Source organism: Zootoca vivipara, chromosome 2 (genome assembly GCF_965207765.1).
Source record: "Zootoca vivipara chromosome 2, rZooViv2.hap1.1, whole genome shotgun sequence".
NCBI lineage: Eukaryota > Metazoa > Chordata > Lepidosauria > Squamata > Lacertidae > Zootoca > Zootoca vivipara.
In genome coordinates this window covers 64,943,339-65,004,286 of record NC_142584.1, presented here as the reverse complement: position 1 = coordinate 65,004,286, position 60,948 = coordinate 64,943,339, and the positions used below count along the sequence as shown (strand labels likewise).

The 60,948-nt window shown below is 43.7% G+C and overlaps 1 protein-coding gene across 2 annotated transcripts; it reads right to left on the bottom strand.

Moving 5' to 3' along the window:
• Positions 1–777: 777 nt before the first annotated feature.
• Positions 778–37,324, bottom strand: HRH2 (histamine receptor H2). 2 transcript variants are annotated; one of them, XR_015948195.1, is made up of 4 exons: positions 37,193–37,324; positions 14,422–16,320; positions 8,679–8,836; positions 778–1,455 (listed from the first exon to the last, which is right to left on the bottom strand). XR_015948195.1 is itself a non-coding variant. In XM_035105790.3 (3 exons), exons 2-3 carry the CDS (start codon positions 15,600–15,602, stop codon positions 1,269–1,271), a joined length of 1,368 nt encoding a protein of 455 aa, XP_034961681.1. In that variant the 5' UTR covers positions 15,603–16,320; positions 37,193–37,324; the 3' UTR covers positions 778–1,268. The 2 variants fall into 2 exon arrangements, 1 of the variants encoding a protein (XP_034961681.1); XM_035105790.3 differs by lacking the exon at positions 8,679–8,836.
• Between the last annotated feature and the right edge of the window lie 23,624 nt (positions 37,325–60,948).

Sequence of the window (60,948 nt, the reverse complement as noted above, 5' to 3'; positions counted from 1 at the left end):
TTTGGCTCTGGACAACCTTCTGGGGACCCCATGCCAGCGGTAGGCAAAGCCAGAGGCAAAAGTGGGCATAACAGCCAGTGCAAATCTATGTACAGTAGGTTAGTTTCCCCTCCACACTCGTACATGCCTCCCCAGCCAGGCAAGCAAGAAGCATTATCAAAGTTCAAGGACTCATTCCGCTCAAAACAAACAAACACTCAAGGGTGGTGCAAAAGAGGGCGGGTGAGTTGTGTGGCAGGAGCGGGGTGTGTGGCCTGGGAAAAAGCTCCAAGGGCCGGGTAGTGAGACCTGAAGTGCTCACACTGAACAACCGGCCTCAGGGGTGAAAGCCTTGTGGCCATTCAGCAGGGTAAGAGTTCCATTCTTCACATCTTCAGAAGTTTTTTATTAATCATATTTGAAATGTAGACACATCCCACACATTCCAAAGTGTATGGGATACTTTGTTCTCACACCTTGTGTGCTCTTCAAATAGTGCTTGTTAAATAGCTGTTTGGATATTTTAGTATAATTTTTTTGTCTTTGAAAATAGCATCCCATTGACACCAGCATCCCCATTCCACCCCCAAAAGGCCTTCACACTCTACCATCCAAAAGTATCCGGGTGCAAAGTGTATGTCATCCTATCATGAAACATTAAAAGGTACAATGCCACTTAACATTTAAGCAAAATACCTTCTCTGTTGTTTCTTCCTCTCTTTCTTTTCCCCTACTGTTTTTGAATAGAAATACATTGAAGACCAAATCGAAGACTTGATAAATAGAAGCCAAACACTGTTGAATCCTGAAAGCTAACGTTTATTAAATATTCAAAACATTTGTCAAATGCACTTTATCAGATGTTTTGGAAACCACAAACTATGTTGAAAATGCAAGATGACTCCATATTGAATACTGTCAATGCAAGAAATATCCTCAGGGCATAAATATGACATAACAGGGCAGTAAACGCCTTGGAGTGCAATGACCATACCCAAAAGAACGAAGTCCTTCCTTTTTGTCACTTCCTCCCAACCCACAGTTATTTCCTGTCCTATATGTGGACATATAATCCTATAGGTATGTATCTCCAAGTACTTCTGGATTCACACCTCATTTATAGTCAAGAGTCTTTCAGGGAAATCGAAGTCCCTGCATAGTAAGCCCCCTATCGAACCATCCTGAGAAGACTGAGATGGTGCACCCGATGCAACAACCTTCAAGCAATCTTTGAGCTACCTTGCGTCATAATTCTCTACATCCAACTTCATAAGAAAGCAGGTCCTGGCTCAGGTGAAGACACAGTAGATAACTGTATGGGGTGCAGAAGGTTGCCTTGTCTTCCGTGCATTTGCCACTGGCTGATCAAACATTGGGCTCCACACATCTCTCTTGGGAAGAACCTTGGCCAAACAGAGACTTTGACAGCAGGGCAGGATAGGACAGGGTGATTTATCACATGGTGGGTTCAGATTCCTACAAGGGGAACAGCAATGAAAATAGTTCAGACTGACAATTAGAAGATACTTTTAAACATTTTCCCCATGATTCCCCATTGTTCCCATTTTTAGAATCTGCTTCCTTGTTCCATGTACACAGCAGGCTATGTGATGGTGCTAGACAAGATGATGGCTAAAAAAAAGCAAAAAAAGAAAAAGAAAAGAAAAAGCAGCAGAACAGATCAAAAGAATGTATATTTTTAGAGGAAATACAGGGTTCATTTCTCCAATTACTCAGTTACGTTCTTCTATGATAAACAATTTAGTGCTGGAAAATGAGTAGCTACTAGTGTAGCTGGAGAGATGTCAGAAATCAGTTTCAATTTACTATCTGGAAGTGACCTATGAAGTATGTCTATAAGCCACAGAGTATAGTGCTGTTTGAGACATAATGGCATGCAGTAAATCTAAGCCATGTATTATAAGGAAAATGATGATGATCAAAGGCACATTTACAGTGCAATCCTCCACAGCTCTGCTCAGAAGTCCCCCTGAGTGCAATGGGACTTACTATCAGGTCTGTGTGAATAGGAGTGTGGCTTTAAATGGTCAAATCCCAGAATTATCAGAGCTGCTCTAGATTTTTTTTTTTAAAAAAAAACCGAGACCTGCCCATTAAACCAAATGTAATGCATAAAATGGAGATGGGCAAGGGGAACAAGTTCCAGTGTGAGGCTGTACCAGAAGGAAGATAATGGCAGTGGGAAGACCAGAATGGCCACAGACATAAGCCAGGGAACAAGCAGCTGTAGGAAGCTTGCTTCCCTCTTCCTGGCTGAAGAACTCTGCTCCAACTGCAACAGATGTGTGGAGAATAACAATTGTCTTGGAGACCACTTGATCAAAAGGCAAATGTGCCTTTAAGAATAGCAGCTGGATGTATTTTGAAACCACAGGAGAAAACGGCAAAAGGGAAATGATATATTATGAAGAAGAAATCCCCACAGATGCAATGAGCTGTATGTGGTCTGCAGCAAATATTTCAGTAGAGGAAATGAAACATTAAGAAAAAGGAAACCAAGAAGAAGAAGACGCAAATGCCTGAAAAGCCCCCCCCCCCATCCCAACTTTCATTGCTACATGTGGGGAGGGGACAACTGGAAGCAAAAATATTCATCTCAATGGCTCAGTATGTTTTGTCTATTAATTGGAAGGTTGGTGGTTCAATCCCACCCAGGGACAGTTGTGGGTAGGATTCCTGAATTGCAGGGGGCTGGACTAGATGACCCTCAGGGTCCCTTCCAAATCTACAGTTCTATGATTCTATGCACAATATGCATGTTACTTTAAAAGAGGCAAACTGAAGTGTGACATGTAGCATGATCCTTCCCATTCCTTCCCTATCGTATTCATTTTAAACACATTCCCCTCCAGTTGGATTGACCTCCGTTTCTGTGGGAATTACTTGGTTTATTTCCAGTTCAGGCCAAATTTGGCCAGGGATACATACTTTTTAAAGTCCCCAACCTCTGCCCCTTTCCCTTTAACCACATTTAAAAGGGCCCAACCTCCCTCCTTCGTACCATGTCTGGAATCCGTAAATGCCAGCTAAAAGGAAATGGGGATGGGGGCAGTTGGGAAGTGAGTTGCTGCTTGGGCAGGAGAGACTATGTAAGCAAGTAATTCTTTTCTGCCTCGTATTTTAAACCGAGCCAGGAAGAATTCAGGGACATGATGTCTGCCTCTTCTCAGAGCTGAGCATTACGAGCCTCCAAAGATCACTCACAGGGGAGTTTTGTTGGCATCCCTACAGGCCTGGTGCCTGCCATCCTTGCTAACACAAGGGAAATGTCATGCATTTGTATCTATAGCTTGAATTTTAGCTGAGGGTCTCTGGCTGATGGGTTTGTAACAGACAGGGACATCTTTGCAGGGCAAGTTCAAACTAGTCTGCAGCTCCTCTCTGAGACTGATTTACCGCAAAGCTGCTGACTCAAAGACGCTCACGTGGAGTTGTCATCTGGATAAAACAGCACATTCACATGGAAGCTGTGCATATATCTGCCAGGATTCCCACAAGTATGGTACCCCTTCCTTAGCCACCACAGTTGCACAAATGGCATAGCTGCCAAGTTCTCCCTTTTTTTAAAGGGAAATTCCCTTATGCTGAATAGGCTTCCTCGCGAGAAAAGGGAAAACTTGGCAGCTATGACAAATGGCAGCAGGGTGAGCAGAGCCCTCATGTAGTTGTTCTGGAGCATCTTGATCCCTTGCATGAGATGTCCCACAGAGGCGTCAAACATTCCTGCGTCACTGGGTTCATACAAATTTTCTGTAGGCCCAAATGCAACAGTGGCCTGCTCAAACTGGTTGAAACGTTTACTTCCAATTTTCAACTCCATTTGCCTGCTCGTCTATAAAGTGTTTAGGCTGCAGATATACGCACAACTTCCATGTGAATGTGCCGTTTTATCCAGATGACAAAGGTGTCATGGGCTTTGAAGAAACTCGATCTCAGGACGCAAGGGAGAAACGTGCTAAGAGGAAGGTGCGCTTGGCAAATCCACACTGTGATCAGCTCCCGCCCGGAAACCAATGTCCCCACTGTGGAAGGACGTGTGGATCCAGAATTGGCCTCCACAGTCACTTACAGACCCATTGTTAAAACCGTGTTAATGGAAGACAATCTTACTCGGCTATGAGTGATCGCCAAAGAGTTTAGGCTGCATAGTAACATGAACATATGTATTAGACAGATGTTGTACTATGGTATTAAGCCAGGGGTCCCCAGACTTACCGCGCGGCGGGCCGGTGCCCGCCGCGCCGACCGCGCAGTGGGCCGGAGGGCAGGGGAGTGCGCGCGCAGCGGGGCGGAGGGCGGGGGAGTGTGCGCCCGTGCGCATGCGCACACGCACACGCGCGGGGAAAAATCGCCGAAAATCGCTTGTGCGCATGCGTATGGGCCTCCCCCGACCCGGAAGTGCACCAGAAATGACCTCTTCCGGGTCGGGAGAGGCCCATACGCATGCGCACAAAGGATTTTCGGCGATTTTTTGCCGGTTTTTTAGATCGTCGCTGCGCCGCGCGCTGTGAGAGCGGGCGGCGGCAGCGGGCGGCGGGGGTCGTCGCGGGCCGGATTGGAAGGCCGATTGGGCCGCATCCGGCCCGGGGCCCGTAGTTTGGGGACCCCTGTATTAAGCCATCGTCTTCTGTTTCCCTGTCAATGGGATAGATCCACTGATGCGAAGCAGAATGTATCTGTAATCTTTCTTCCCAGGGTCAACAACCTGGAAAGACCTTGAGAGCAATCTCGAGTTAGATGTCAGCTGAACTACTTGAGAAGTTCTCATCTGGCCATTTTGCCAACATGAAAGGTTTTAATAAGAAAAGAAAGTTAATGCTCTGGGTGAGAGATCTGAGCAGGCTTCAGGGATGAGGTTGTCAGTGACATGCTCAATTACATGCCTATCACTCAGCTTGGTCATCCACAAAAGCTCTCCCCCTTCCTCTTTCAGCCAGGCCTGGCCCTCATATTTATTCAAAAGGCGCCACTTAAGTGCCCCTGCCATCCTGCTGCTTTTAGCCCTCTGTGATGGATGCACTCAAGGGTCACTGGCTGTCACATCACTACCGCGGGGCCAAGAGACACTTGCAGCGAAATCTCATTTCAAACCTGAAGAGGTGAATTGATTGCACTTCCTAGCTTGTAAATCCGCCAGGCGCAGCTGCTTGTGGGCAGTGCTGCTTCAAGTCTCCAACTGGCTGTTTGCATGTGATCTTGTGCAAGGTTATAAGTGCCCTGTGTGGAGCCAGCACAACAATTGTATCTGCCTTTTGGCAGTCAGGTGACCTCTAGTTGCCCCCCCTCTTGTGACACAGTCAATAAAGCTGAGACATGTTATCAGCAAGAGAGGGTCGTGGGACGGTATGCAGAGGTGATTCTGTCCTTACTTTGCTAAGCCCTGCCCAGGTTTTCCAGACTCACAGTAAACAATCTCAAAAGTCTGACTTTCCATGTATGACTCAGGGCTTACCTTTCCTCTTCTTTGCTTTCCAGCCACTTTAAAGCTCTGGGACCAAGCTCCCCGCCTTTTTTTCCATTCCAGAGCTTTCCCTGTTAAAACCTGCTCTTTAAAGCTGGATCGGAGCAAGTGGCAATCCGTGAAAAACCCAAATTGCTGTTAGTTGCCCTTCAGCTTGAAAGAGTGGGCTTTTATGGGGAAAACTCTGGGGCAAAGTGGGGGAAAAAAAGAGTGTTCCAACATGGAGCTTTAAAGTGAGGACCTGTGTCTGGAAAATGCGGGGCAAAAGGGACATGTGGATTAAGTCCTCAAACTCACTTTCCATCATCACTGTGGATCAAAAATATGTCATGGGGGTTAAATAACAATGCAATGCCTGCCATACTAGGAATGCTTGCTGAAAACGGAAGTCATTTGCTTTCTTGGATAGCTGAAATGAATTTGTGGGGAAAGTATGTAAAAGATGGAATCTTCAAAAAGGCAGCTACTGACATGCAGCCACCTCTGGGACATCCATAAGAACTGGCAGAAGTAATAATAATAATAAAATAACAGCAACACTTGGAAAGGCAACTGTAAAGTCAACAAAAAGCAGTTGCTCAGGTGGAAATTTCACAGTACGGTTTCTTCCTCACTAACAATAGGCATAGAACGCATTAGAGCAGGCACCCCCAAACTCGGCCCTCCAGATGTTTTGGGACTACAATTCCCATCATCCCTGACCACTGGTACTGTTAGCTAGGGATGATGGGAATTGTAGTACCAAAACATCTGGAGGGCCGAGTTTGGGGGTGCCTGCTTTAGAGCTTGCTCCTGCAGGACTACCCTCTCTCCCCCCATAGGGTCATCTACCACTAGCTGCCCTGTGTGGAGTGGAATCCCCTGATGACTTTTGACATATGGATACGGTTTATTTATTTATTCTAAAATGTACTTGCAAACTGACTTGGAATGATTTCAAAGGCAAGACTGTTTCAGTGTATTTGTACATGTGTTTACATATACCGCACCTGCCTTGCAATGAGCAGAGCATCTTGCAAACTAAAAGCCCCACAAGGACTATCACATGTAGGGGAAGCACATCCAAATGAGAGTGCGGGTCTTTCTCACTAAGTTACATGCTGTGCTGTTCCATCACATCCTGTACATGCTGAAGCAGAGTGATAAAATTTCTCCTTGGCAATGTGACCTGTGATAGGCTTTCTGTTATCTCACTCTTTGCTTTGCAGAGAAAGTACAGGGAATGTGACGGTGGCGGTGACACTGCCTGTTCAAGCATCTTAACAATTTCGTGTCAGTTCTGCCCTTGCTCTCAAATCCTTACATGATTTAGCCTGCATCTTAGGTTTGCTTCCTTATGAGGTACTGTGATATGTGACAGGAAAATATACATTGTTTTTTTTAAAAGTTACTTGTTTCAACATCCATTACTGAGTGAGACTTTCCAGTCAATGGGCTTATCCACACTTCAGCTTGCCCTGTGCTAAGAAACCCCAGGATAAGCGGTTTCACCATCACTCTGCTTCTTTCCCAAGGAATACCTCTTTAGCTCTAAATCGGAACAAACGGCAACCTGCAGAAAACGTAAATTTCCCTTTGCTCTGATTGAGTGCAAAAGAGCGGTTCCCCCTGGGCAAGCAGCAGGACAAGAGAAACTGTAGATAAGCCCAACAAAAGCAGATACCTCATTTTGTTTACTCTGTACTACGGGGCAGAACTATGTGTTATTTATTTCAGCAATTGTTTGTTCCGATGACAAATATGTTATGAACGCAACAGCAAGGGGTGCTTGCATGGGCAGGCTGCTCTCTCCATCTCCTGCCCAAGACGTGTTTGTTTCTGGTTGGGAAAAACTCATTTTACAGTGTTGGAAAGAACTGGGGACTGATGCAGAAAGGGTTAAGCAATCATGACCACCCAGCCTTTCGAATTCCTTGTGCACCCCTCATTCTCCCACCATTATGACGGAAACATGGGCCTAGTGCTCCCCTTAGGGGCAGTGCAACATTCTTTCTCCTCATGAAAACATGTGATGTTATTTTCATCATATCAGTACTGTATCAGAAACCTGGAGAAAATGTTACAGGTAGGTAGCCGTGTTGGTCTGAGTCGAAGCAAAATAAAAACTTCAGTAGCACCTTAAAGACCAACTAAGTTTATATTTTGGTATGAGCTTTCGTGCATGCACACGAAAGCTCATACCAAAATATAAACTTAGTTGGTCTTTAAGGTGCTACTGAAGGAATTTTTTTATTTTGCTGGAGAAAATAGTCATTTCTCCCTTGTCCTATGAGGAATGAGTAAGCAGCTGACTGAATGTTACTGGAACCTAGGGGAAGTTCCTGAAGGTTGGTCAGGGGGGAAATCCAAAGGGAGCCCAGAATGTGAAGCAAGAGAAATACTGGGATGTTGTTTTGGGGGCCTATTCCAGCAACTCAGCCGGGCAGTTATTTGTAGAGATGGACAGTGGTGCATTCTTAAGAAATCAACATTAATAATAATAATAAAATAAATTTTTATTTATACCCCACCCTTCCCGGTTTAGAAAGTGGGCTCAGGGCGGCTAACAACAAATATAAAACATCAACCAAAACAACTTAAAAACAAACGAAAAATACACATCAATATAGCATTAGTCATTCCTACTCAAGCACTAAAGACAATACTAGGCCTGTCTGCCTTTAACTCTTCTTTCAGGCCTCGTCCCAAGATGCCCCCTCCTACCCACAGACGCTTCCACAACTCAGCACTGCAACCATGTTGATTTATTTCTATCTTTGCAAACTACTTTGAGATTTAACTATCATGATAAGTGGTAGAAGGCATATACTTTAATGCCAACTATGTTGTGGGATGCTGCAGAAAACCTACACTGATCCCATGGCAAACACCCACTGGAAGAAGCTACAGGGACAGGAAAAGAAGTGGGGAGGTTCCATTCCACTTTGAGTCCTGCCTGCGAGCCAATCTGGCGTAGGGTTGCCATTGTTTTTTCCTTTACAGAGGTTCTGCACCTTTTAGCAGCTGTGCAACAGACAGAGATCGCATAAGCTGTGCCGTTTCCCCCTAGCGTGGAGATGCCTGGCAGCTGTTTATAAACGGAAGGAATGTCTCTCTGGGGAAAAGAGGCAACCCTACCTAATCCAGGGGTTCCTGTTGGCCGTAGAAGGAAGGAAATTCAATTGGGCTATGCAGAACAGCTTTATCCCTTTCTAGATGTGACACCCCTTGTACTCACCCAAGTGCCCCCGATTTTAAGCTTCCCCCAGCGGAAAATCTAACTTTGTCCTTCTGTCCTCAATGGTTTTTTGGAAGAGGACAGTGAGAGCTATGTCACAGGGACCACTGTTAACGGCCTGGCCTGGCCTGTGTACACTTTAGGGGAAAGGCCCAGAGCTGAAAAGGTTAAAGAGAGAGAGAGAGAAAGAGAAAGAAAGATTTGTCAGTGACACAAGACAACAATATGCTGAGAATTATATATATTTTCACGATTCAGACTATTATTATCCTGTTACTTGGCTGCATGAGAACACATTGTGTTCCATGTGCTCTGGTTTATGTTATGCTCCAGTTCCGAGATGAACAGGCAAGGAAAACCAGAATTACAATTCAAAGCAGTCTCATTTGCGACCGGTAATGCAGTTACTTTTGCAGGGAAAATGAGCATATTTCTCCTCATATTTGACAGGTCCAAGCAGCAACCTGCGGATCACCTCCAGGATCAATGTAAACATGAAAGGGACAAGATCCAGCTGAGGTCTTGCCGAATTATAGAAACGGGTTGGGTCTTGGGATCGAAAGCACAGCTTTGTTGGACGTGGTTGGTAGGACTTAACCCCACATCCCCACTTTTTGCCCTCAAACTGCTATGCTTCAAACACTTTTTCTCCCACCAGTGGTCATGTTTGGTTTTGGAGCTTGGCTGGGGGTGGGTGGGGGGAAACAACTGGGCTGCAGTTGTTGTTGGGAAAAATGTATAACCAGAGGGATGGTTCAGCTCCCTACCACCCCCAAACACTGATGCTACCGTAGCTTGTTGTTTTAAATGTAGATTCCCACCAGTCTGCTTCTGTCACATGTGGTTCCTTGTCAATTGGTAAGGGAATGTGAAGTTGGTTTGTCTAAAGTACAGTAGTAGTATTCAAACTTTCCCACCCAGTGTCCACTTGAAAACTACTGAAGGTTGGTGGACAACTTACTTATTTTTCTGTCTGCTGCAGCAATCATAATGTGCTCTGTTTGGTGCTGTATTATTTTTAGCTGTGATCTTACAGACTTGCCATGAAACACCTGGATGCAAGTTGTCAACAGACCAGTTTGGAAACCTCTGGTCTAAAGTAAAAACAATACTGAAAAAGGGTGTGAAACTTTCTGGTGGAAAAATGGTTCAAATTCTGATCTGAAATTAATCTCAGACAGGAGTCTAGTTTTGCTTCTTCATATAATACAGATTAATATATTTGACTTCAAAATATACCATCGCAAGAAGAATAAATATAAGCACAGATCAGAATGCCTTTTGGAACAAAGCAAGAATGTGCATTTCTTGTTTTACTCTAGGATCTCAGTGTTTATATTCTCAATATTACTCACCCTATAACTTTAATCATTAGGGTGGTCATATGTTGTATATTACAGAGGACAGTCCTCTGCTTGAAAGCTTCCTCTATCTGAAAGGCTGGGCCGCCGAAGAACCCTAAGAAGGAAGAGCAGGAGGGGCCTTGAAGTTGCCCCTCATCAGTTAGTCAGTTGGTCACAATCTTCCCTACAGCTGTATTTCTATTTAAATTATAGTACTCATTCTTCAATTCATACCTATACATATAAATTAGCATATGCATTTTAATGCAAATATGTGCCCTCATTTGTCCTCTTTTTTTGCAGTATGTAAGTCACCACCCTGTTCATAATACCCTATGCATATCTTCCAACACGACGTGGCCCAAATCCAGGGTACTATCTTCCTGCTCCGAAATCCCGCACGACTCACATGATGCATGTGAGATCGTGGACCTGAAAAAAGAGCTATTTGGGGGTACAGTGCCCCAAAACACGTGTTTTGGGTCCCCGTGTGAGATCACTTTTTGGGGGGCCCAGAGTTGTGCAAGAGCAAGACGCCCAATATGGCTGTATTCTTGCAGGGGGAGATGGGATGTCCTCGTTTTTCTGGGACAGAAAACATAATTAATGTCTATGCTGCGGTGAGTCCCTCCAATTAATTATGTTGCTCAGCATAAATCCCCCCCCCTTCAAACAGGTTCATTCAATGAGACAAAGAATGAGTGCTGGTGCCATATACACAGGGTAGCCTTGCCAGGGTCACCCCAGGAAGTGTGTGTGTGACACCTCCAGCCTTGGCTCATGCGGACTTGCTATCTGTGTGAACTGACATCACTGCATGAGTAGCATTAATGTGGCTGCTGAGATTTCTGTGATGCTCCTTTGAGCTGCTGCCATCATGGAAATGGTAGTGGTTGTGTATTTATTTGGAAGACTGATACCTTTCGGGGACAAGAGTCCCCAGGTCAGCTTGCAGCATAATGAAAAACAAATGCAAAGGAAATCACAATAATATCACAATGAAACATACAAAAGAACTGAAAGTTTAAAAAACAGAACAATGCTAAAAAGCAGTTGTAGCAGCAGGGTGCAATGCGAAAGCCTGGTGAAAAAGTGGTATGTCGTGACCATTTGCCCAAAGGCTAAAAGAAAGAGAACCAAATTGGTGTCTCAGATAAAAGCACTCTACAGTCTTGGTGGAATGAGAAGGCCCTTGCTGATAAGACCCTGTACTGTGTCCCAGTTGACAGAGCCTCTGAACACAATGACGACAAGGCCGACAGACTTACAATTATAGAATTGGAAGGGACCCAAGGGTTATCTTGTCCAACCAGGAATCACAACTAAGGACTCCCTGACTGATGGCCACCCAACCTTTGCTTAGAAACCTCCAATGAAGAACAGTCCACCAAAAAGGCCATTCATATAACAAACCATCTAGAGCTCTACAGCAGGCATCCCCAAACTGCAGCCCTCCAGATGTTTTCACCTACAACTCCAATAATCCCTAGCTAACAGGACCAGTGGTCAGGGATGGTGGGAATTGTAGTCCAAAACATCTGGAGGGCTGAGGTTTGGGGGTGCCTGCTCTACAGTCACCAGCAACTGAAATTGCATTTGGAAACAAACTAGAAGCCAGTGTAGCTCAGATAACTCCAGAGTAACATGCTCTATGAAGCAGATCCCAGCCAACCTAAAACCTACAAGGAAGCATTGGCTTTTACACTTGCATGTGACTGGGGCCTGGCTGCAAGTTGTGTGGCAGCGTTACAGGTATCAAAGAAAAAGGTGACTCCATTGTAGAGAATGGAGAGCTCTGAATTGGATTGCCTAAGTGTGTTGCAGGGAACATTCAGACAAAGTAAATGCTATTTTATTTTCAACAATAAAGCCTGTCCATGGTCTAATTTCTGCCTGGACTGTTGGACATCCTATAAAAAACCTATTTGAGATTGAAATACCGGTACTTCTACAGATCAGGCCTTGGTGACAAATGCTGTTTGCCTTTTGTTTCAATAGGAATTGGTGTCATTTTAGCTTCCAGCCATAAGCTGCTTCTCCCAGTCACCTCTGCTTATTAAACTATTCCAGTCTATGCTGCAGTGAGTACCTCCAATTAATTATGGCTTCCAGCCATAAGCTGCTTCTCCCAGTCACCTCTGCTTATTAAACTATTCCAGTTAATCCAGCATTTCCTCAATGAACTCTCTCCATGTCCACTTTCGTTTCCCATTTGCTGGACTCCTTTATGCTCTGGTGGTATCTTATTGCAGAGGAAAAACTGAGAAAGTGCTGCTTACGAGAGGTTCAGAATGAAGCTGTTGCTTTGATTTAGAAGATGGCAGTAACTAATGGGCCTGATTTGCAGAAATGCATAGTCTGCATCAACGGGGAGAGTTTTCTCAGAAAAAGGAGTTTTCTAATTTACACAAAGTACTCATGTTATCCAAATTACTCTGCTGAACCTAGCTGATTCAGTGTGTGGAGCTCATTTACTTTTACATTACTTTGCAAATTGAGCCACTTATTTAAGCTGCAATCATACTTGGGAGTAAGTCCTATTGAAATCAGTGGGATTTACTTCCAAGTAGACATTCATAGGCGTATGCTGTTAAATGCTTAGATGACAGCCACAGGGAGCTCCGACATGTATTCAGGTCACCTCCAGACTCAGTATTTTGCGGTACAGATTCAAGTGCATACCGGAAATGTAGGTTTGTGCAACTGAAGTGGATTGGTGCAGGGGTTGCCAGTAATGCAGGGATCACCAAACTTTTTGGACTAGTGAGGATATGTCAAATTTTGAGGGAGTGTTAGGGATGTCAGTCACAAAATGTCTGTCATGGAGGATGTGTAGCATAACACAAAGTTAGAGAGACAACCACCAGGGACAGACTTTGGTAATACAGCGCCCTGAGCAAGGACAAAATTTGGTGCCCCCCCAAATATTATTTTCACAATAATTGAATAGGTACCCATATAAACATAGGGTTGTTTTTTATGTTGTTCTTGTTCTTTCGTGTCCTCTTGGCTTGTGTGGAGGAACTGCCTATACCACCCAAAATCCAGTACTGACAACTACCCTCAACAACCTTTTGCTTACTCTGGGAAGTCAGCTATGTCCTGCTGGTCCTGATTATGCAGATCACACATACTGTTCCAAATGCATAAGAATCATTCTCTCTCCATTAAAGTGCTGAATGGTTGAACCATTAGGTGAACCACAGTCCATAGTAACCTGAACAAAACTTTTGGAACAGAAATACATCATGGAACAGAAGCTCCCTCCCCATATATTTGAAGTTTGCCCTTGCCATCACTTTAAAAAACTGTTAAGGAATCAAAACAGAGTGATTCATCATGGTTTCTAAAGATCAGCAGATAAAATCTCTGGAAAATGACACAATTGTGCCACAAACCTGTGCTTTGGAGATATTTTCATTGTAACATATGAGGCAGCAGCACCAGTCCTAGCTGTTGGCACCCAGGTGTACCATTGCTGTTGATAAATCCTTTTGCCTCACTGCCTTATCCCAGGGTCAGCTGTGATAAAACAAAAGAGTCAACCCTTTGTTGGCACTTCCTGGAGCCATGGCAGTGAAAGTTAAGTGCTATCTGCCAGATGGAAAGTTTCCTTGCTGCTTATCAAGTTGCAGCCATGGGATCAGAAGTAAAGCAGCAAGAGAGAGAGAGAGTCAAGCAATGTTTGAGAGAAATGCCTGGTGTCTGTTTGAATCCAAGCTTGTGACTATGGGAGAAATCAGATCCTTTTGGAATGTTAAAGCTATGAGCCCCTCAGGCTCAAATTGCATATATGTGTAAATAAACCATAAATCATAAACACCACAGTCTCTGCTGTCCCTTGTTCCAAGGAAACAGGACCCTGGGTAAGTGCCTGGAACCCCTGGAATCTCGCACAGCTCAGAGATTGGGGTGGCATGCAACAATATATTTAAAAGTGTAGCATAGCTGCCAAGTTCTCCCTTTTTCTAAGGGAAATTCCCTTATGCTGAATAGGCTTCCTCGCGAGAAAAGGGAAAACTTGGCAGCTATGTAGTGTAGGTGTTTGTGTGCTCAGCATATCTTTGACAGTTCCCTCTGTTTGACAGAATATATCCAAAGTTAAATGACCTAGGCAGAGGCAATCTCTTCCTATGCTTCCTGGCAGGGGAAAAAGCACAGCATTTAAAAGTGGTTCAGGACATACCTTGGTGGGACTAATCAGGGCTGGAATTAGGACAAAACAGACTTATTTCATCGCTCTCAACAAGTCTGCCAGTGGATGCATGCCCCACAGTGCACCAAATGCAACTTTAAATATATTTTGCATCCTGAATCTAAACAGTGCCTGTTCCAACCCTTTTTCTAACACCAAAACCCTCTCAACAACAATCCCCCCTCAAAGGTAACAAAAAGCTTACCTGTCTGTGCCTTCTTGAACAACAGGGTTCTTCTGTCCATTCATTGCATGCAGCTGTAGAAGTTTACTTTCCTTATTACAAGTCTTATTTCTCATCTCATGTGTTAGAGGCAACTCTCTGGCCTCTGGTCCCACTCTCCGACACCTGAGTAACCGCTGATAAGCTGTCCGGAAGTCCCTATTCAGTGCGGCATATAAAACTGGATTCAGTGCTGAGTTGGCGTAACCAAGCCACATGACAATGGTCATCAGGCTTTTGTACGCTTCACCCGTCACGCCCCGATATGTGAACACTGTAAAATAAGGAAACCAGCAGATAATGAAGGCTCCCATCACAGCTGCAAGAGTCACAGTGGCTTTGTGTTCCTTCACAGTGGGTAATGCATTTCTGATGGTTGTGCAACTGTTGGTGTGGTTGATCCTCTTTGCTTGTTCCCTGGCTATTTTGAATATCCGGTAGTATGTGATGCACATGACAAGCAGAGGGAGGTAGAACGTAAGCAAGCCATCCACCAGAACATACCCAGTATTGACCTCCAGCTTGCACTCCTGCTTCCCGTCAGTTTTGTGTGTGTTCTGGACAGTGCTGCCATTGGTGTTCCAGGCCAAGTGGATTGGTAGGAATGAGACCATCAGTGACACCACCCAGATAAGGAACATAGCCACAGCCACCCGCTTAGGAGTGACCATAGTGTTGTAGCGGAGAGGTGCCGTGATAGCATAGTAGCGATCAAGGCTAATCATGAAGAGGTTGAGGATGGATGCTGTGCATAGCATGACATCCAAGCTGATGTAGATGTTGCACAAGGTGACACTGTATTTCCACTCATGGGAGTAGACCTCATAGATGGCCGAAAAGGGTAGCACCATGAGGCCCAGCAGCAAGTCTGTGAAGGCCAAGGAGACAATGAAGCAGTTTGTCAGGTTGCGGAGCCGCCGGTTGAAATAGACAGCTAGACACACCATCACATTTCCAAACACAGTCCCAATAATGAGGACTGTGAGAACAATTGCGGTTGGCACTTGTCCCCAACCACTTGTACCGACTGTGGAATTCATGGTGGTGTGATTGGGAAGTATCATTTTGCTCCCGTACAGACTCACATGGCAGCTGCTGCTCCAGGTACTCTGGAAGAAGTGGTTAGGTCTGATTCCTTGAAGAGCTTGTCCAGATGCCTTCATTCACCACCTTTCACAAGAGGCCCCTGCATCATGGCTCTGAAAAGATGCTAGGAATCAGACAACACCTCTGATTGCATATTTTGACAAAGACTGAAGTCTAAATAAATCCCCATATCTGAGCACATTTATTCTCTGCTGGAAGGACTCTCAGATGCGCAGCTTGCAGCAGAAAGATCAAACTGAGACTCCTTGTTAGCAATGTTGTTGTGTGACAGATTTCTGGAGGACATGTCTATTAGATAGTTATTAGCCATGATAACGAAGTAGAACATCCATGTTCAGAGGCAGTAGACAGCTGGATAAAAGTTTGTAGGGACATGTAACAGAGTAGGGTTCTTGCCTTCATGTCTTGCTTTTGAAGACCTTGTGGAACCATCTAGTTGGCTACAATTGGAAGCAGGATTCTGGGTCAGATGGAAGTTTAGTTGAATCCAGAAGGGCTCTTCATACACTTTTTATGTTCTACCAAGTTAGTTTTTCCTAGTTTTGGCCTCTCCCTTATCTTCCCTCTCTTCTTCCTCCTTTCAGACAAATCATTAGGTTGTATTAAGTTGTACGATGCATTAATCACCATATGTGGTTTTATAGGTCAGGACAGAAAAGGGCTGGAAGAGTCCCAGTGACCTCATTATTCTTAGACTGTCTCTCAATTTACATCTCTTGAAGGTATCTCTCAAAGTAGAAGAGGGGTGGGTATGCACACTTTCCTGGTCAGAGTCTGGAAGGAAGAATTAAGAGTCAGATGATATACATAGGATATATGAAGCTGCCTTATATCAGGTCCATCTAGCCAATAATGGGTGACTTTCCAGATGTTGGAAAGTCTCATCAGCCCTAGCCAGCATGGCCCATGGTCAGGGATAATGAGAGTTGTAGTCCAGCAACACCCAAAAGGCCACTGGTTCCCTACTCCCTGTCTGTGATGCATAATATCCAGAATCTCAGACAGATAAAATGTTTTCCCCATTACCTTCTGAGTCATTTAACTGGAAATCCAGGGAGCAAATATGTGTGGGAATTTCCCATGCAATGAATGTGCTCTTCCACTAACTAGAGACCCCTCTTCCTTCAACTTATGACTTAGCTTAGGACTTTCCTCGGTAGACATGGGGAATTCTCACTGGAAACTCACTGTTACCCCTGAAAGTGCTCAGACCACACGGTTGCTGATTCATACAAAAATGCCTCAATATTTCAACACACAGTTTCTAGTTTCATCGACAGCTGCATCACTCTGGTGACATCAGAAAGAGCCTGATGGGTTTAATCAAGGAGTGACCAATATGTGGTCCTCCAAATGTTGCTGGACTCCTACTCCCATCAGCCCCAGCCAACATGCCTAATATTCATGGATTATGGCAGTTGTAGTCAAGTCAAACAATATCTGGAGGGGCAGAGGTTAAGTACTCCTCGGCTAAAGGCTGAGATCAAAGAAATAATGGCTAGAGCTAGGAACATATTCTAGGTTATGGAACCCTCGCCTACCCACCACTCAACACCTGGAAGGATAACAATAGGAAATTAAAGCAACTGTATCCCTATAGACAGCAAATGCAGTGTAAAGCACAATGGGTGGAATCCAATGTAGCACCAAGTGGCGTATGAGTGCATGGAAATAGGTCTTCTTGTGCAACAAGCCTTCTCCCCTCCAACCCCCAGCACAAGACTTCCCTCCATTCCCTGCCTGCTAAACCTTTTCTGGGGACTCCCCAGTCCTCTAGAGCAGATTGGAGGACCCATGGGGGTACGGGGGGGGGAGGGGGAAGTCCTATTGTGCAAGCAGAGTCAAGGTCACTCCAAAGTTGAGTGACTTTATCCTCAAAGTGTGTAGCCTTCCAATGTTCCAAAGGTTCCTCTCCCACAGCGAGTGTCAGTCACCTTCAAACCATCTGAAACAACTACACCAGCTGGCTCCTAGAGGATGTAATGTAAGCTGCAGAATGAGCCTTCTTCGCACCCTAAACTGCTACTTGGTAGCCACAATTATGTGTTCCAACCAATGTTTGGTTGACATCAGATTGAGATTTGCACTGCTTACACTCCAGTCCTCATCTGGCTTGTCCCCACCCCCCTTTTCAACTTTTTTTAAAAAAGAATTTTTATTGCAAAGTAAATACATCAATACCAAGCCATATATAAAGAATAATATAAAGAAAAAGAAAGAAAAAATGCAAAGAAAAGTAGACAGTAAAAGAATAAAGAAAAGTATAATATTTCAATACAATAAACACTATTTTACAAAATAATAATAGTAATAGACTTCCATCACTCTCACAACACTTCCTTTTACATTTCATATTTTATCTGTATTTCAGTATTATTTTCATCTTAATATATAGATGTGTGTGTGTGTGTGTGTGTGTGTGTGTGTGTGTGTGTGTGTGTGTGTGTATGTTTTCCCTTTTCCATTCACAAGGTCATTCTAGACACAGCCAATTTTTTACATTAGAACCTTGTCTTTCTTGTTTCATAGCCCAGAGCTCCTCAGAATACCAAGGGACCACTTGGGCTCCACAATGCCAGAGAGGATGCTTGGAAGCAATCATGTCAGCCAGTTGTTTCACCTCACCATTCCATAGCAAGACCAAGGCTTTGACAGGAATGTCTCCTTTCTCTGCTGGAAAACCCCCCAGAGAAGGTTCTGAGGGTGGGCCGTCCAAACTTCCCCACCATCCTTTCAGGAGGAAACTGCCACCATCCGTCCAAACTATACCAGATAACAGTGCATTCCTCATATCACTTGGGGCAAAGACTACATCAAGGGTATGACCTACCTGATGTGTTTGGAATCACCCCTCTTGGGGGAAATTCTGCCACAGTTGACCTTTCTGTCCATGGTAAAGCTTGTTCTTCTAGCAAGGCAGGTCCTGGTCCACACCAAAACCCCTGCTGTATCTACTCAGCAATCAGACAACGCCCAACACTGCAATCAGCACAAATACTCTCTTACCTGCCGGCAAATACCTCATAGAACAAACTAACTGCATAGCTGCCAAGTTTTCCCTTTTCTCGCGAGGAAGCCTATTCAGCATAAGGGAAAATCCCTTAAAAAAAGGGATAACTTGGCAGCTATGTAACTGATGCAGTCAAAAAACAGGCACACACAATCTTACTAGCTGGGAAAGCAGTCAGGATGACGTGAATTGCCCCTCCCTCTCCAAGGGGGAAAGTGTGTCAGAGCTTGTTATGGCAAGGCAGGCCACACCCACAACCTAGCTGTAGCCACTAAACCATATCTACAACATTCTGTTCAAATTAAACTGTGTCACTTATCAACTTGTTTTTCTGGATGGGCAAAGATGCAAGTCATCCAACAGCTTAACCCCACAATCCCAAAACAAATACAAATAAGATCTTTATTTTTAAGGCCAGCTCATTTCCTTCGCATCTGGCATACACTTGATAGAGAACTAAAACATAGTTTTGAGAAGCAAGGAGAAGAGACGTGGTATTAGCTGGAATCTCAGGAAGACAGTAGCTGAGATCATGCCTGTGGAAGCTAGCCAGCACCTTAGTTCACAGGACGCAACAAGCAGTGCAGCGTTGTCGTGGCACAAGATGGAATCAATGGAGCTTTGAAAGATCTTTTACTTGAAAGTAAGAAAGTAAGTAAAAGGGAGAAAGGTTGTTTTCTGCTGCTCCAGAGAAGTGGACACGGAGCAATGGATTCAAACTACAAGAAAGAAGATTCCACCTAAACATTAGGAAGAACTTCCTGACAGTAAGAGCTGTTCGACAGTGGAATTTGCTGCCAAGAAGTGTGGTGGAGTCTCCTTCTTTGGAGTTCTTTAAGCAGAGGCTTGACAGACATATGTCAAGAATGCTTTGATGGTGTTTCCTGCTTGGCAGGGGGTTGGACTGGATGGCCCTTGTGGTCTCTTCCAACTCTATGATTCTATGATTCTACTTGCTTGAAAGCTGGCTTTTTCAAAAGGTTTCCTCCAATTGCTTTCAGTTCAAATGTCGTTGCAACTGAAAGTGTTGTGTATTGGTATTGGCACTCAATGCATTGAAATAGTAGTTGCCAGGGTTGGCCCAAGACATCTTGCTGCCTGAGTACTGTCAGAGGAAGGGGACGGGCGGTGACAGGCTGCACCTGGCGGCAGGGTCCCAGCTGGCTGAAGGGAGGAGGAAAGTGGGGAGGAGCTGAAATAGTGAGCTGTGTGCTAGTGGTGCCATGAGGAGGGCTCTACGGAAGTTCTATTGCTTGGTTAAAGGGCTGGATAGTGGGAAGGGAGTGTTGTGTCAGCTGGTGGGAAAGGAAAGGAGGCGGAAAGGCTCTCCCTAAGGAACTCGTGCATGAGCAGCCCTTGACCTTTCGTGCTTTGGGGTCTGTTACTCAGTTCATTGCCTGTTGTCTTTGTCCATGGAGTTTTCTTGGCAGGGATACTGGAGTGGCTTGCCAGTTCCTTCTCCAGGTGGATCACGTTTAGTCAAAACTCTCCACTATGACCTGTCCATCTTGGGTGGCCCTGCATGGCATAGCTCATAGCTTCTCTGAGTTATTCAAGCCCCTTCGCCACGACAAGGCATTGATAGCAAACATGCGCTGGATTATGGAGAAAGCTAGAGAGTTCCAGAAAAACGTCTACTTCTGCTTCATTGACTATGCAAAAGCCTTTGACTGTGTCGACCACAGCAAACTATGGCAAGTTCTTAAAGAAATGGGAGTGCCTGATCACCTCATCTGTCTCCTGAGAAATCTCTATGTGGGACAAGAAGCTACAGTTAGAACTGGATATGGAACAACTGATTGGTTCAAAATTGGGAAAGGAGTACGACAAGGTTGTATATTGTCTCCCTGCTTATTTAACTTATATGCAGAATTCATCATGCGAAAGGCTGGACTAGATGAATCCCAAGCCGGAATTAAGATTGCCGGAAGAAATATCAACAACCTCAGATATGCAGATGACACAACCTTGATGGCAGAAAGCGAGGAGGAATTAAAGAACCTTTTAATGAGGGTGAAAGAGGAGAGCGCAAAATATGGTCTGAAGCTCAACATCAAAAAAACCAAGATCATGGCCACTGGTCCCATCACCTCCTGGCAAATAGAAGGGGAAGAAATGGAGGCAGTGAGAGATTTTACTTTCTTGGGCTCCTTGATCACTGCAGATGGTGACAGCAGTCACGAAATTAAAAGACGCCTGCTTCTTGGGAGAAAAGCAATGACAAACCTAGACAGCATCTTAAAAAGCAGAGACATCACTTTGCCGACAAAGGTCCGTATAGTTAAAGCTATGGTTTTCCCAGTAGTGATGTATGGAAGTGAGAGCTGGACCATAAAGAAGGCTGATCGTCGAAGAATTGATGCTTTTGAATTATGGTGCTGGAGGAGACTCTTGAGAGTCCCATGGACTGCTAGAAGATCAAACCTATCCATTCTTAAGGAAATCAGCCCTGAGTGCTCCCTGGAAGGACAGATCGTGAAGCTGAGGCTCCAATACTTTGGCCACCTCATGAGAAGAGAAGAATCCTTGGAAAAGACCCTGATGTTGGGAAAGATTGAGGGCACTAGGAGAAGGGGACGACAGAGGACAAGATGGTTGGACAGTGTTCTCGAAGCTACGAACATGAGTTTGACCAAACTGCGGGAGGCAGTGCAAGACAGGAGTGCCTGGCGTGCTATGGTCCATGGGGTCACGAAGAGTCGGACACGACTAAACGACTAAACAACAACAAACAACTCAGTTCATTAAGGCCTTAATGCTCTTCTTGGGAGTCTTCTTGGGATGGAAGCAGCCTTATTTTTTAAAAAAAACCCAACTTCATATCTCAATGGAAATTCATACTCCACTTACTGACTGAGACCTGCACACTGTACAAATAACCTTTCTGAACACTCTTGGCTCTCAAATGCAGAAGCAATTGTTTCATAAACTCTCTGCTGCATAGATAAATGGAGCACTTTGCTCTTATTGAAAGATTCTCCTACTGCAGTCGTATCCCTTAACTGATCAAATACAAAGTTCTGATGACATAAATATATAAAAGCAAAACATTAACATGCCACTATGTAGGAAGTCACTGTTTACTTTGGTGTAGTCCTATTTAAATCAGAGCAGAATCAAGGATCCTGCTGTTGTTGGCATCTAATAAAGTAATAAGAAAATTACTAAGACTGCTATAACTAACAAGTCTGGAAGTAAGAGTGAGGGGACATGTAGTAAACAACCTCAAGCACAGTTGTTATCTGGAAACACATGTAATTGACAGTGCAGGACATGAGGAAGCATGACAAATGTGAGAATCCAGTGGAGGCGGGGAGGAATCAGTCGCAAAGAGAGGAGAAAAGATTGTTAGAGCAAGGGCAAAAGGAACTTGGGAGTGGCACATGCCTTTCTAATCAATTGCAACCCATCCGTATCGTCCCATTTCCAAACTGATATACATAGCTTCGCTAGTGACACATATTTTTAAATTAAACACGTGGAACTCCAGATGTAAGGACGTCATTCCTCTGTCCTAGTAACACAGAAATAACACCAGCCCATCAAGCAAGCAAGCAAGCAAACAAAAAGAAAAGGATACAAAGAATACAAGGAAGAATGACTAATGATCATTTCTGACTAATGGTCAGAAAAAGAGCAAGTTCTTCAGAATTTGGTTCTTGTATCGGAAACTTAACTGAAGATGCTAGACTGTAGCAGTTGAGCTTCCTAGTCTTATTCTAGCTAAAATGCACTTGTAGAACACACAGGGCTAACCTATAGTACTGTATACACTGGGAAGGAAGAACATCAAATACTTACTTTTATTCCAAGTATGTTTCAGATGCTGTATGGCAATGAATGTTCAGTTATAAAATAAGCAGCAGAATCTACTTAGGGCAGGTGTAGTCAAAGTGGTCCCCTCCAGAATTTGTTGGAGTCCAGCTCTCCTCCACTCCTGCTGGCATGGCCAATGGTCAGGGCGGATGCAAGCTGGAGTACAACAACATCTGGAAGGTACCATGGAATCCTAGAACTGTAGAGTTGGAAGGAACCCAAGGTTCATCTAGTCCAACCCCTTGTGAAACAGGAGTTCAATTCCTGCCGGACAGCTGCTCCCAAGTTGGCTGTTTCTGCTTTAGGGCACAATCCTTGAGATGAACTGCCAGCTCAAAGGATACACCAGCAGAACATTCCAGGGTTGGGGCTGTTCTGCTGGTGAAGATATGTAGGCAGAACATCCATAATGGGATGCAGATTCAGATCACAAAGACCTCACTTACGCCATAACCTGTACTGTCCAGGCTGTGGTCACAATCCTGTTAATGGTCACCTTTATACCAGCTCCAGTCCTGACAGAAAAAGTGACTTCAAATGGTAAACACAATATTGCATTCTGTTATAAAACACTGAAGTCAGCATTTGTACTGCACAGTTGAGTCAGCTTTTTATAGTACCGTAGATACCATTTTATTTTATTTTTGCATTTTTATGTAATTCAAAACATTTAAGAAATGAAGGTTAAAGAAAAATGGATGGAATAGCCAAGATCAAAGCTCTCACCTTTCTGTCCCTGAGACCCTCCTGTTTTCTGCTCCTGAACCTTTGGGCCGAAAGGTGGAGAAAGGGTTGTGGGAAAGAAAGCCATACTCTCTTTTGAGCATTTTCTTCTTAGAGTGTTCTGCTAAGTATTCATTCACCTTGTTTCCTAGGGGCCTCAGTAATCCTTGCATTTCCTGAAAATGAATTCTGGGAATTCAAGATTAACACCATGAAGTCAATGGAACGGGGCTGAATGATGTAAAGAAAGAAAGAAAAAAACAGGAACAGTGAGCTGATGTAAGCGAAAAATCTCCTTGATAATCCAGGTATGTGAAGAGAAAGGAAAATGCTGACTTGCCCAGAGACACTGTACAGTGCGGAAAGTCAGGGCAAAGGGGAAGAAAGCAGAAGCTCACTAAAAACAGGTGTTTAATGTTTCATAATAATGGAACAATTAAGGGAAAGAATCACAGTGCTGTTTCCAAGTGGCCAGAGGCACTTTCCCTGCAAAAATGGACATCCGATGGCCATGCTATCTTCCACTGTTTATGATTTTCATCTGCAATAGTAAGCCATTTAGAGCCAGGATAAGAACTTGCCTTCCACTCATCTGAGAGCCTGAAGCTCTGAACGCCCAATCAGTGTGGCCTGGTTATATTTTGTTACTCAGTTAAATAGAAATGCACTCAGTGCATACTCAGGGATACTCTCCTCAGCAGCCAAAGAGTAAAACACACACACAACTATGTCAGTTAATGCATGGTAATGGGAGATGGAACATTTTTTCAAAAACACCTCTCATCCTCTCAAATCAAGCAGAACAGTCTGGGCAGAGCCCAGACTCACCAGCTCTACTGAAGAGGCTCCTCATGAGGCCAGAGGAACATTGCCCGGCTGTGAGTCATGAAGACCGCTCCCTGCAAGGCCTTTTCCAACTGCCCTAGGGGGTGGGGTCCAGGCTCACCCAGCCCTACTATGTTAAATAAGTATTCTGTAGTTGACTTCCTTTGCAATGTTCTATTTTGAAATCTTTAAGATAATATTTTAATTTTCTGTTATGTTGCCTTGACAGTATACTCTATATTTGACTTTCTTAAGATTGTTTTATTGTTTTATTGTTTTAATATGCTGCAAACCGCTTTGAGATTTTTCTTAAAAATATAAAGCGGTATAGAAAATGAATGAATGAATGAATGAATAAGAAAAGTTTTCTTCAGTGCTTACTAAACCGAGGTGCTTAGGGTCAAATTAGACATGATATCTGTCACACACTCAACATTTGTCAAATACAGCCTTGTGCATTTGATTTTTCCAAAAATTGTGTGTGTGTGTGTGTGTGTGAGAGAGAGAGAGAGAGAGAGAGAGAGAGGGAGCGAGCATCTTGAACAAGACCAAGCCATATGGGCTGAAACAGGATGGTAAATCCTAAATCACAGAGTCTAGAGGAAAACACAGATAGCATCTACATTTGTATTTTGTTTTCCCTAAACCTGGGCCAAGAGGAATTAAAAGGGCACTTCAGGAGGAAATTTTGGATTTTTTTGGGGGGGGGATTCAAGAGGACTGGGAGAGGATTTCCCTTGCACTTGATATTGTTACAGATTTGGAGTAACAGAATTGGGGGCGAGGGGGTTTGATGTCAGAAATTATTGAAGGGATTATGCCAAATCAGTGAAAACCACAGGCTAAACTTCTTTTCGAGGCCAGGGCCCACTTGGGATAGAATAAGAAAGAATGACCAAAGGTGCTGAAGCAAGTCATTATGAATCCATCACCAGGACAAGAGATTCTTTGCTGGTGGCCGAGTGGGGAGTTTTCCATGGTTTAATCTTCCATGACATAGGAAAACATGGGAGGGGTGGGCTGTGCCCACAGGAGGGGGGATGCTGTTTTACACAAGACTTGGACTTTTCCTGGCAAGGGTGTTTGGGAGGGGAAAAAGATTAGAGCCAGAACTCTAGGCAGAGGCCATGCAGGGCAGAACCATCTTGGCAGGTTAGGACAGAGGCGCAGAGATGGTGTGCAGGATGCCTTGGACTCCAGTGCTGCAGTGGTGCATGTGAACTCTCTCCATTGAAGACTTTAGGTTTAAATATGTGCAAATAAACCACATTTTGTAAAGACACAGTCTTTGCTGTGCCTTGATTTGCCAGTGGAATCACAACCCTGGATGAGGGCCTGGACTCTTGTGCAGCCACTCAGCAGAGACTGGGATGGCATGTAAAAATCTGTTTAAAAGTGCCCTGCATGGAGCTGAAATGAGGAAAAAAGAAATTGAGAAACCCAGGTGCAGGCACCAGTGTGGCACAATCCTGTGACACTCTTTGAACCCTAGCCCTGCTGAGGAAATCTTGATCCAAATTACTGGCAATTCCAGCTGAACATGGGCTATATATAACCATTAGTACACCCCTGTTCCTACTGCCCTTCCTCTTGGGGAGTTTCTCATCAGAGACAGAGGCAGAAGGAACAGGGAAGGGTGTGCTAATGGTTATATATAGTGTGTGAAAGAATGGCAAAGGGGCCATATTGAACAGGGTGCTGGCCTTGGTGGTCTGAGCAGACTTGAAAGCATGGATGCCCTCTGAGTCTCAGGGCTCCAGGGGGTTCCTTTAATCTCAGGGACTTCAATGGCCAAGAGCAGAAAGCCTGGGATTATTTTTCCCCCTGAAAGCGGTCATGATCAAAGTTGTAGGATAATCAGAAATGCTGGGAAAGCATATGGGCTGCTTTCGTTCTCTTCTCCCATCACAGAAATGGACATTTCATATCGAAAGGTCATGCTCCATACGATTTCCGAAAAGGCAAAAACAAAGCTTTCATGAAACACAATGTTCACACTGTGGAAATTACTATCGGGGACTGAGAGTTTCAGGCCAAGAAGGTCTTACTCAGGGAGGAGCAATGTCTCAGTGCCGGAACACCTACCTCATATGAACAAAGCCCTACGCTCAGTGCTCAGAGAGATCTCCCACAAAAAGATCTTTCTTAAAGAGCAGGTTGAGACCTTCACCTGTGATGTTCGAGAGGTGCACAAATTCAAGGTTGACAATGTAAGGCTAGAGATAACCTTGGTGTGAGACAGTATAAAACAATTCACAACTTCCCTATTCTCTGGAAGTACAGAAGTATTAGTGTGCATAAGACCTGTGTATTTAATCTGAGTTTAACCATCCATAGTAGAAAGAATCCAGGCATCACATACAGTCATTGGCATTATTCATCTGTTGTGTCATCTTCATCCATAAGTAAACACAGTGTCGGGGAGGGGGAGAGAAGGCGATATTTGAGTAAGAGCACTCACTACTGTTTTGCCTGCTGCTGGCCAATATTGCACATCCTAGACAAAGATCTGGTTCACACATAATGCTAAGACAAACCATGGCTTAAGTGTGCAGGTTCCCAGAGAGGAGATCACAGCCTCTTTGTTCCTTCTCTGGTCCTGCTGCTGCTGCTCCGATGTGAAGTAAAATGTGGTTTGGCTTTGTGTGTTAACTGAACCTGGGCTTGTGGTTTACCTTACTTCAAACAAAGAAAGGTTTCTTCTTGGTTCACAGCTCGTGGTTTGTATGGCGGAGAAAAGCCATGAGTCTGAGTTTGGACAACATGCTCAACCAGACCATGGCATAGAGCACAGCAGCAGAACCAGATGGGAAGGCAAGCAGCTGTAATCCACATGTAGACCTACACTGGCCCCTAGTACGTTTCCAGACACAATTCAAAGTGTTGGTACTCACCTTTAAAGCCCTAAACGGCCTCAGCCCAGTATACCTGAAGGAGCATCTCCACCCCCATCATTCTGCCTGGACGCTGAGGTCCAGCTCCAAGGGCCTTCTGGTGGTTCATTCACTGCCAGAAGTGAAGTTACAGGGAACCAGGCAGAGGGCCTTCTCGGTAGTGGTGCCCACCCTGTGGAACCCCCCATTTCATGCTTCAGTTCATTACAGCCTTAATGCTGTTCTTGGGATCTTAGGCGACATTGGAGTAGCCCATCAAGTCCGGGTGGTGGTGGTGGTGGAGAGGAGAGGAGGTCACAGGCCTTCTTTTTTCCTGGGCATGTGAGACTGGCCCCACTGTGCATCCCCTCCCCCCTTCCCCAGTCTTCTTGCCACAGCTCCTCCTCCTCTGAGGCAGAGAGGCAGTTTTTCCCAGCTTTGGTGTGGTGGTTCTGCCCCTCCTCCCTAAGCATGTGCCAAGGGTTCAAGAGTTAGGTAGGTTACAGGGAACCAGGCAGAGGGCCTTCTCGGTAGTGGCGCCCACCCTGTGGAACGCCCTCCCACCAGATGTCAAGGAAATAAACAACTATCTGACTTTTAGAAAAAATCTGTTTAGGGAAGTTTTTAATGTTTGAAGTTTTATTCTGTTTTTAGTGTTCTGTTGGAAGCCGCCCAGAGTGGCTGGGGAAACCCAGCCAGATGGGTGGGGTATAAATAATAAAATTATTATTATTATCATCACCTCTTCTTTAGGATCCTACAGACTTGAGGAGTCATACTAAGCTGTGATTTGCATGAGCATTACATGAAAACTGAGCCAATGTTTCCATAGCACAGAGAACATTTGTATGCCAGTTGTGCATGATTGCCTTCTTAGATCCTGCCATGAGCAGAGATAATTTTTTTTGAGGAATTCATAGGTCAGGTTGTCAGGATGCAAAGTACGATTCAAATCCAGCGAGGATTTGATCTCCATACATTGTAAAAGTTAACACAAGCCAACCATTCTATTGAGGCAGAAATTTTGAACTGAGCGTATCCAGGATGTTCTGAGATCTTGGTACAGCAATTGTGTGCTGGTTTTCCTCCACTTTGCATCTTAAGCAACATTTACCAGTTCATTGTCAATCTAGTGTTGGAATCTCTGCAAGCAAAACACAGGCTGAGCTGCAGGCTGCTTCTCCATAGCCTCAAGTTAAGTCGGATGAATTTAATCTCCAGTATATCCCTGAAATGCAATAACGGTTGTGCGAATTAGCCCTAACTATGCATCATATAACTGGCTTGCAAACATACTTCTGCCATATTCTGCACATGACAGTCCTTCATTGCACTGCCATCTTGTTACACAGTTGCTGAATATAACATTGTATTTATTTACTTAGGTTATTTTTAGATCCCCATATTAACAAAGTTTCTCAGGGAGGTTAACAATGTCGATGTAACGGGCATGGAATTTGTCCCACGTACTTCACATGTTGACATGGTTACAATTCCAACAGAGAATGTGCTCTTAAAGAGGGCAGTGGTGTGTTTTCAAAATTACTTGCCTTCCGCTGTCAGATATCGAAAGAAGTTGAGGTAACACCTTAGCAAAATGAATGCATCTTGTGCCTTGTTTTGCTCCCGAGAGAATGAGAACTTACTCTTACTTCTAAGTGGCAGAGGTGTGTGTGAGGTGCAATAAGGCTTCTGTTTACACCCACACAGAGGTGTTGACATCACAGTGGTGACAGTGAAGAAACAAGTGACAACTGCCAGACAGGAAACTGTGTGTGCAAAGATGAGGCTACAGCTTCTTGATATAATCTCCTCTTTCCTCAGGGGGCTTAAAATGCATACCCTCCAACATTTCTCTGATGAAAATAGGGATGTTCTATTTAATAATAATAATAATAATAATAATAATAATAATAATAATAATTTTATTATTTGTAAAAAACACAGGGTTGCCCCAGCCACTCTGGGCAGCTTTGGACATATTTTAAAAACATAACAAAACATTAAACATTAAAAAACTTCCCTAGACAGGGCTGCCTTCTGAAGGTTGTATAGTAACCTATCTCCTTGGCTCTGGGGTTGCATAACTCCATACCCTTCAACATTTATCTGTTGAAAATAGGGATGTCCTAAGGACCCAGGTGGCGCTGTGGTTAAACCACTGAGCCTAGGGCTTGCTGATCAGAAGGTCGGCGGTTCGAATCCCTGTGATGGGGTGAGCTCCTGTTGCTTGGTCCCAGCTCCTGCCAACCTAGCAGTTCGAAAGCATGTCAAAATGCAAGTAGATAAATAGGAACCGCTACAGCGGGAAGGTAAACGGCGTTTCCATGTGCTGCTCTGGTTTGCCAGAAGCGGCTTTGTCATGCTGGCCACATGACCTGGAAGCTATACGCCGGCTCCCTCGGCCAATAATGCGAGATGAGCGTGCAACCCCAGAGTCGGTCACGACTGGACCTAATGGTCAGGGGTCCCTTTACCTTTACCTTTAAGGAAAAGTAGGACATTCTGTGACCAAATCAGAAAACAGGATGGCTTCTGTAGATCCAGAATTGTCCTTGGAAAACAGGGACACTTGGAGGGTCTGAAAATGCAGCACCTCGACTCAACTAGCACCATACAGTTTCCTAAAGCAGACCTTTCCCAGTAGTGATGTGTCCATGCCCATGCTGGCCTAGCCAACTACAGCATCTTTTATGGCATTCACAGCCAAAGAAAACCAAGACATCTGTATTCCTCAGCTCTGTACCCCCTGGGCATTTGGGACTACATTTCCTATCAACATTGGTCGTTGGTCATGCTGGCTGGGGCTGATGGGAGTTGTAGTCCAGATCACTTGGAAAGACAGCAGGGACCTGGCAGACCGTTACAGAGATAAACTCTACTTTGAGGAGAGCAACATGAGGAAAATGAGAGGGACAGAGATACATGATTACCCATTCCAAAGAAGGTAGAAGGAGTAGGAGTTTCTCTCAGGTGTTTGTAGCAACCTCCCAGCCCTGTTAGAACTAAGGATACTTAGAGTGGTTCGGTACAAATTCTTGGGGATCAGTCCCTCTGGTTCTCTGATAACAACAGGGCTCTTGTCCAGAGGCATAGCAGGCCTGCTTGCACCCAGGGCAAGGCAAGTATTGCACCCCCCCTGCAGCAATCAGGTTTCCTTCATAGCCGAGTCCCCACATTTAAAATCGCCTTTCTGTTTTTAAAAAGCTGCACATCTTATTCACATAGCTGCCAAGTTATCCCTTTTTTAAGGGATTTTCCCTTATGCTGAATAGGCTTCCTCGCGAGAAAAGGGAAAACTTGGCAGCTATGCTTATTCAGCAATGTTAAGTCATGAAAGAACTGAAGAAAACATACACACACACACATGCGCCAACTGAGCCAACAAGACCTGCGCTGGCTCAGCCGCCCTGGCAGCCTCTGGAATCCCGAAGCGGCAGCAGCAAGGCCTGGGAGGAGCGCATAAAGGACAGCTGTGCAGCCCTAGCTGGCAGACGCAGGTGGGAACAGCCTAGGAGGAGGGCAGCTTCCAAAAAGGGCACCTGCAACTCACCTTCCCTCATGGCTCTTGCATCTAGATTGTTTTCCTTGGGCACACATATACTGTACAGCCATTTTAGGCAAACAAGGGTTGTAGGCTGGGTCATCAATGTAAACATGCTTGGAGGTGAGGAAGCTGTTGAATGATTGTGTAAAAGTGTCATTATTGTTTCACTGTACCTTTAAGAGTCAGGAAAGATTTAATGACTGGGGCTCTGCAGCTGTGGAGCAGCTCTACAGGTGTTGCTGTGAAGCTGATGATGCAGGGTATATCAGGGGTGTTGTGTGTTGCCTCTGTGCTGGGAGTTTTCCCAGTGTGCTCTTGGTGGGTGGTTTGGTTGTGCGGGTATTCTGTGTAAGCCTAATTTATTTTTTTGTAATTTTTCCTTTCTCCATTAAACCAAGCATTTGTTTAAGCCTTGGTCTCTATGTGTAAGTTCCTCAACCAGTTTCTGCTGATTTTGCTTTTAACCCTAACAGAAGCATCCCTTGCCCTTGAAAATGTTTGCACCCGGGACAATGCCCCTGCCCCTGTGCCCCATCACTATGCCACTGCCCTTGTCCTCCACAAACAACCAGAGAAAAGACTTTGATGGGGAACCAAAGTTAGGCAAGCCTTCATAGCCTCTGACCTCTGCATGGTGCAGTTCCCAAGCAGCCAACCATTCATCTCTCCCCACCCCGTAGAATACGTCAACTTGCTGTTGGTGTAGGCTGTGCCTTATCTGCATTGCCTGTATTATTTTAGCTGTATGCCCTTTCCACATATATTAACTGATTTCTATCTCGCCATGAGTGCAAACTTGTGAGTCTCACCTTAGAATGGAGGCTGTGCCCTAGTGCTGATTTCTCCCTTGATATCAGAGCAGAGGGCAACATCCCTGGGACGCAACATGGCTCTAGGGAAATGAGCTTGCAAACTGTGTGTCTGTAGGTGACACACAATAATAATAATAATAATAATAATAATAATAATAATAATAATAATAATAATAATACAGTGGTACCTCTACTCACGAATAACTCTACTTACGAATGTTCAGATGTCTTCTACAAATCTGGTAGCTGTTTTTCTCTTTGACATCTGCTGGGAGGGTGTTCCACAGGGCGGGTGCCACTACTGAGAAGGCCCTCTGCCTGGTTCCCTGCAACTTGGCTTCTCGCAACGAGGGAACCGCCAGAAGGCCCTCGGTATTGGACCTCAGTGTCCGGGCAGAACGATGGGGGTGGAGACACTCCTTCAGGTATACTGGACCAAGGCTGTTTAGGGCTTTAAAGGTGAGTACCAACACTTTGAATTGTGCCTGGAAACGTACTGGGGGCCAGTGGACCGAGGCCATTTAGGGCTTTAAAGGTCAGCACCAACACTTTGAATTGTGCTTGGAAACGTACTGGGAGTCAATGTAGATCTTTCAAGACCGGTGTTATGTGGTCTCGGCGGCCGCTCCCAGTCACCAGTCTAGCTGCCGCATTCTGGATTAGTTGTAGTTTCTGGATCACCTTCAAAGGTGGTCCCACGTAGATACCCATGTATGTGTGCCCATTAATGCACCATTTGGCAAATGGAGCAGGCAATACCCAGCTGACCCACAAAGGATTGTATGCACCGACACAGTTAAAATGGAGACCCTGCTAAGCTTCCATGGTTCTTGGTCACTATTGAATATAAGAGCATTGCACTCCTGATGTACTTGACATTTGAAGAGCAACTGCTTTGACCTGCTCTCTAAACAGTGATGGTTTGCTTTGGACTCATAAGGACCTTTACAGAAAACACCTGTAGCTATGGATTTAATATGTTCCACAATTGCAATCATTTTTATTGGAAACATTTTTATATCACCCTTTAATTCAAAAACCAGGATAGTTTATAAAGCTCATAAAAACACGTTTTTGTTTTTTTAAAAATGCAGTGTTGGATGGGGTCCTTTGGCTTATTTGTTTTTCTCTATAGCTTGATCAATGCCAATATCTACTGAGCATTGGATTTTCCCTCCTTCCTACCCTCCTTCCCTCCCTTCTTTTCCTCCCTTCTTCCTACCACTCTTTTGTTCAACTTCCAAACAGGTAGCTTGTTTTTTTTGTTTTTATTTTTAAATAATTTTTATTCGGTTTTCCAATTAAACAAAACACACATACACACACACATACACAAAAATAGAACTTATTAATTACATCATATATTCCTCATCTCATCTCCTTTCGCTCTATCGAGCTATGACTTCCATCCCTCCCTTCATATGGCTTTATTATTTCACTCTTATCTTGCAGTTCCTTTTGCAAACTCAATCAAATTTTGTAGGATTTGTTTCAGTCCTGTAAGTGTCTTTAAACTTGTACAGTTTTTCTCCATATAGTCTATGAATTTACTCCATTCCCTCTGGAACTTTATCTCTCCCTGATTTCGGATCCCACAGGTCAACTTTGCTAATTCAGCATAATCCATAATTTTTGTCTGCCACTCCTCAATAGTCAGTACATCCTGCGTTTTCCACTTTTGGGCTAATAAAGTTCTCGCTGCGGTTGTGGCATACAGAAATAGTCTTTGGTCCCCCTTAGCAATCTCATCGCCCATGGACTTCCGGTCTGGCGGCCATTGGGATCGGCGGGGGATTCTCGATCTCCGAGATCCCCGGGCGTTACAGAGAGGGGGGAATGCCATCCGAGCGAGGTGGCCCCCCTGGAGAACCCCTGGACTGGGCTGTCCAGGGACGTGGCACGCGGCAGAGCTCCTCAAAGTCCCGGTCGCTGCGAGTAACCCCCCCTTTTTTAGGGGGTGAAGTCCGCAGGCGGCACGCGACGGAGCCTCGGGAAGATACGCTCACTCTGTGGCGCAAAGCTCCGAGCCGACACCAACTGAGCACCAGATGCCTCCCAAATCAAAATTGGATTTACAAGTAAGACTCTATTTCTAACTTTTAATTCGAAAAAATTTGGACTTGGGGGTGGAATTTAAAGAAGACGGAGGTCGTTCCCCCCCTTCACTGAGACTTCTTAGATGCAATTACCGAGCCTGCAGCTACTAAGCTGGAACGGGACTTGGAATTTCCCTAAAAATAGCAAGTAGAAGTTCTCCCCTGTGGTTAGCAGAGCCAAGGGGAGACGATTTCATTTCATAAGACTGGATTTCTGCAAAACTGGATTTATTTTCCTTAATTGGCGACCCCTTCGGAAACCGGGTGGCGGGAATCTGGAGCCCCGGCTATTGACTTTAAGATACGTCTCCGACATTTCTACCCGAACACCATATTGAAATTGGAGAGGACAAAGGAAATCCCTAGACTAAACAACATCACAAGATGGGAGAGAATGGGTTACAAAGAGTCTGGGAAAAAAATTACGAAATTTTTGAAGGAGTAAAAGAATTTAAAAGGTTTACAAAGTCATGCCTTGAGACACAGCAACAACTTCTCTCCGTTGACAATGAGGAAAAACAAGAGGATAAATTAGAGGATGATAAAAACACTGATGCAAAGGTGACAGGACAAGAGGAGAAGAAGTTTTGGATCGAAGCGCAAGCGGTGAGAGAGGTTGCGCAGGACCTAGATTGCTACCAAGGAGCTCAAATGTGTAAAGAAATCCAGGAGCTGTCTCTCCTAGTGAGAGGAGGAGAGCTGGTTCCAGGGGAAAACAACCAAGTGATGGCCTGGAGTCGAACCTCCTCAGTGACAGAGGGGAGGGTAGGTCCGGGCAAAGGATATGAACAATGGGGGCGACAGAAGGGTTGCTGGGAAGAAGAGATGGGGTTGGAGTGGGCGAGAGACGGAATAGGCTGAGAGCAAGAGGACATTATAACTAGGAGATGGATAACATGGTTTTGAATTGGACTGTTTAAAGATGCTGGTCGGGTCATCCGGAGAAGGGCACCCGGGTGAAGGAGGGTGATCTTCTGTTTTGATTTAAAATAATAATTGTTCTTTTCTGTTAGAAATTATTAGAGATAGAGATTTGAGGAGATTTTTAGGAAAAACAGGAAGCTAAAGGGGATTATTATAGAATTAAAGTGTGGGGAATAGGATTGATGGGATTTTATGTAATTTGATAACATAAGAATTTATTTAAGATAATTGAATTAATGCAAAGAATTAGGAAAATTGCCAAAATGGGATATAATATGATTTGGGAAGGATGGAACGGGGAAGTCAAAGTTTAATACAATGGTTTATATTAGATGTTTAATTTTTACAAAATTCTTTTTCTTTTTTCTCTGATATTTTTTCTTTTTTTCTTTTTTGTATGTTCCCCCCCTCTTTTTTCTCTTTTTTTGTTCTCTTTTTTGCTAAAGATATAAAGTTGATGTGAAGATATATTGATTTGATTTGTAACGTTGGAAAACTCAATAAATATTATTTTTTAAAAAAGCAATCTCATCGCCCATTAGTCCCAATAAAAAAGCTTCGGTGTTTTTGGTGAAAGTGTACTTAAATATCTTTTTCAACTCATTATATACATTTTCCCAAAATCTTTTTACTATCTCGCATGTCCATCACATAGGGTAAAACTGTCCATCTTTCTCTTTACATTTCCAGCATATTTTACTACTCGTCCTATACATCTTAGTTAATTTTACTGGTGTTACATCATTTTCATAACATTTTCTTTCAAGGCGGTACATGCAGTAAATTTCAACGTTTCATTCCATAATTTCAACCATGCATCATATTCAATATTGTGCCCAAAATCTGTTGCCAAACAGGTAGCTTTGTGAATCAGCATGGTTCCACATTGGGGCAGTCAACAGGAACTGCAAGTAAATTGCATTGGGCAGCCACAGCTCAGCACTCTCAGCTGAAATATATTTTCATTGGGGTCTAGACATCACTGTTTAGCAGCACACATCCTCCAGCCCATGATGTCTGGAGCATCACATTTGCCTTTCCCTCAATCCTCATTATCCCACATTGCCAGAATAAATAGCTTGCACCATGGCACCTTGGGTTCCATATGGAATTAGAGCATGAAACATTAGAGGAAGTGAGTGGGGGGTGCTTAATATTTTTTCCTCTTGCAATAGGAACAGCAGGGAAGCACAAAATGAGAAGGAAATAAACCAGCATTTTACGAAGAGCATGCTTAAGGGTCCATTATCATGTAACTGGAACTATAATGGCCCCTGATTAAAAAGACTAAGCATAACATATTTTGTTAAATTTGTTCCCATCTTAACAAAGCTATCCCTTCCTTAATTTGGTGTTGATCTGCTCACACCTTCCAGCCCCCCTCAACTGTTAAGACTTGTATGGAGATATTCAGAATGAGATAGTGTACATTAAGAAAAATTACAGTGTACATTAGTGTACATTAAGAAAAAGTCCTCATGGTTCTAGAGGAAAACTTACAAATGCTTCTTTTGTGTGCAATAAACATGGGTTCTATGGTTATAAGGTTGCCACACATTTCAGCTGGACTGCCCCATACTGTATTTCTCTCTCTCTCTGTCCCTCTCTGTCTCTCTCTTTCTTTTAAATTTATTTTTATTGCTTCGTTACATCTTTACACCATTCATTTGTCATTCATTCGCAATCATCTTTACATACACTTGCAATAACTTCCATCCTTAAGTCTAACCCACCACCATTTCCCACCACCCCACCCCTTTCAGACTTCCCTCTGTCATTTCTTCGATATCTGTATACAAAACCTTAACTTAATATGCATTCTATATTGTCCTTCTCTCCTTTCTATGTTGTTTTCTTATCTTCCTAGGTTTCCTCCCTTTTTACTCCATATCTTTTACTCCAGGCATGCAAGCATATCAACTTTTGAGCAATGCTTTACTGTATAATCGTCATAACATTTCCATTCATTTTTAAACTTTTGTTTCGATTGATTCCTAATTGCAGCCATTAATTTTGCCATTAATAAACTATCTCTTGCTTTCAAGGCACTTTCTAATTTTCCCTTTCCCTTCCTGCTGCTTCAGAACAGTGGTTCTGGAAGGTGCAGATTCAGCCAAGTGGACAAGCCATGCCGTGTTGGGAAGAGTGTTGTGCTTGTGGTTAAAGTAAATGACAGCAGCAAATTCTCCTAACCTGCATGGCCTCAGAGTGCATCAATTCCTAGAAGACAACACAAGTGCTCACTAAAATCCCACCCCAAGATCCTATGGTAGTTTCCAGTGCGCCTCTTAGAAATCAGAGTGAGCACTATGAAATTGCCACACACACCTGCAGATGTACCACAGAAACCCTTCTGAAGAATATCAGTGGATGAGTGTTTCTCAGAGCAACCTTGACTGTGCGAGAAAGATGCTTTCTTTCTCTTTCTTTTCTAAAAGTAATTTTGTTGTGTTTTCCCCAGTGTACCTGAAACACAATGTCCAGGGAAATACACATGCATTACTGAATAAAGATAAACAGATACTATACGTTCAACAGTTGAGGCACCCCTGCTTATGCTGCATAGAGGACAATTCCCATGAAACGAAGGCAGACAGTATTACTACACATAAATTCCATCACAAAATCCACAAAGAAGCATAAACCCCGGGGAAAGAGGCTTTCAAAGCAATGCATGCTCTGCTTATTTTAGAATCAAAATAAACTGGCAGGTGTGAGCCTGCCCCTCCACTCTTTCCATTTGTGCAGCTAGCTTCTGAGGGAGGCAGTCCCCTCTGCAACTTTTCCCTCTTAAATACTCTGACAACTGCATTGTCAAGAGAACAGGTGAGATGTAGCCCCATTATAGTTAAGAGAAGGGTCTGCAGCGATACATACACAAACACACACCCAGTGTGCTCCCATGGCGATTGGGCACGCACAAGATGTCAAAGAAATGGGTATTTATTTTTCTTGTTCCCCACTCATAAATAAAAAGTCACAAGGAAGGCAGTACCCAAGAAAAGGAGTCATAGCATTACCTGCAAGGAGAAGGGAGCAAAGAAGAGGAAAGAGATGGCGATCCGCTGGAGTATCTCTCCTCTGCTGTGCTTCCCCTCTTAAGTTTTGTCTCTCCGTTAGCCTGCCGCTGAATTTCTAAGAGCACAGAAGCCAATGCTCCAGGGCTGTTACAGTGTGCGGTAGCTCCCTCCCCTTTCCTCTCCCCTCCCACTTCCCCACACATATTGAAACAGCTAGCGGGTTGTCTGATTGTAGTTTGAGTCAGAGAAACAGTGGGCCAGATTAGATTAGAAACAGATTAGAATGACCACAAGCTGCAGTATAAAACCAGCAAAGCCTCCAATCGCCACAGAGAGCAAGAGCACACTGTGCCCCAGGGTGCAGTGCACAGAGGCAGCAAAGCATGCCTGATGTTGTGACCCACAGCAACAGGGTCACAAAAGCAGCTTTCTGCAGAGCCTGGCATGATGCATGCAGCTGGGGGAGACCACCCAGTTCACCCCCCCTGTCAAAAGCAACCTTCCCAGATGTTTTGGATCACAACCATTTTAAAAGCCAGTTATTTATACTCACATTTCAATGTAAGGCAATGAAGTATGTGTTTTGTGGTTTGAAAACTGCTGCTGCTCTTTCTTTCACTGTGTGTGTGTGTGTGTGTGTGTGTGTGTGTGTAAAACTACCAAACATTCAGAAAAAAAATGTGAGGTCATTCAAAAACTAGACCTGTTGCAGTGAAGTTAAAACTTGGGAGGCAAGAAAAACATGCAGCTCTGGAAGTGTTGAACACCAACATGCTGCCCAAATTTTGTGGTTTAAGAACACTTTACATCCTGTTTTCAATTTGAATGTGACATACTTCTGACCATGTGCTCAATATCATGTGCCTTAAGAGTTCTGCCTCTTTCAACCATCTCACTTTTTCAGTGGCATCCAGTGCATTTTAAAAAGTGATACTTGAATTAAGAGAAATGAAGTGTAAAATGACACATTCAGATAAGAGAGAGAGAGAGAGAGAGAGAGAGAGAGAGCGCAGTCCATTTACCTGCCAATTTGGTATTGACTGATGTACTGATATTGTACTGGTATTGTACTGGTATTGTACTGATGTACTGATAAGAAGGGGACGACAGAGGACGAGATGGTTGGACAGTGTTCTCGAAGCTACGAACATGAGTTTGACCAAACTGCAGGAGGCAGTGCAAGACAGGAGTGCCTGGCGTGCTATGGTCCTTGGGGTCACGAAGAGTCAGACACGACTAAACGACTAAACAACAACTGATGTAAGGACAAAGGGTTTGAAATGGGAGGAGGCACTGGAGTGATCGAACAGGGGAGAAGTCCTTAGCCATAGCCAACCACCACTGGATGAGTTTACCATGAAAGCTGCTTTCTAGCGCTTTTTTTCACAGTGCTTTCTGATGCCCATTGGAACTGATAGGTTGGAAGGCAGGAAGGCGAACAAAAGGCCTATCACAGGCTAATGATAGCTATGCCTTCAAGTTGTACAAGGGTGACTGTGAGACCAAGGAGGAGGAAGCAGACAGCCAGGGCCACTCACTTGACTGACAGTAAATAGGAAGACAAGCAGGTGGGGGCTGGCTGAGGGCAGGATGAGGTCATCAGAACAGAATCTCATTTAACCCAATAGACCAATGTCCACTGTTTCTAGTCCTACCCAGAAACATCAGAGTGATCCTGCTCCTTCTGCCGTACTGATTTAGCTTCATGACAATGTTCTGGGCAGCTGAAAGAAAAACAATGGAGAGTATAGGATATCCTAAAATAGCAGTTCCATATACACTTGGAACCCAAAATATTTCTGCTCGGTTTTCTAAAACATGTTATTCCAGGAAATGTTGAAGAAATAGTGTTTAATCTAATAGCTGCTGCAAAGAATATAATAGCTACATATGGGGGGATTTCTCCTACTATATCTGAATATACTGAGAAAATTTGGCCCATAGTAACTATTATTAAGCTAACTTATTACAAAAGAATACATATAAACCAGACTAACAGATTTATGGGCATTTGGGGGGCTTTTTTTTTGTAATGTTTTGGAACAATAAGTTCAATGATAATGTCCAACCTTATACTGCTTTCAACTTGCTATATCTGTATTTCTTTATGCTCTTTATCTTTGTTTGCTTTATTAATAAAAGAAATAAGAATAATTTAAAAAGTAACTGATGGACCATAGTTTCCCTTCCAAATTATGGGCTACACCTGGAAACAAATAACTCAGATGTTAAGCTTAGTTGAATTCATAGGCTTAAAATGCAATTAACCTGTGCTTCTCTTGAAATCAGGTTGTACCTCTTCTGTGGTCACATATGATTAATTGCCTTGGAATAACCCAAGGATGGAGACATGCATGCCGTTGTTGGGTTTACACTGGGTCTGTAACTGCTGGATTCATGGAGAAGGGTATTACTTTGTCAGAACTGGAGCTGTTCATATCAGAAGTGTGTGTGTGTGTGTGTGTGTGTTTCTACACTCTGTTTCAGTTCCGCTTTCCTTACTCTGCAAGCAATGCCATTTTTCTACATTGCCTTCACTGACTTTCTTTCCACATGCAGATGAATTTCCCAGCACTGAACAAAATCCCCCCATTTGTATGTACTACAGAAGCAGAATAAACATACAAAAAAAAACATGTGCAACCCTCAACACATACCAGCAAATGAGCACATCTGCTTGGCCTTTGAGTAGAAATGTCTCTCATTTTGAGGGGAACAGCACCCAGTGTTGCAGCATGAGGCAGAGGGAGGCAGCCACATCAGGCAGTAGATGCTGATCATGATCACCATGAAGGCTATACAATACAACACTAAAACATTCCCGTAATAAAGACATACAGTTGCTACCAGCCTGGACTGCCTGCCTGTCAAACCTAATTGCCCTTTCATTACACATCACCAATCATGCTCCCTGACAATGTGAGGAAGCAGGGATCTTTGTGCCAAGGGAAATGTCATTATGACAACATCGTTCCTCTTTGTTGATCCTGCTATAGTCCTCAGAATACACAGATCTTTACCCTAAATGTAGCCAGGGTCAGTACTTTATACTGTAACAGGAAGCCTTTCCTTTTCCCTCTCTTTTATAGCTATGCCATAAAACTGTAATACAGAGCCACCATACATGTGAAACATTTCCCTGCCTGGTATTTTTAGGGTTCATATGCAAATAGTAGTGACAATGAAACTCCCTGCTTTTAAAAAAAGCAATGAAATGAAATATAAGATACCGTTCTCCTGCCAACAACAAATAAGAGTATCAGAAAATATAGAGCTGTTCTATCATCTTCATACATTGTCACTATTAACTGGGTCAGATGAGTATTTGTCAAGCTCTGATAAGACATCTAATCTAAATTTAATCTCAACTCTCTCTGGAACGTGTGCAGAGGAAGGTAACCAAGACGATCAAGGGTCTGGAAACTTAGCCTTAAGAGGAACGATTGAAGGAGCTGGGTATGTTTAGCCTGGAAAAGAGGAGACTGGACCAGAACACGCCAGGCACTCCTGTCTTCCACTGCCTCCCGCAGTTTGGTCAAACTCATGCTGGTAGCTTCGAGAACACTGTCTAACCATCTCGTCCTCTGTTGTCCCCTTCTCCTTGTGCCCTCCATCTTTCCCAACATCAGGGTCTTTTCCAGGGAGTCTTCTCTTCTCATGAGATGGCCAAAGTATTGGAGCCTCAGCTTCATGATCTGTCCTTCCAGTGAGCACTTAGGGTTGATTTCCTTCAGAATGGATAGGTTTGATCTTCTTGCAGTCCATGGGACTCTCAATAGTCTCCTCCAGCACCATAATTCAAAAACACCAATTCTTCGGCGATCAGCCTTCTTTATGGTCCAGCTCTCACTTCCATACATTACTACTGAGAAAACCATAAGGCAGTGATCCATGAAGGAGGGAGATATGATACCCACCTTCAAATATCTTAAAGGCTGTCACATGGAGGAGCGAGCTAGCTTGTTTTCTTCTGCTCTGGAGGGTAGGACTTGAACCAATGGCTTCAAGTTACAAGAAAGGAGATTCTGACTAACCATTCAAAAAAACTTTCTGACAGTAAGACGTGTTTGGCAGTGGAACAGACTCCCACGAGAGGTGGTGGACTCTCCTTCCTTGGATGTTTTTGAGAGGTCTGTCATGGATACTTTAGCTTCCTGCATTGTATGAAGATGATAGAACAGCTCTATATTTTCTGATACTCTTATTTGTTGTTGGCAGGAGAACGGTATTTAGAGTTAGAGAGTTAGAGGGTTAGATGACCCTTGGCTTCTTTCCAACTCTATGATTCTATGATTCTCTCACAAATGGTTAGTTGTTTTTCACAGCTAAAAGCCAAAAGAGCAAATGAGATTTCTTCCTGTGGTCCCATTCATTAGTATTTTTTTTTTAAAGACGGAAATGTGTTCACAGTAAATGCTCATAAAACACAGCACTTTACACATACCGTATTTTCCCATGTATAAGACCAGGTCCCCCCCCCAAAAAAAATAATGTCAAAAATTAGGGGGCATCTTATACATGGATATATCTCCCCCCATTTTCTTAAATCTGAGTCTCCCAAAGTTTTATACATGGGCGCATCTGATAGATGGAAAAATACGGTATATCCAACCATATATATCCAACCAAGATTTTGCTGAATCTTGTTTCTGCTAGAGAGGCAGTTTCCACTTCCTCATTCCCATGGTGAAGGCTTCTCTTCACAGAGTCAAAGCCCATATCCCAACTGACTGCAATCACCTAGACATGCCCAAGATAAACAAGGGCTCTCTGTTCTTACTTATCTCTGGTGTCTGATCTTAAAGGGGGTGCTGCCTCTAGATCTGGAGCTTCTGTTTAGCTATTGTGGTCAGCAATTGTTGACAGACCCATCCTACATTGATTTGGTTAGCGCTTTCTTAAAGTTATCTAAATCAGAAGCCATCACTGCACCGTGTGAAAGTGAGAATAATCCATTTGATGTATTAATTTTTTTTAAAAAAAACTTATACACCATACGCCATATCACAAAATATGTCAAAGTGGTTTACAACAGTAAAAATAAGAAGAAACCATACAATAAAAGCATACAAAGTTTTTTAAGAAGTTAAGAACAAAAAAGTTTTTTTAAAGGATTAGGAACCCATTGTGGGGGATGTACTCCCTGCAAAGGCCTGGTGGCAGAGAAAAATTTTCAGCAGGCGTTTAATAGCTGGCACAAAAGTTAATTACATGTTGTGCACAAAAAAAGGCCTTTCCTTTATCCTTCCTGAATCTGCTATGTCGCCATTCATTAGATGATCTATTAATCTAAATCTAAAAAGCCCCAACTGCCTTTCTTTGTGGAAAATGTGCTCCATTCTCATTTTGGTTGTCCGTTTTCCCTGTCTTTTCCACCTCTTTGATTTCTAGTACTTTCTGAGATAGGGTGACCAGCTGGGACAGTGGAGACTTTTGCAGTAATCGACCTTTAATGCGAGCTCTGCTGGGTTTGACCTTCAATGTAAGCTCTTGCTGTGTTTGCTCGTTTGCCAACCATGCGAGCTGGTTAGGTTTCATGCAAGTGCTAATGATATTAAAGCCACAAACTTAACAGTGTTTCCGAACCCAGGCCATTATACGAATGGCATTTGTCTGATCTGATGTGCTGAAATATGCATTCCTTTGAACTCTGATGAAGGCAGCTATTAATGGCTATGTTTATTATCCTGTCTTCCTACCTATATAGCTCATTATTACTTAATTGCAAATGGATGTATTGGGGGGAGGGGGGTAAGATAGTCCCGGTAATTTTTAATGGTGCTACATAGGCAAATAAATTTTAAAAGAATGATTCTCTGAGCATATCTCAAAGGTACTTGAGGTAATCCTATCAATAAATAGCTCACTAAACTGGACAATCGATGTTCGTGCCCTGAGGCAAAAAGGATCAAGACAGACTGAGGGGGAGGGAAGTTAAAACCAAAAAAATGATTTCATGGAGCTCCAAAAGGACCTTGTTATACTGAGTTAATGGGCTGTAAAATGGCAAATGCAATTCACTGTAAACAAGTGATGGAAGATTGGTAAAAAAATCTCAATTTCACATAGAGAATCGCAGGGTATGAAACAACAGGGAGGAATGAGACCTTGAGGTCAGAATGCACAGCTCAATGAAGAGGTGAGCGGCAGCTGTGAAAAAGACTGAGATGGAAAGAAGATAAAGTCCCGACTAGAGAAGAATGGCAGATCCAATTGGTGGATTATGCTGAAATGGCTAAAATGACCCAAAGAATCAGAAATCTGTCCCATGATTAGACTGTGATGAGGCTATGAGTTGATGGTTTCTTTATTTAAAATGTTACTCTATGCCCCAGCTCTCTCAGTCAGGGGTGTAGCAAGGTGGTAGCGGGGGGGAGCGGGCTGCTCCCAGCTCCGTGTTTTGGGGGCAGTGTGAGCGCCGGCACCCCGCTATGTAGCATGCATGTGCAGCATCGCTATGTAGCGACGCATGCGTCGTACATAGTTACGCTGCGCATGCACGCTACATAGCAACGCCCTGCCCCCGGGGGTGCATCATGTTTGCCACTCTGGGAGCCTGAGCGGCTTCCGACAACACTGCTCTCAGTCATAGTTCCACAGGGGCATACAATATACTATATGCATGTGTGTGTGTGAAATTAAAAAATCACACACATACACACACTCTCATACAAACTGGCAAGACAGGGCCAAGTAAATTTAGAAGAAGAAAAAATCAGTTTTAACACGAACTTCCAGTTTTTAGAAAGAGTGCCAGTAAATCTGATCATGGGGTGGAAAAACTCAGTAAAAAAAATCTGTGCAAGCAGCACTGCCTTCAGTGGGAAGAGAATTCGCACAAAGGAGCTAGGCGAGTCTGTCTCTTATTTGTTGCTTTTGTCCTTTATAAGTAGGGATGGGCAAATTTCACTTCCTCTCAGTTTTCCATATTTTCGTGTCAAACAGTTGCATTTTTTTAAATGTAAAATAATTCCCCATGACAATTTGCCTTCTCCTATTATACACATGTTTGCAAAGAATTTCCCTACAATATAATGCATTTTGGTATACTATTTTCACTAATGTATGCACTGAGATGCACACTTTCTCCTGAGATATGCATTTTTGTACGCATTACTTGGCTGGAGAACATAGCTGCCAAGTTTTCCCTTTTCTCGCGAGGAAGCCTATTCAGCATAATGGAAAATCCCTTTTAAAAAGGGATAACTTGGCAGCTATGCTGGAGAAGCACATTGCAAAATTCAGAGAAGTGCGAATTTCAACTGAAGACTCCATTTCAATCCTTTGGAAAGGGCAAATTTGGAAGGTTCAGCCTTTAAATGCAAACTTAATTGAATTTCTTTCCCATCCCTATTGGCAAGATAAGCTCTGTTACTATGCCTGGGAGAGTTCTGCATGATCCATGTCTGAAAGCTCTTTCCTCTGATGCTTTTGGAACCCTCACTAGCTTGGTTCAGCACATCAAGCTGCTGTTCTGCTAACCCAGCTTCAAAAGCTAGCAGGGGTGCCAGCTCTGGCTCTCGAGTGCTTTCATTATTGGAACACATTCAGTGGATCATTACTGGCGATGCCTGGGGTTGATGTGATGTTCCATGGGGCTTGGTTTTTATTAGTGATGTTGTTAATCAGGTAAATGAGGCCACTGGGAGAGATTAACCAGCTCTGGATTAAATACTCAACAGGAAAACTACAGAAAGTAAACACGCAATGAAAAGTGCCAAAACCAAGCACTCAGAAGTAGCTGTCTGACTCTGGATCAGTGTCGGGTGGCTATGGCTGCCTGGATTCAGGTAAAGATGCTAAATCTGCAAAATTTAGCAAAATAGGGAGCGATGCTGATAGTTCTGGAGAGGACGAGCTTTCATATAACAGATGAAGTGGTGCTTTCCTTGTGTGGTCAAGTTTGAACTCTGCTTTATTCCAGGATAGAAATATGTTCTGTTTACATGACACGCCTCCCCACACAGCTCACTGAAGACCCTCCTCTCTTACAGTTTGCTCCAACCCCTTTTAAAGGAGGGGTGCTTCACAGGGTGGTTTGCTAAAATGCTCTGTGAAGCGCCTCTCTCCCCTCAGTTAAACAGCTCCCGTGAGCCACTGGCCACCAGCACTGCTTCCTCACTCTCTGGCCTGCTGTTTGTCACACTGGAGAGGATGTGAATGTCTGTGGGTGACCCATACAAACTGAAGAGCATTCTGACATTCTTACATTTTTATGTAGATTGTTGTTTAGTCATTTAGTCGTGTCCGACTCTTCGTGACCCCATGGACCAGAGCACGCCAGGCACTCCTGTCTTGCACTGCCTCCCGCAGTTTGGTCAAACTCATGTTGGTAGCTTCGAGAACACTGTCCAACCATCTCATCCTCTGTCGTCCCCTTCTCCTTGTGCCCTCAATCTTTCCCAACATCAGGGTCTTTTCCAAGGATTCTTCTCTTCTCATGAGGTGGCCAAAGTATTGGAGCCTCAGCTTCAGGATCTGTCCTTCCAGTGACCATTTTATGCAGATAGGAAGAAATAAAAATAAATACAATGGAATTAGATTACTTGCCTCTGAGCACAGTTAGGAAACTTCAGTTGGTGCAAATTTCAGTGGCCAGGTTGCTCACCAGGGCAAGACGGTTTGAGCATATAATGCCAATCCTGGCCAGACCCAGCTCAAAGTGTTGGTTTTGACCTATGAAGCCTTAAACTGCTCAGGAAGGAAGGAAGGAAGATTTGGCAACCCCAATGAATGCAGGTGATTGTTTGCTGCAGATGTTACCAGCTGGGGATGCTTTGATGAGGTGGAATGAAGGGGGTAGACCACCCCCTCCTCCTCTGGATGGAGATGAAGCAACCTGTAAATAGGAAAACAATAGAACAGGGGCTGAGATGGAAAGAGACACAGACTTGCCTTACTCTCTGTGCTGAATCCAAAGCTAAGGCTTTGTAGATTCCCCCATAAAACTTAAATGTGAGAGCAAGTTCTGTTGTAGCGCTAATGCTGTGAGCCTGTCTATCCTTCACATACGTGTAAATATCACAAAGACACCACAATCTCCAAAGATGTTAAATCCAAGGAAACCAGCACAGCGGTATGTGCTGGCTGGCACCCCTGAAATATTTCACACTTGCAGCCTGGGATGTGCATAACACTGTGATATTTGATTATACATTCATTTTACACTTGTCCTCATCAAAATCCCTACATGGTAATGTTTAGTTCAAAAGATATGTTTGATTAATGACCTAAAAGGATTCAGGCTGTTCATCATGCAATCTTATGTTTTTCTTATCTCCCAGCATCTGGGATCTGTCCTGGAAGCCAGCACCAACCTTTTCTTCTTCTTCCTGAGCAATTCATTACAGAAAGACATAATTTACTAAGGAAGAAGAGATATTTGGTTTGGAGAAGTTACTCACCTGTTTACAGTTTAGCTATGCAAATAGTCAAAAGATAAGGTAGTTGGAAGATTTTTCATCTGGAGACTGGTTTAAAATAAGTAGAAATTGTATTATTTGGAGAAAATGCTTTCTTGCTAAGTCCAATAGCTTGTGTGATGTAATAGTAGACCCTTGAAAACGTTTCAGGAAAGAATCCCAGGTCAAGTTTCTTAAGAAGATATATATAGGCTTGTATCCAATTATGTCATTGTGTGAGTGGAACAACTTCCCTTTGGGATCCACTCCTACCCTACCATTCTATGAGCCTATGATTGGCCAGTCCAGGACTGCAGAACCGTCTTCTGAGAAGACACAGCTGGTGTTCAGGGAGCTGTCCAGCAGGGAAAGAAAGAAGGTTCTATCACAAGTCTGCTGAGGCAGCATGGGGGCTACTCCACAAGGTAAAGGACCCCTGGATGGTTAAGTCCAGTCAAAGGCGACTATGGGGGTTGAGGCACTCATCTCACTTTCAGGCCGAGGGAGCAGGTATTTTTCCCAGACAGCTTTCCGGATCATGTGGTCAGAATGACTAAACTGCTTCTGGGACAATGGAACACCATGACGGAAACCAGAGCGCACAGAAACAGCGTTCACCTTCTCACTGCAGCAGAACCTATTCATCTACTTGTACTGGCATGGTTTGAACTGCTAGGTTGGTAGAAGCTGGGACAGAGCAACGGATTCGAACCACTGACCTTCTGATCAGCAAGCCCAAGAGGTTCAATGGTTTGGACCACAGCGCCACCCATGTCCCTAGGAAGCTACAGATGGAGGCTGGTCAGAAGAGATGTTGTATCTAGCAGCTTCTATCACTGCCTTTGCAACCCCAGCCTTTCCTGGAGCACTTATAGGGCCAATCCTGGTTACACTCAAGTCAGAGGCTTTGCTTTGGAAACAGTTCCAAACTCTTCTATCAGTTCCATCCCTGTCTTCAGTCCCAGGAGTCCTCAGAAGCTCAGGTGGTCCCTTGTTCTCAGAGTGCCTCCTTGTGGGGACCTTACTGTAAGGGTTTAATTGTCCCCTTTCATCACAGGATGCCACCATGCCTGTTTACTTTAAGTAGTGCTTTCTTTCCTGTATTTTTATCTTCTTGCCCTTTGCCAGTTCCTCACCTTTCCGCCCTTCTCTTTCTTGTATAGATACCTCTTCTGTCTGCCTTTTCATCCCACACTGTCCCTTTGTTAGCAGCTCTCCAGGTTTCAGATGGGCCATGCCCAGCTCCATCTGGAGCTATTGGGAATTAAACCTGTGACCTTGTACAAAGCTTGTTTGACTAGAGACAACTGTGGGACAAAAGAGAGATAAGTACACACACGGAAACTGAGGGTTCTCTCAAACCGTCATCCCAGAAGGTGGTCATCAGCTTAAGCTTCTGCGGTGGGGGACATGCTCAACCACAAGATGAATGGGACACATCTCATGGGATCCATATATGATGGAAACAATTCAGAAATGGGGAAAAAATCAGCTGAATTCCAGAGAAAAGAGGGAAAAAATTGCACGGTCTGGAACACAGTGCCAGTAGCGTAATCCTTAAAATTGAGAACCCAGAGTTCTTCGATAAGATGCCAAGTTATTTAGATCACTTCCAAATTGTTGCTATTTTGTGGGTGGCACATATGGAAAAACGCTTGCACAACAAACCCACTCCCCTACCCCAGCCCAAAGTTGGATGATTTGCGGTAAGAAAAGTGATGGGAAAATATACTGGGAGGTCTGGGATAACAAATGCCTGACATGACATTGCATAACCCCCACAAACAACTCAGGATGAATACTCCGTAAATAACGGCCATTGTATAACTTCCTCGCAAACAAGTCACCTGGAAGCAACCTTAGCATGTGGGAAAAAATGCCATTCACTTTAGACTTCCAGTCTAGAAAATAACCCTGGCTTCTGCAACAAACTCTGTAAACTCAGGGGACAGATTCTTGCTCTGTTTACATTCTCAATGCAGCAAGGCTAAGCTCCCTGTCTTCAGAGAGTTTGTATCAACCAAAGTCATTTTCTGAAATTCTAAAATAAGTGAGTGGTATTTCCCCCCCCCCACCCAAATTTAGAAGCTAATCTTCATGTGTTGGTTGTAAGGGTTATGTGCAATAGTCTGGCAATGAAGCAGATTGGATATAACTATTGTGCCTAGGATGATGCGGTGATAGGGGCAGCTATGGCTCTCAGTTAAAACCTCAATCTTCCTTTCGGGCTTTGCAGGACAAGACATTTTTTGTGGGCTCCCCTTACTTCTGGTGACCAAGCAGGACAGGCACATCTAAGTGAGCAAATGCCAAAAACAGCCAATAGTAGCAACTGTGGGTTCCAGTTTTGGGAGCAAGGCTCCAGTTAGCATTTCTGACCTCACTATCAGACTGAAGATGCTAACTCTTAACATTGGGCATGCTGATTTTTTTCCAGATTCCATGAGAAGAAATGGAAGGTTCAAGTATGGTTGAATGCTCAAGTTTCAGATGCACTTCTATTTATTGCAGACACACCATAAATTTAAAGCACATTTAAAGTATCCCCAGAAGTCCTGGGCACTATAGCTTGTTAAGGATGCTAGGAATTCTAGCTCAGAGGTAAACTATAGCTTCCAGGATTCTGGGGTTGTGTGTGCTTTAAATGCATGATGTGGGACAATAATATTTTCAACAGTCTTCTGGCTCTACTGCCACATAGTCCTATAAAATTCCCTAGAAGAACATAATAATTCTGCATGTAATGAATGCTGCACATGTAAAACTAATTTTGGCATCACTATATATATTTTCTTTTGGCCTCAGGAAATGCCTAGGCTGTTGATTTATGCTTTTGCCAGGAATAAGCAGCTGGTTGTTGTGCTGAAAATATTCTGGTTTCTTCCACTTTCACTCATGAGTTCCTGCTTAAAACCACGACCATGTGTGACTCTTGCTTAAAACTATGCACCACACTTCCAGTCTCTAGGAGGTTGTGTGTTCTGTCCTATCAACTCTCTGAGATCCCCCAGAGGGAAGGACAAACCAAGAGGGAAATGCATGCACAGGAACGCACACCACTCATATACACACCCACACTGCTTTCAGTGAAAGAAAGGATAATGTTGAATTAAGTAAGCACAGCATATAGCAGCCAGAGGGATTCCCTTTCAGATGTGTGGGGATGGAGTTCACAGGTGGGACCTGTGATATATATGTATTAAATATATAGATATTTATAGATATATTTAAAAAGTCCCTATGCATGCAGACAACTTTACACTTGCAGAACTTTGCTTTTGGGGTCTTTCCACTTGTGTAGAGAACATTCTCTATGTCTTAAAAACAAAACAAAACTCCAGTGCAGATGCAGACTGGGAAAGATCTCTTCCCAAAAGTCTAGTTGGAAGAAGGTCTTCAGTGGATCCCGAAAGGACAGCAGACACTGGAATGGAATTCCAAAGGGCAGGTGTAGTGGTTAAGAGAGGTGGACTCGTAATCTGGTGAACCAGGTTCGTGTCTCTACTCCTCCACATGCAGCTGCTGGGTGACCTTTGACTAGTCACACTTCTCTGAAGTCTCTCAGCCCCCTCACCTCACAGAGTGTTTGTTGTGGGGGAGGAAGGGAAAGGAGAATGTTAGCTGCTTTGAGACTCCTTAGGGTAGTGATAAAGCGGGATATCAAATCCAAACTCTTCTTCTTCTTCTTTTACATTGTGTAGAATGGACTTCCTGATAAGATGGTATCTGCAAGAAGCCTTCTTATTATATAGAATCATAGAATTGTAGGGTTGGAAGGGGCCCTGAGAGTCATCTACTCCAGCCCCCTGCAATGGAGGAATTTCAATGAAATTTCAATGAAAGCATCCATGACAGATGTGCCAAACATCTGAAAGGTATTAAGGTGGATACTCAGGAAGTCAGTGTGGAACAGGGCTACTACAGGTACCCTAGCATGTTCTATTTTTTCATAAACGAAACCAAGGTACATATCAGTCTTCCCCTACCTGGTGCCGTCCAGATGTTTTGGACTGCAACCTCTGAAGGGCACCAGGTGAAGGGAGGTTGGTAAGCTACATTTGTCCAGCTCTCGTGGGATCAGACCACACTAAACTTTCTCATACTATCAATCAGTTGGAATCTGGTCTTTTGCTACTAACTTGGCCAAGAAGGGCATGCTAAGATTCCACAATGTTTTCCTTTATGAGAAATGCAATGTTTTGGGTGTTTTTTTTTTAAGTGTGTACAGGATGGTGTAGTACCAGAGAATGATTTTTTATCCAGCATGCTTATGTTTCCATTCTCATGGCCCAGAATGACATATTCAATGTTGTTCTGTACCATCTTTTTAATCAGCTGTCAGATGTAACAGTAAGATTGGGCTTTTGTTTCCAGTCATATTTTCAAGTTATGTAATATCGTTTATTATAAGAAGAAATGAATGGCCTGTGTGTTGCTGCGGTGAAATGATTTTATGTAACTTTGTTGGATTGGACAGAAGAGAATGAACGGAAGAGAGTTGTTAAATTCAGATGGGATGCTTTTGAGACAAAGATGTACTTTCATTTGCCTGCATGAAATGGCAGTGGGCCTTGAGAAGGTGAGTTGATTAGGATGGGATATCAATCCAAAGAAATCAACAATGGCTATTGGTATTTCTAAAAGGGTTTCCCACAACAAAGAACTTACCGATAAACCAATGGCTGAGTTTATGTTGGCTGTGAGAAAGGCCTGGGTTTTTATAATTCAGTCTTCACATCAACCCCCAAATGGATGGCAATCTGCAGACTGTTCTATTATGCATTACAGGAGCAGATCTTCTCTGTTCTGGCACCCACCCTCTGAAATACCTTCCCTCTGGAATTCAGAAAGTATCAGCCGCGCTGGGTTTCAAGAGGAGACTGATAATCTTTCTTTTTAGACAAGCATTTCCCTACTCTTGAGTGTATTGCTCAGTTGTTACTTTATATTTTTTAAGGCTGTGTCTCTGGACAATTTATGGCTGAGTTTTAAAACACAAAAAATTGTTAAAAACAACCACCATCCAAAATCTAGACTTAAAACTCTCAACTTTCATGGGGATGAAAGGACTAATCAGCAACTCAGATCGGTGTGACATAAAGCTGGATTAGAATCATAGAATTGTAGAGTTGGAAGGGACCACTAGGATAATAATAATAATAATAATAATAATAATAATAATAATAATAATAATATTTATACCCCTCCCATCTAGCTGGGCTTCCCCAGCCATTTTAGTCCAACCCCCTGCAATGCAGGAATCTTTTACCTGACGTGGTCAGATCTCATGATCTACCAACTGAGCTATCCCAGCTGCCACAAACTGAACTGCATAAAATGCCTGTGTAAAGTGGAAAATCTTAATCTGGCGCGCAAAAAAGTGCCTGTTGTCTGTGCCAGGCAGGCATTCCTTGAGAAAGCATTCCATAGGCTGGGTGGGGGGCAACTGAAAATAGATGCACATTATCTATGTGATGAGGTTTTCACATCTCCAAGGGAGAGGAGATATCTGAGTACCTGGTGCGGTTCAGTGTGGAATGCCCTGCCTAGTGAGGCACACTTGTCTCCACCATTATTCACTTTCAGAAGGCATTTGAAAACATTTCTCTTTAACCAGACATTTGGTGGCTGAAGTATGCTGTTCCTGGCAGCCCTGACATCACAGGATGGAAGTATACTTTTAATTGTAATTGCATGCAGAATGTTTTTTAACTGCAATTACATTTAGATGTTTGTATTTGCAATTGCAGAATGTTTTAATCTGCTTTAGAATGCTTTTGGTTTTTACATTGTTTTAAAATTGTATATCTGCTTGCTGCCTGGGGTTCCTTCGGGAGGAAGGGTGGGATATAAACTCAATAAAACAAATAGGCAGGCAGGCAATGACTGTCCGGGCAATTAGCAGGGAATGAAAACCCTTATCTTCTCATCTGATGGCCAAACTAGATAAAATATTGTTTGTCATCTAGTGTGACCATGATGGGGACAAATTATTAAAGCCCCACTCTCCTATGCCATAGTCACAGTCTAAGCTTGAATGCCCCCATATAAGCCCTTCAATTCTCAGAAAACAGTAACAACAACTATCTGCAATTGGCCCTGGATCTTCTCTGCCCTAGATGATGCATTGGTGTGAATGTGTAGGAGAATCTCCCCATCATATTCCATTTCTGAATCCATTTTGCACAGTTAGAGCTTTGCAGTCTGTGCAAGAGCCTTATTAAATCTTTCCTTATAGAACAAACCGTTTTCAAGAAGAAATATGCACAGGCCTGTTTTCATTTACAGTTCCTAGCACAACTAAATTGAATGGACTGTATGGAGAATGAAACCCTAGGAGATTGGCCAAAGTCCTATGGTACTAATAAACAGAGGAATTAGTTAGAAGACAATGAAGAAAGACCCTGAAGGATAGATTGGGGTGGGCTAGTCAGATGAGCCAAAGGATATCTGACTGGTTTAAGAATGACAACAGTGTCTTGTAACTGTGTACATGTGCTGGGAAGGATTGCTGTAATTGTTTGATTAGTTAAGTGGTAATCCCACATGTAGTTGGATAAAAGATGGTGCTTGACAGCATCAAAGTGCAACCTCTCTCTTTTTCTTTTTTTGACTGACCTTACATAAATTTGTATTAATGAAGGCCTAATTTATTACTTAAAGCTTACGTCTATTGGTGTTGCTTTGGAGAAGCTAGGTTAGCCCTGTACAAATTACTCCAACAATGGGATCAATGTGGTCATCTTTTCACATGCTCTTTGCTGCCTTGGGTTTCTTCCTCGCAGTTTTGTCCTTTCTCGGCAGGCTGAGAGCAAACGTGAATGCTGCCAAACTACATTGCATTTGTTTGCCTTTTAATTACACCCAAGAGGCCTTAACAGATGGCTTTTCTTAAGAAATGGCTTGCTGGTAATGATGCATGGACATCCTGGTTCCAGGGTCCTGAACATAAGACGGCCACTGGGTTCTGGCAGTCCTTAGGGGTGCTGGCAGCTGCATACCCTCCAACATTTCTCCAATGAAAATAGGGACATCACATCCCATAATGATAATTTCACTATTTATACCCCACACATTTTACTGGGTTGCTCCAGCCACTCTGGACAGCTTCCAACACATATAAAAACATAATAAAGCATTAAACATTTTTTTAAAAACCACCTTCCCTATACAGGATTGCCTTCAGACATCTCAGGGGTTGGATAACTCGATACCCCCCAACATTTCTCCAATGAAAATAGAGACATCCTAAGGAAAAGTGGGACATTCTGGGATCAAATTAGAAACTGGGGTGGCTTCTCTAAATCAGGGACATCCCTGGAAAACAGGGACACTTGAAGTGTCTGCAGCTGTTGACATTAAAGGTTGCTAGGACCTAATATGAAAAGTGCTATGTACCACTAAAACCCACACTGGAAGTGGCCTTAAACCAGGCAAGGCTATTTGTTCATCCAGCCCAGTGCTGCCTGCTTTGACTGGCAGCAGTTTCCCAGGGTTTCAAGCAGAAGTTGCCATCACTTGCTATCTGATCCATCTTGTTGGAGATACAATGGATTAACTAGGATCTCTTATTGCTGAGCTATGCTCTGTCTGCACCATGAGGGTGGGGAGAAGGGGGAACAACTGCATCAAGAACCAGGCTTAGAATTTCTCCTGCACGTTCCTGTTGTGCAACTACAGACTATGACCATCATGCAAAATATTGCTTTAGACAACACTATAATGGTAGCAATTGTAATTTGCTGACACTCGCTTAACGTTAAGGACTTGGCAATTTGAGGTCCTGCCTTGGAGTTACATGACCAGCTAGCCTTTATTTCCAGTTCTACCAGAGGGTATTAGAGGCTCCTCAGAATAAGGCTCCTTTTCAAAACCTATTCCTCCTCCTCCTCCTCCTCCTCCTCCTCCTTTATTGAATTTATATACTGCCCTATACCCGGAGGTCTCAGGGTGGTTCACAGAAAAGATCAACATAAAAACCATAATATATTTAATCAAAATAAAAAAACAACCCAATAACAGTCCCCCCACCCCCCACCCCACCCAACAACACTTGGACATTGGACCAAGAAACGTTACAACAGTTACACATTATAACAGTCTAAACTATGCATGAAACTTGGTGGAGAAAATCTTTGCTTTTTCAATATTTGCTCATTTTGAACAAGGAGTTTCAACAGGAAGCCTGGATGGCCATTCACATTCATGGATATTGTCATTTTCTGGCTGTGAAATACATTTATCATTCCCATGTGTGTTTATTTTGCTTTCAGTTACATTGAGCTGTTCATTTCCTTTAAAGTGCATAAACGCTTTGCCAAAAGGAAAGAGAATTATGCATTCTAGCGATGGCTGCATCCTCAAACATTATCTCGTTTGAACCAAACAATCTTTTTTGGTTGGGATACTTTAACCCTTTCATGCCAGACCATTGGGATTCTTCCAGTATTTACACACACACACACACACACACACACACACACACACACACACACCACACTTACTTTGGCTCTTTCTCACCATATCCTCCCTCACAATCTCACCCAGTCCCATGATATCAAGTACACCCTGGTGTAAAATATACATATGCAGAAAAGCACTTCTGCAGCTGTATGACCATAAAACAACTCAACAAGTTCCCATAAGAAATGACAGCCGTGCTACAGAAATAGGCTGGTGGCCAGTCCCAAGGACAACAAATTGCTGCTAATTTTGTACAGCACATTTTAGGGAAGGAGGGAACTGATGCTGTGCTAAACGCTAAGCCTTTTCATTGACATGGCATGCCTCTCCTTTGTACTGCTTTGCTCCTTTTGCACTTCTGCTGCCTGTTCCATGCTAATCACCAGCTTCCCTGCAAAAAAGGCAGCTAATCTCCGCTGCGTATCACACATTAAACACCTGCTTCTGCATGCCATAAATTCCACTGGTGCCAGGAGTTTGGCACTTCACCTTGCCAGACCGACAGCAGCCTGACAGAGCTGGCTTGAAACCCGGCGTCTTGGACTGGGACCAAATTGCTCAAGTTCAGCCAATTCCTCGTAACCTTTGGAAGCTGGCAGGGGAAACGTGCCCTGCCAAATAAGCTCAAGGCTGTCAGCTCTGATTTGGAAGGCTAAGTAGGATGGAGTTGGAGAGGTGGTGCGAAGCACATCATAGGACACATAGAACTCATAAAATAGAGCTCATGGAATCATAGAGCTGGAAGGGACCTTGAGGATCATCTAGTCCAACCCCCTGCAATGCAAGAGTATGCAGCTGTCCCTTACGGGTACAGCACCACACTCTGACCAGGAATCATTCTATTTTATCATGGATGGGAACTGACAATTTCTGGGCACTGACATGGATCTGTATTTGTTTGGTCATCTTGGGACAGATCAGTGGTGCCGGGTATAGGAGGCAGAGGAGGCTTCAGCTCCCCCAATGTTTTTGGGCAGGGGGCTGCCCAATATTGAGGGGGCTGCCACCTCCACTGCCACCCCCAGGCACCCTTCACAAACCCCAGCCCTGGCCTCCACCGGGCAGTCCCGGAACCCGGTGGCGGGATGAGTGAGATCTTTCCTTTGTCACCCCAGCATCCGCCCGGCAGCTCAGGAACCGGGTGGCAGCAGGGATGAGCAAGCACAAAGATCACCCTCCATGCATCCTGCTCCCATCTGGCACATGCTGGACAGTGTCACATGATTTGTCACGTGGCTGTGTCCCCACAATGGGGAGGGGGGAGTCGGCGCCCCAGGGACAGATCAATGGGAATCATGCATATTAATAAGGCTGGATGAATCTGTCAATTTCAGTTTCTCTCATTCCATCATTTTCCCTGTTTTAATTTCCTATTTTAAATTTTAAAGTCCTCCCAAAAATGATTCAGAATCTCAGTGCACAGTTCTCTAAATAATTCGTGCAATTTTCCTTAATGAGCACATTTTTGCAATCAATCTTCTATGGTATATTGTATTTTTGTATGTTATTTTCAGAACTATTATAATGGTACAATAATTTGATTTATTATTTGCCCTTCACCCTAAGGTTCCAGGGAAGGTCACAACAATTTAAAAATACAACATTAAAGATAGTTTGAAACAAATTACAATCCCAGGATTACACCCACCGTCTGGGGCCCAAGTCGGCACCTCTGGTGGAGACTGATGGTTCATTGAAAGTGGTGGCTGGACATGCAAGTAAATTTGATTAGCTGCAGTTTGACTAGAACTAGCACATCAAAATTTTATTGAAAGATCTTGGTATATTTAGCCTGGATAAGAGATTATCATAAATGTGCTCAACTAGCTGATAGCAATACATAGGACCTGGATTTCTTTACTGTTTGAGCTGTACAGCCCACTGGCCAGTTTTAGCTGCAGCAAGTTATAGCTCTGCACTGATATCATCAGCGAAGAAGTGTGAAGCATTTGGCAGTGAAGCATCTCTTAACTTCCATCAGCTTCACCAAATGGGATGGCCATCTGGGTTGTGTGGCTGAGCAGCTAGACACTATTTTCATATCTGTAAAGTGTCAGACTAGTGCCATTAAAATCCATGTTCAAATCTCCCCTTGGCTAGAAAGGTCATTGAGTGACTTTGGACCAATGGACCACTAACTATCTTTCAGTCTAACCTACCTCACAGAATTGTTGTGAGGACAAAGGGTGGGTGGAAAAAGAGAGAGTAAACAATTCTTAAGAACCAGAAGAGAATCTGGTTAAGAAACACAATATAGTTTGAATCTCATTCATTCTCTGTTGCACTTTGCAAGAAGCATAGCAACCCATTATTCAAACAGAAGCATTTCATTGTTCAGATCTGCTTTCCATTCGTGCTGCTGATGCTTATTGATGTCTTGTGCTTACGCACCTACCCTCATGAACACAGGCAATGTAATAACCATTTTCCTCTTTCATTGTGCAGTATTTCTGTGACTGTTGGGCCTCCCGGGAAGATTATATTGATTCTGGGCCTGGTTAATGCTTTAGGTACGTGAATCTGACAGTGAACAGAACCCCATTAGACACAGCAAGCTAAAATCAGGTAGCAAGTCCCACAACACCCCCTTGTCACCATTTGCTTGGAACAAGTGATATTGCATATAAGCTAGTTACAACTTCAACATGCCATCAACAGGCATATTAAGAGCACAAAGGCGGGAACACTAAAGACAGAAGAAACCGCAAACTGAATGATGTATACTCAACCGGAACAAATAACCACTGATATTCCTCCCCCATTCCCAGATAGAATGTTTTTAATTCAACCAAGGAATGGCAAGAGCTGGAAGGAGACACTGCCATGTGTTCCTCAAGATTCCTTTGATTTATAATAAGAATGTCTTGGTTGTCATTTAACTAAGCAGGCCAAGACACTACTAAATTTAAGGTGCTGAAGCTCTCCTTGAAAGCCCTTGGTGGACGGACCACAGCTCAGTGGTTGAGAACAAGCTTTGTATGGAGATCGTCTCAGGTTTGATCCTGTGAGTAACCTTTCTCTGCTGAGACATACATACTAGCAACTAAGTTTCCTATTAGTCAACCATGCCTTTACACAAATATCCACATGACAATAATTAAAAATATTAAAATTCATTGCATACTATCCCAACAAAACTCCATCCCACAAAACAGGAAGAAAAGGGAAAAAAACAGCAACAAGTTAAACAGATGATGAAGGGGTCGTTACTCTGTCATCCAGAAATCTTTCCTTGGCTTTCATCACAAAGACCACTACCACATGGGTAATCCATGGGTTAGCATCAACTAACAAAATTTTTACTCTATCTTCAGGATTGATTATAGAGTTGGGTATAATTTGCAGCATCGCATCTCTAAAGCCCGAGTAACTCTGCTGAGACAGATGAACCACAGTCAGGCAGAGTAGTTAGTATGGGACTTGATGAAAAAATAGACTGACCTGGTAAAAGGTAATCTCTTGTCCTTCTTACATGGCGCCCAACATTTTGGTAGCGCCTTGGTCCACATGTTCCTTCCTGACCATTAGGAGCCAAGGATAAACTGACTTGAGAGCCTCTCAGGGCTTTAAAGCAGGGTATAAGAATTCTAAATAAATACACAATGAAATTGAAGATGCTGCTGTGATTCCCTAGGAGCATAGATAGATCCAGTGGCACTCACGAGACCAGCCTCTTCCAACCTGGGGTACTCCCCAGGTTGTTCGAGACTACAGTTCCCATCAGTCCCAGTCAGTTTCACCAATGATTAGGATGATGGGACCTGTAGTCCAAAAATCTGGAAAGTCCCAGTTTGGGGAAGGCTACCTCAGCTGATTGGAAGCGGGTGGTGCTGTGGTCTAAACCACTGAGCCTCTTGGGCTTGCTGAATGGAAGGTCGGCGGTTCAAATCCACACGATGGGGTGAGCTTCCGTTGCTATGTCCCAACTTCTGCCAACCTAGCAGTTTGAAAGCACACCGGTGCAAGGAGATAAATAGGTACCACTGTGGCAGGAAGGTAAATGGCATTTGCGTGTGCTCTGGTTTCCACCACAGTGTTCCATTGCATCAGAAGTGGTTTAGACATGCTGGCCACATGACTCGGAAAGCTATCTGTGGACAAACACCAGCTTCCTCGGCCTGAAAAGCAAGATGAGTGCCACAATCCCATAGTTGCCTTTGACTGGACATAACCGTCCAGGGGTCCTTTACCTTTACCTCAGCTGGTGCACTTGTTCTGATCCTTGCCTACGCAAATCAGAGTTTCATATACTCAGCTCAGTATCCTGCCCCTTCCCTGGTGGATACACTAGAACCCAGTAATTACATGACAAAACAAAATGGGGCAGAGATAAAAAAAGACTTTAGGGTTCTGGATTTAAAACACACACTGTGCTCTGTGCTATTTGGGGTTGCCATATGTTTCTTGTAAGTCAATCCTTAGAGAAAATGCTGGGACTTTGCCCAGGGTTGGTGTGTATGTGTGGCTTGAATCCTGGCAGTGCCAAGGTGATACATATTTCTGGCTCCTTTTAGTCCTTGCCAGAGATAAGCATCCATTGCATAATTCCAGACAAATGCCTTTTCTACAGAGCCATTTCTAACCGGCCAGAGAGCAAGATACAAAAAAGTTAAGTGAAACATGGATAAACTCCCTTGTTCTGATAGAAAGCCAAGTGGGAGCTTTTTGGATCCCAGGTGCACAGAGCAGTCCTGGGAGCTACACAGCCCAAGGAATGCTTGGTTTTAATAAACATCATTAAGTGCTTGATAATGGGTTTGGATGTGTTGCAGCTGCCTGCTGCTGCTGCTGCTGAATATGTGGCTTCCTTTCTGAGCTGGGTCATTTCCTGTTTGAGTTAGGAGAGGGCAGCCCCAGATGCCCCAAAGTTGCATTTGCATAGCTCCTGTTGCTTTGGGCACAGGTATGGGATGGGGGGGGGATGTCAAATTGGTAATTCACTAAGGGTCATTCACACCATAGCTGCCAAGTTATCCCTTTTTTACAGGGATTTTCCCTTATGCTGAATAGGCTTCCTCGCGAGAAAAGTGAAAACTTGGCAGCTATGATTCACACAGCAATTTGCACAGGGCTATTTCCATTGGACAAATTCCCAATGCCCCAAGGGCCACATTCCATTGTGGGCAAGCTTCCAGAGGCTGCAAGGTGGGCAGAGCCAGAGGCAAAATAGTGGGTGGGGCAACAGGTGCAACCTCTACTTTGTACAGTGGGCAACGTTGTAGCCATGCAAAAGTCTAATGTTTTCAAAACCTTGCTTCCAACACACTATGCTCCTCCATCAAGGGGTAACCAAGAAGCATTATCACTACAAGTCACATTCCAGCCAGGCAAATGCACTTGAGGAAGGGGCCATGAGGAGTGTAGCCTAAGGAGCCTGAGCAAAGTCCCCAGGGCTGGGGACAGAGAGAGAGAGAGAGAGAGAGAGAGATGGTGCATTTGACTCCCAAGCCTGAGGTTCACCAGGGCCGTGGCTACTGGGGGGGGGGTAGCTGTGTGGTTTTTTTTTTTTTTTTGCTCCAGGTGAAGCCTCCAGTGGGATGCCATTGAGGCTCCCAGCCTCTCTCTCTCTCTCTCTCTCTCTCTCTCTCTCTCTCTCTCTCTCTCTCTCTCTGTGTGTGTGTGTGTACAAATGCATGTGGAGGGTGCCAAACTGGTTCTTTGACCCAGGTGAAATAAAACCTAGTTTTGCCCTTGAGTAAACAAAGAGAGAGAGAGAGAGAGAGAGAGAGAGAGAGAGAGATTGCCTGTTTGCTTGATACTGTATTCATAGTCAGTATCCATTCATTGTTACTAATAAATTTTTGGAACAGGTTTGCCTACCCCCACCACATATCACTAGCATTAAGACAGGCATAGGCAACCTTGGCTCTCCAGATGTTTTGGAACTATAAC

Bases quoted from the DNA above. Each gene is read 5' to 3' on its own strand.
- HRH2 (XM_035105790.3), bottom strand. From the start codon at position 15,602: ATGAAGGCATCTGGACAAGCTCTTCAAGGAATCAGACCTAACCACTTC. The intron at 1,456-14,421 runs GTAAGCTTTTTG...TTCCCCTTGTAG, and splicing joins GTTCAAGAAGGCACAGACAG to GAATCTGAACCCACCATGTG.